This window comes from Mauremys mutica, chromosome 20, assembly GCF_020497125.1.
Source record: "Mauremys mutica isolate MM-2020 ecotype Southern chromosome 20, ASM2049712v1, whole genome shotgun sequence".
NCBI lineage: Eukaryota > Metazoa > Chordata > Testudines > Geoemydidae > Mauremys > Mauremys mutica.
In genome coordinates, this window is record NC_059091.1 from 5,376,079 (window position 1) to 5,438,973 (window position 62,895).

Here is a 62,895-nt window from a genome sequence, read left to right on the forward strand (position 1 = left end):
GTTTGCAGGCAGCTGGGGAATTCATTGTCAGCAGTAGGGTTTCTGCCTGGGTTATGACTGCTAGAAACAGGTGTGCAAGTCACCTGTTTATGTGAATGGGATTTCCCACTCACCCTGTCTATGCTCCTGATTGTTGTCATAAGAACGCAAGAACAGCCAGACTGGGTCAGACCAATGGTCCCGCTAGTCCATTAATCTTTTTTTCGACAGCGGTCAGCAGTACCGTAACGAGGGCAAGGCGAGTGAGGCACTTGCCTCGGGCGAGGAAGGTGAGGGGCGCAGAAAGTCTCTCATTCAGCGGCAATTCAGAGGGACTGAGGGACCTGCCGTCAAATTGCCGCAGGTTGTCGGCAAGGGAGAGGGGCGGCACGTCCGGCTTTTTGGTGGAAATTCGGCGGCGGGTCCCTCGGTCCCTCTCGGAGGGAAGGACCTGCCGCCGAATTGCCGCCGCGCCGCTGAAGAGCCGGATGTGCTGCCCCTCTCCCTTGCCTCGGGCACAAAAATCCCTAGTTACAGTTCTGGTGGTCAGTGCCAGATGCTTCAGTGGGAATGAACATTGGGTGATCCATTCTCTGTCTTCCAGTCCCAGCTTCTGGCAGTTAGACGCTTAGGGACACCCAGAGCATGGGATTTCGTTCCTGACCATTGTGGCTAATAGCTATTGATGGACCTGTCCTCCAGGAACTTATCTAATTCTTTTTTGAACCCATTTATACTTTTGGCCTTCACAACATCCCCGGCAACAAGTTCTGCTTTGAAACATGTACTTTTTTTGACCCGGAGCCAAGCGATGGAAACAAAACCGGCGTGAGCCCTCTGGGTTTTTCTGGATTGTGTTTTCAACACTGGCATCATTGTGGAAGGTTTAAAAATAAAAGCAGAGGGTACGGGTCTCTCCCTAAACTGCTCGTGCGTACTCAATTGTCTGTTGTTAACTCTTCAGACCCAGCGGGGCCTGTCACTGACAGCTGGGAGGCTGTGCCCTGATGTGAGCAGAGAGTTGGATTCACTCCGCACATGGTGAAATCTGTCTTTTGCAGAGCTCCTCACGGGGCCCAAGAAAACACAAACAAAACAACCAGGTGCCCGGGAGAAGTGACCCATAAGCAAAATGAATACGAGCTTTGCAAACACTGAGCAAAATGAATAAGAGCTTTGCAAATATAAGTGGGAAACAGCTCCTCTGAAGTTGCACCGTCTTCTAGATGCCAGGTTATTTCTGGCGCTGACGCCCTGTTCATTATTTGCAATGTTCCTCTCTGAATTTTTCTTCTACGCACTTCAGTCAGCCCTGGAAAGTCAAAAGCTGGTCTCCTAAGCAGGTGTACTCCTGTTCCTTTGGGAGAAATACCTTTCAAGTGGCCTGGTGTGTGCCCTTGGGCAAGGCCCTTTCCTTCACCGTGCCTCAGTTTCCCATCCCACCCTTGGTCTGTTCTTGTCTATTTAGATTACACAGGGACTGTCATGTTAGGTGTGTGCAAACGGTCCCCAAGCAAAACTGGGCCCTGATCTCAGTTGGGGCCGTCCATAAGATGCTTAAAATTGAAATAATTACCCACATTTACACAGCAAAGTTGAGACTAGAACCCAGGTCCCTTGATTCCCACTCCAGTACCGTAACCAATAAGCGGCCTCCCAATCTGAACCACCGTTCGTAGTACAAGAAGGAGCATTTAAAAATTGCTATGCATTTTCTATGAACAGCAGCACCGATTTTTAAAGGCATTTAAACGTTGCAAGGCCTAATTGATAGAGGATAAGGGCTTGTCTACACAGGGACACACAGGAAAATGAATCTGTATGAGCTGAAGGTATGAATTTAAAGTGGTTTAGTTCACCCACGTTAAGCTCCAGTGTAGACACTCCTATTCAGAATTATAGGACAAAAAAGACGCGCCTGGGAGTTTAAATTCCAAACTTTGTTAAAATCACAGTCTGGCGATGTCTACACTGGTGATCGAACAACAAAACGTTTGTTTTTCAGAGGTGTTTTAACCCCCACCTCCCCCCACAAAAGACAAAAGTTTTGCGGAAGACAAGTGCCAGTGTGAACAGCTCTTTGTCGGGAGGAGCGCTCTCCTGGCGACAATGCAAACGCTACTCGTGGGGGGTGGACGTTTTTTGTGGGCAGGAGAGCCAACAAACAGCATCTAAATGGTGCGACTTTTAGCAGCACACTTGTAATGACCCAGCCATGGCGCTAAACGCTGTGTAGTGTAGACATAGCCTCAGTAAAGACACAGGATTTATGCAAAAGCAATGAGGTGTCTTTGTGGCACCTTAGAGGTGATGCAGTGGGTTTAGTCCATGAAAGCTTATGCCAAAATAAATTAGTTAGTCTAGGGCTGGTCTACACTGAGGGGGGCGGGGGGATCGATCTAAGATACGCAACTTCAGCTACGCGACGCGGGCGTCAACTCGGGGATTGATTTATCACGTCTAGACGAGACGCGATAAATCGATCCCCGATAGATCGCGGGTAGTGTAGACGTGGCCTAAGGTGCCACAAAGACTCCCCGTTGTTTTTGCTGATACAGACTAACCGGGCTACCCCTCTGAAATAGGATTTATGGTTTATTTCAACAATCTGTAATTTACAGGGCCGGCTCCAGAGCCCAGCGGGGCAAGCACCTGCCTGGGGCGGCCCTTTCCCGGGGGGGCGGCAGGCTGGGCCGGCAGACCTGCCGCAGTCATGCCTGCGGGAGGTCCACCGGAGTCCCGGGAGCAGCGGACCTGCCGCAGGCATGACTGCGGAGGGGCCGCTCGGCCGGCGGCTCCAGTGGACCTCCCGCAGGCATGACTGCGGACGGTTCGCTGGTCCCGCGGCTCGGCTGGACCTCCCGCAGGCATGCCTGCGGCAGCTCAACCGGAGCCGCCGGACCAGCGAACCGCCCGCAGCTGCGGGAGGTCCAGCCGAGCCGCGCGACCAGCGGACCCTGCGCAGTCATGCCCACGGGAGGTCCGCTGCTCCCGCGGCTCCGGGGCGCCTCCCGCGCATGACTGCTTGGGGCGGCCAAATTTGTAGAGCCGCCCCTGGTAATTTACTACACCCTCCCCCTCCCTCCCCTTTGTTTTTTGTCTTTTGACTGCAGAGGTGTCAATGGGCCACTTTATTTTGAATGGCCTTTAGAATATGCGCTAAACAATCCCACCTTGTATAGCTGTGACACTCTGAATATCTTTCCGGGACCTAAAGAAAAGCTCTGTATAGCATGAAAGCCTGTCTCTTTCACCAACAGAAGTTGGTCCAATAAAAGATAGTCCCTCCCCAACCTTGTCTCTTTAAAAATGAATTCAGATTGACTTTCCTGAGTGCCCCAGTGTGAACAAGCCCTACATTTTATTTTCAAAAGTGAGCTAGGCCTCAGAGGAGCCGAAATCCCCTTGATTGTCAGTTAGGCTCTTAAGGGCCTAATTCTCTTTGGAAAATGAGACGTAGGCTCCTAAATCAATTAGGCATGGTAATGATGAGTGAAGCAATGTTTAACTACCTTGAAAAATCTGAGCCAGTGTCTACTTAAAAGCTGTACGTGTTTTCCTTTCAGAAATTTTCCTGTTATATCAGCTGAGAGTGACTATCTATCTGTCTGTCTGTCTGTCTGCAGCTCGATCCCTTCCATGCAGATGTATGCCACATCACAGCCATCGCTGCCCATGAAATGGGGCCAGGGCGTGAGAAACTGGCAGGGAATGTTTGGAAAGCTGGCTGTATCCTCACCTCTGCTGTGCAAATCTGGGACTGCATAGCCTCAGCGGCATCTGAGAGCCATTGTGGGATCGTTAGTCAGCCCGTACGACCCATGACTATCCTTATTAATAATGGCAACAAAGGTAGAGTCGTCATCGTCATCCTAATTTTGCTGGCGCCCAAAGGCCTTTGAGCCTTTCGCAGAACAAGTCTAACGTAATTACAAAGATAAGGGCTGTGTGCCCGAGTAAATCCCTCGAGAGGAACCGATGCAACAGAACCAAGGCCAGCTGTAAATAAACAAGGTGAGTAACGCATGCCCACAAGCCTACAAGATCCATTGGATGGAACGCTAACTTCCTGCCCTGTTTTAAAGTGGAGCTTGATACATTTATGGATGGGATTATATGGCCGGGGATTGTATGATAGAAGGGAGTTGGACTCGATGAACAAGGAGGTCCTTTCCAGTTCTACCTACCTACATGCCGATGCTGCAGAACAACTCAAATGCAAACCGAACAGGAGAGAATTAGACAATTTGTCTAGGTAGGGTGACCAGACAGCAAGTGTGAAAAATCGGGACAGGGGGTCGGGGGTAATAGGATCCTGTATAAGAAAAAGACCCCAAAATCCCTGTAAAATTGGGACATCTGGTCACCCTATGTCTAGGGGAAGGTTCTATCCCTTTTCCTCTCCAGCTTATCCCTCAGGACCAGCAGGGGCTGCTGTTCCCAGGTGCCAAGATGGGATGTCTGATGGCTCCTCTCTCTGCTCCTGTGGAAACAGGGAGAGATCATGCGGCTCTCTTTAGCCGGTACACTTGAAAAGTCCGGATGAGCCGCAGTGGGTACTCCTCAGGCATAAGGTAGTAAGGATCGGGCTTTTCAAAAGGCGGCCATGGGTTCAGAGAAGAGACCTGAGAACGATCAAAGGATTAGAAAACATGCCGTAAAGAGAGAGACTCAAAGAGCTCAATCCGTTTAGTTTAACAAAGCGAAGGTGAAGGGGTGACTTGATTACAGCCCATAAGTAACGACACAGGGACGCGGCTCTTCAATCTAGTGGAGAAAGGTTGAACGCGATCCCACGGCTGGAAGTTGAGGCTAGACAAGTCTAGACTAGAAATAAGGCGTCAATTTTTAACGGTGGGAGTAATTAACCACTGGAACCATTTACCAAGGCTCCATTTTTAAATCAAGACGGGATGTTTTTCTAAAAGATCTGCTCTAGAAATTATTCTGGGGAACCCCCATGGCCTGTGTTACACAGGAGCACAGAGTAGATGATCACAATGGGTCTTTCTGGCCTTTGAATCTATGACTAGCAGGATCGTGGCTAACTCAGGGGCCCATAATGCATTATCCAGTGCCCAAGGGAGTTGGGAGCCCAACCCACCTGACCTTCAGTGGGAGGGGGCTGTCTCCAAAGTGACCAGAAGAGTAAGATCCTGACTCCCCGTTGGGTTTCAATGGGATGGGGGGTAACATTTTCAGAAGTGCCGAAGTCCCACTGAAAGTCATGCCTTTTGGAGAAATACCTCTCCAGCGTGTGCCCTTGGGCCTGTCCCCTCTCTGTGCCTTGGTTTCCCCTCCCGCCCTTAGCCATGCCTTGTCTATTTCGATTGTGAGCTCTTTGAGGGAGGGGCCTCATCCTGTGTGTGTGTGTACAGCTCCTAGCACAACAGGGCCATGATCTTGGTGGGGGCCTCTGCAAGCTGGTTAAAATGGAAAAGAATTGCCCACGGTCCCCTTCTGATTCCCAGTCCAATACTGTGTCCGTGAGACTGACAGTCTGAACCACAGGGCATTTAAATATAGATTTGAATTTTATATTGATGGTGTCTGTTTAAAACCTGTGAATTTCTTTCTTTCTTTCTTTCTTTCTTTCTTTCTTTCTTTCTTTCTTTCTTTCTTTCTTTCTTTCTTTCCCAACGTCTGTACTTCTACCATGTTCCCTGCAGATTAATCCCTTCCGTGCTGATGTATTCATGGGCCAGTGCAAGTGGCAGGGAATGATGGGAACACGGATGTATCGGCAAATCTGGGCCGTTTCAATGTCAGCAGCGTCTGAGAGCCAACATGTGATCCTTAGTCAGCCTGTCCGTCCCATGACTGTCATTAGTGATAATGGTAGCAACAGCAGAATCCTTATCATCTTTTTAATTTGCAGATACACTCATGTGCCTATAATTCCCTGCCCACCGGTTTCCCACCCACTGGCTCTAATGTGGAATACTTTGAAAGTCAGTGGGACTCAAGCATCTAAGTCATTCGGGGATGTCTACACTGCAGCTGGACATGGGTCTCCCAGCCCGGGTAGGCAGATGCTGCTAACAGGGATCAAGTTAGTATGCTAAAAAACTGCAGTGTGGCTGTTGTGACCCGCTAGGCTTGAGAGGCCGAGATGTAGCATCCACACTGCTATTTTTAGCAGGCTCACTGGATCCCTGTTAGCGCAAGTCTGTCTCCCTGGGCTGGGCGGCTCGCTCTCAGCTGCAGCATAGACCTATGCTGAGGTGCTTTGGGAAATTTTACCCAGTGCCTCTAAATCACTTGGGTGCTTTTGAAAATCCCATCTGGGGCGATTCTCCAGCTTAGAGGCCACCAAGCTGTATTTCGTTGAGTCCAGGTGGAATGGCCCCGGCTTCTGACTATGCCTCCGTTCCAGGAATGAACCAATACAGAGAGGAAAAGAAAACTCCTTCCCATCAGAGCAACCTGCCCCCCATGCCCAACCGGTACAATTCTTGTCAGCTTGCTTGCAGCAAAGATCAATGAACATGGCTACTGCTGAATATGCCAGCGCTGATGATTTTGGAATAAGTCGCATGAGACTCACGATAACGAGTCTCCTTAAAGCCCCAGCTCCTGGAGGCAAGTGGATAGGGAATGATTTCAACCTTCATTCTTCAAGCAAAAGTAAGTTCCTAGCCCTTGTGGCTGCGGAGAAAGCTTCAAAATGTGACCCCAGTGCACCCTAAAGCCTCAAACAAACAAAAAATAAAATATAAAAAAAAAGGCAGAAGGTAAATAAAAAGAGCAGCAAATCTAGGATTTTTACACAATCTCATGATTTTAAAGCCAATCACATGATTTTTAGTGAGCCTGACTCATGATTTTTGAACATTTGGGGGTGGCAATACTGTATATAGGACACCCCCATTCCCCCCCAGCAGGCAATATTGTTTCCATCTTACCCAAGCTGGGTTTTGACCTTAAGACTTGCATGCCTTCTGCTGTCCGGCCAGACAGCATGTCTACCCTGAGATGGAGTGGCCATGATCTGATGAATATAGATCTGGGACATCAACAGCATGCTGGAGGCATCTTAAGCTGTGCTGTGCAATATCAGGTCTCTGGGGGCTTGGATTTGCTGTGGGCACTGAATAACAATGGTGATAACGCTCGTCGCTGCAGGGTTCCATAATGGCAGACCCTAAGGGCCAATGAGAAATTATTTAGCTCCGCCAATTGCAACCTCCCCAGAAGCAATGGAACCGAGCAAGTCCTGCCATCCTAATACACATCTGTCAGCATCACCAGGCGTAGCAAAGGCAGCCAAAATGCAGCCAGCATGGACAGCTTGTCTGGCATCCATCACTCAAGGAAGATCACCTGACATATGAGCTAACATCTTCTCTGCCCATGAGCTGAAACCAGAGAGTATTTCATAGACAATGTCCTGTCCACCCAGAGGCAGCCCGGAGCTAACTAGCCAGCCTCATCACTGTCATCTTTGCACCTCCAGGGAGGTTTGAGACTAGGAGACAATTGCACAAGAGAAGATCTTGATGGCACAGTCCAAAGGTTAGCATAGTTCAGCTGTTGTACCAGCAGTTTCCCTTCCATCATGCGGGGATCTGCAGACGTCCCATTCCTAGTCTGCGTCAGCGGTCGGTACAATATGACGATGTCGGCGTTTTCCAGGAAGAAGCAGCAGAACCTGAAATTGCGTTCGGGGCGCTACATAGGGCAAGTCGATTAAAAAAACCAGCAAAAAATTAGCAAAATGTGCGTTGTTTTTCATTGATTCTTTTAAAGAAGAATTTCTACTTGCTCCAGAGGAAACTCTGTCTCCCCCTACTCACATTGAGTAGATCTATCTATCTATCTATCTATCTATCTATCTATCTATCTATCTATCTATCTAATCTAATCCTAGAGTTTATATTGTTGCCATGCCTACAGTATCTAGACAGCTGCCATTGACGTAAAATCAATAGCAAAGTCTCTCATGGGCTTCATAGAATCTCTGGCCCTGCTCCATTTCTGGGGGATAAAATCTCTGCTTGGGATATATCCGTTTATTTGTATGGTTCTTTTGGTCGATTTTTTTGTTACAGTTTTTTGGAGTGGGTTGGCTGGCTAGATGGGGGTGTCCTTGCTGTTCTTGATAGGGTGGAAAGGCTTTTCGGAGGAAGGTGTCTGCAGTATTTCCTAAAGACAGTCAAGCTCTGCCTCCACCCACTCTCCTCTGGAAGTTCATTCAACGGCTGGATCTTTCTTGCTGCAGAATGGTTTGTCCTCAGCTCGTGCGTGTTTTGTTCTGGGCTTTGGGATCTACATGGTCCCAGATAGGAACGCAACAGTCGCAATGGTTGGTTAGTGCTCGAGTGTTTCCCCTGAAGTATATAGGTCTACAGGGAGGGGAATTAGTTACTCCTCAGCTTGAACGAGGGTAGCTGGCCCCTTATTGCTAGGGGATAGAATGTGTTGTAAAAATCGCCAAATGAGACACTGCAGTATCCGTGTGGTTTACAGAACGTGCTGGCCTCTGATATCATTTGTAAAGTATTGTTTTAAACAAAAAAGAAATTTCAGAATAGATTTTGCAAGGTGGTCGTCGAAAGTCACCCACCTAAATCCGTGTTTAGGGGAGGATGCTTATTTAGGCCAAGTATCTTAGGAGCAAAAGTCTAACTGACTTTCAAAGGGACGTGTGCGCCTATAGCACTGATAACTATACTTAGCTCTTATCCAGCACTTTTCAGCAGCAGCTCTCAACGCGCTGGACAAAGTAGGTCAGGCACATGATCCCCATTTAACAGATGCAGAAACTGAGGCACGGGGCGGTAACATGACTGGCCAGCCATTCTGCAGCGGGCCTGTGGCAGAGCTGGGGATGGAAAGCAGGTTTCTGAGTGGCAGAGCTGTGCTCCATCCACTAGGCAGCACTGCCTATGCGTATGTCTCCATGGCAATGAAAGACCTGTGGCATGGCCAGCTGATGGGCTTCCAACGCTCAGGATATGGGGCTCTAACACTGCAATTTTGGCTTGGGCTGGAACAGGGGCTCTGTGCTCCCAGCCGGGGGAGGATCTCAAAGCTGGAGCCTGAATGTCTATATTGCTCTTTTTAGCTACATAGCCTGACCCCTGTAAACCAGAGTCAGCTGACCCAGGGTCTGAGATTCAGTGTGGAGGGTTTTTTAACCCAGTATAGGCATCCCCTTAGGCACTTTGTAAACAATGGGTACATTTCAGTACATCGAGCCAAATTCTGCTCTCATTTAATCTGCTCTAAATCCAGAGCAGTGCATATGCCCATAGCTTGAATACTGTGTGCAGTTCTGGTAACCCCATCTCAAAAAAGATATATTGGAATTGGAAAAGGCAACAGAGAAAGGTAACAAAAATGATGAGGGGTATGGAACAGCTTCCATATGAGGAGAGATTAAAAAGATTGAGACTTTTCAGCTTAGAAAAGAGATGACTATGGGGGGATATGAAATCATGACTGCTATGGAGAAAGTGAAAAAGGAAGTGTTAGTTACCACTCCTCATAAAACAAGAACCAGGGATCGTCCTATTAAATGAATAGGCAGCAGGTTTAAAACAAACAAAAGGAAGTACTTTTTCACACAGTGCACAGTCAACCTGTGGAACTCATTGCCAGGGGCTTTTGTGAAGGCCAGAGCTAAAATGGGAGTTCAAAAAAGAATGAGAGAAGTTCATGGAGAATAGGTCCATCAATGGCTATAAGCCAAGATTGCTAGGGATGCAACCCCATGCTCTGGGTGTCTCTGGCTTCTGATTCCTGGAAGCTGGGAGTGGACGACACGGTATGGATCACGTGATGATTACGTGTTCTGTTCATTCCCTCTGGGGCACCTGGCATTGGCCACTGTCAGAAGACAGGATGCTGGGCTAGATGGACCATTGGTCTGACCCAGTATAGGTTCTTATTTGTATGTTCTTGTTCTTATTTCAGTGGATTCACTCCAGATTTGCACTGGTGTAACTGAGATTGAGACCTGCCCCACAGATTTCAATGTAATTGCTGCTCTCCCCTGTAAATTGGACAGGAACATTTACTCGTGAGGCTCCCCAGACCTCTCATGTGGATGCACAAGGCGCTAAAAATATCCCAGTCCCTTTGTGTTTTCCATGTCGGGGTGGATTAGTCTCTGGAGCAGGGAACCTGCTTCTTATTAATCCACAGCAGCGCCAGGGAGAAGCAGCTGGTGTATCTGCTACCATGTGAGTCCATTAGACCATAGGTTCTCAAAGTGGGGATCATGAGCAGGTGTCAGGGGGGCAGGACGACCTGGGAGAGGTCCCAGTATGACAATAGATTGCATTGACAAAACCATTACATGGGGAAAAGGATGCAGTCCTGCTATCATGATCTTGAATCAATGCCCAATGCTCCCATGTGAGGACATTCAATGATCCTGAATCAATGCAAGCTCTTTACCGTTGACACAATCTCACATGACATTCTCGTAAGCAAACTAGGGAGGTGTGGTCTAGATGAAATTGCTGTTAAGTGTGTGCAAAACTAGATGGTTCTCTATCAAAGCGGGGATGTATCTAGTGACGTCAAGCAGGGTCCATCCTGGATCACCCACTATTAAATATTTCATTAATGCCTTGGATAATGGAGTGGACAGTAAGCTTATAAAATGTGCAGATGACACCAAGCTGGGAGGGGTTGCAAGCACTTCGGAGGCCAGGATTAGAATTCAAAACAACCGTGGCAACTTGGAAAATTGGTCTGAAATCAACAAGATGAAATTCAATAAAGATAAGTGCAAAGTACTACATGTAAGAAGGAAAAATCAAACAAGCAGCTACAAAATGAGGCATAACCGCTTCAGCTGTAGTATTGCTGAAAGGGACCTGAGGGTTACAGTGGCTCGCAAATTGAATAGGAGTCAACAATGTGATGTTGTTGTGGAAAAGGCTAATATCATTCTGGGTGTATTAACAGGAGTGTTGTCTATAAGATATGGGTGGTAATTGTCCCACTCTATTCGGTCGAGAAAACCTGACTTGTGAATAGGATTGGAAGGATAAGAGTTTTATCAGTAAATATCGATAAACATTGATTTCACTGTACGCACACAAACCCACACACAAAATTTCTGTCGATAATAATCAACATTTACAGATAGGCAAAGTAAGAAAAATTCTTCTTGAGAATGTATTTGTTTGATTTAAGGCTATTTACTTATATATATATTTGACATATGATGTTCACAATGTATGTTTTAACTGTTATAAAATGTTAACTTTTTAAATCTCAATTAAATCTAATTAAATAATTGCCTGACCTTCTCCACTGTATGACCCCCATAATTTCCTGCATCTGTGAACATTTAAATGGATAAACGTAGAAAAAATGCTTAACACCCATGATTTTGTACAAGTGTGAAAATTTAAATTGATAAAAATTGAAAAAAATGCTGAAAAATAAACATTGATCCCATCCATCAAAATCATTTAAAAAAAAAAGTGTTCTGCCAAGCCTATAAGGAAAAGTTTAAAAAAAACTGGGCCTGTTTAATCTTGAGAAAAGAAGGTTGAGTGGAGACCCGATAGCAATCTTCAAATATGTTACTGGCTTTTATAAAGAGGCTAGTGACCAATTGTTCTCCATGTCACCACAGGTAGGATGGGAAGTAATCGACTTCATCTGCAGCAAAGGAGATTTAGGTTAGATAGTAGGAAGAATTTTCTAACTATAAGGCTAATTAAGCACGGGAATAGGTTTCCAAGGGAGATTGTGGAATCCCCATCCTTGGAGGTTTTTAAGGACAAACACCTGTCACGGATGCTCTAGGTCTATTTGGTCCTGCCACAGCACTGGGGGGCTGGACGTGGTGATTTCTTGAGGTCCCTTCCCACCCTACCTTTCTATGATCTCATAAAGCCTTTTTGATACTTATGCTAGGTCCTCTCCAAAACGAACACCTGTCTCAGGGATGTACTTGGTCCCGCCTTAGAGCAGAGGGCCGAACTAGATGACCTTTTGAGGTCACCTCCCAGCCCTACCTTTCTATGATTCCATGATACCCCTTTTCATTTTATTCAGCACAGAGACTCATGTTGCGATCTATCAAGAGACGCAGTTCCACAAAGCAGCAAAACGAACCAAATTTCTCTAAAACTTCCGGGGGCCCGTTACTGATGCTTTCCAAACTAACTCAGACGCAACTCTGGATTTTAACTCTCATGCCACATTGAGGTTTTCACCATGCAGAAACTCAGGAGCGAGTCTAGCACAGCTGGTGTAATTCTTATTTGTTCTCTCCTCCCTACATTCAACACCTAGGCCGACCTGTCAGATCGCTCTGTCACTTTAAGGCACCTGCAGGTCACCTGCTGTTCAACCTGATGAGCATTTCAGAGTTCAGTGGCATGGGTCTCTGGATCATGTTGTTATATAAAGTACTTTCCTAATAGGTTGCTTTAGACAAGGGACCATACACAGGCATGGAAAGCCCATGTTCGTTTCAAATGTCACCTGAACCTGTTTCACTCCCCGAGTCCTGGCAGTACAACCTTGCATACCTGTGCAACCACCTTCACGTAATAGCATTCAATTTACAGGAGAGTGGTAAGAACATGTTCTTCTGGGAAGGGGGTGATGACCCAAATGTTCTCCTAAGTAGCTGAATAATTTAATCTCAGGGAGTGTCTTGTCTTAATATTTATCCGTCCATTCATTGCCACTCTCTGGCATAGTTTGTTCTACTTTCAGGGAGTGTGGAATTTTGTTTGCTTTAGTTTTTAACTTTACCATTGTGGCGGTTTCGTGAAACCAAAACCACTCCCCGGATCTGGAGGCATTTAAAGAAGCGTGGAGAAAGTTTTCCAAAGTGGCTTGGGCCCGGATCCATAAAGGTATTTCAACCCCTCAATACCTTTGAGGATCTGGCAACGTAGTGACGTAGGTGCCTCAGACCCACTGAGAGTCAATGGCACTTAGGTGGCTAAATGACTTAGTTGCTTTGCAAAGTTTTATGTCAAGTCTCCATTGGGGGCTAGACAGTGGTGTAGTGGAGCTGGGATACTATCCAGTGCGCCCTCCACTCCACCAATCACCCCCCCCCCCACAACCCTTCTTAATAGTTACTGGGTTGGGAGCACATCCACCCATGTGGGGGTGGGGAGAGACCAGCATGGGGTCAGGGTGACGGGCATCTCTCCATTCCAAGACGTTGCCATTTAGAACTACACTACTAGAAGGAGCCTTCAGTGCTCTAAGGTGACACTGCTAAGGAGGTTGTTCATGGTGGGGATTGAACCTGTGACCTCTGGATCTAAAACAGCTCTACTGCTTGAGCGACAGCCTGTGTTAGCTCAGCTATTGTGGCAGACTCATAAACCTGTGGGGGGGGGCCATCCGCTGGAGGAAGAAAGAGGCCTATGCTGTGTAAGCATGAGGTACACTAGGAACACAGGAATTGCCAGACTGGATCAGAACCATGGTCCATCTAGTCCAATGTCCTGCCTCCAAGAGTGGTCAGTACCAGACGCATCAGGGAAGGTGCAAGAAACCTTGCAATGGGCAGTATGGGGTAACGTGAGACTAGGACGGGGTCAGCAACCTTTCAGAAGTGCTGTGCCGAGTCTTCATTTATTCACTCTAATTTAAGGTTTCGCGTGCCAGTCATACATTTTAACGTTTTCAGAAGGTCTCTTTCTATAAGTCTATAATATAGAACTAAACTATTGTTGTATGTAAAGTAAATAAGATTTTTAAAATGTTTAAGAAGCTTCATTTAAAATTAAATTAAAATGCAGAGATCCCCGGACCGGTGGCCAGGACCCGGCAGTGAGTGCCACTGAAAATCAGCTCATGTGCCGCCTTCGGCACACCTGCCATAGGTTGCCTACCCCTGGACTAGGACATTTTCTTAACCCCAGCTGTTAGAAGGTAGCTGATGCCCTGATGCATGAGTATCATTATCCATTTCAAAACCCTCTTTGCTGTTTTTATAAGAGGTGGGTGAAAAACAGTTTTTCGGGGGGGGGGGGTGTTGGCAATTTCAAAATTCCAGGGAGAAAACCCCGCTCAGGTTCGGAACAAACATGACCGGTTTTGAAATTTTGGGGAAATTGAAAAGTCGAAGAAAGACGTTCATGTTGAACATTTTGTTTTGATGTTCAACTTTAAAAAAACTTGCATCCGAAGAAGTGGGTATTCACCCACGAAAGCTCATGCTGCAAAACGTCTGTTAGTCTATAAGGTGCCACAGGATTCTTTGCAACTTTAAAAAAAAAAGTTTGTTTTATTGAAAAAAATCAAAGCCAAGGAAATGTTGAAACCAAAAGTCGTTTGAAACGAAACAATCAAAGCGTTTCATTTAGAAAATGAATGCTGCTGTTATTCTGCTCTGCAGAACGAGACCCGGAGCATGGCCCTAGCCTGGATAATCTATTTCTGATTTAGTTGATTAAATACCTGGACTGAATTCCTGACTCATAGACTTTAAGTTTAGAAGGGACCATCTAGTCTGGACCTCCTGCACATTGCAGGTTACAAAACCTCACCCACCCACTCCTGTTACTAGACCCCCTAACCTCTGCCTGGGAGGGAGAGCTCAGTGGTTTGAGCATTGGCTTACTAAACCCAGGGTTGTAAATTCAATCCTTGAGGAGGCCATTTAGGGAACTGGGGTAAAAATCTGTCTGGGGACTGGTCCTGCTTTAAGCAGGGGGTTGGACTAGATGAGGTTCCTTCCAATTCTATGATCTCTAAACTCCATCTTGAAGCCAGTTAGGTTTTTTACCCCCACTGTTCCTCTTGGAAGGTTGTTCCAGAACTTTGCTCCTCTGATGACTAGACACCTTCACCTAATTTCAAGCCTAAACTCATTGATGGCTAGTTTCTATCCATTTGTTCTTGTGTCCACATGGGTGCTTAACTTAAATAACTCCTCTCCCTCCCTGGAATTTATCCCTCTGGTGTATTTATAGAGAGCAATTGCTTTAGGAATCAAGGGCAAAACTCTCTTTGGCTTCACGGGGCCAGGATTTCACCCCTGCCGAGGAGCGGCGTGTTCCCATAGCAATGATGCCCATTGCCATGGGGTGAGGTGTAAGGCTGCTTGTGTTAACATAGCAGTTACTTTAACTCACCCAGCAGGTTTGCTGTTTCTCCGTTTTGACACCCATGGGTATTCAGCACAATTGCATTAATCCCCGTGAAATCGCTAGTGGTTTTGAGCAGGAGTGACGTGTAATCCCCTCCTAAATGACTGTTAATGATTTTTTTACAGCTCCCCGTGCTTAAACATAGCCTAGCTTGTCTTTTCCGAACTGACTCGTGCCAGGACAATGGAACGCGTCCTTCAAACGACAGAGCAACCATGAAGCGGCTCGGCCGGTGATCCTACGTCGCTCGAGTGGAGCTATTCCAGATTGATGCTGGTTTAATTCACACAGCTTCTGTGTGTAGACAAGGCCTAATGCTTTCTGTAATCTGGAGCGGAGTGCGCCAGTGGGTCGTACAGGAGATGAGGGTTCAAACTCTGGGTCGTATAGGCCAGACTTCCAGCCTGCGGCTTAGAATATGTTGCTCGCTGACGGAGGGAGATGGTACAGCATGTAAAGGGATAGGAGGAATTTGTGAATGGCTGGATTTGTGATGGGGCACGGGGAACTCTGGCTTCAATTCCTTGTCTCTGCCACAGACTTCCTGTATGTCCGTGGGCCAGTCATGTCATCTTTCAGCTCCTTCCTGATCAAATGGGTATCATAATGATCCTTCCCGCTCCCTGTCTGGAATGAAAACTCTTTTGTCTTAGGGCAAAGAAAAACCTGTGGCTGGCCCATGCCTGCTGACTCAGGCTTGGGCTGCAGGGCCGTTTCCAGGCTCTGGGACCCTCCCCCTTTGCAGCCTGAGCCCAGATGTCTACACAGGGGTGAAACAGCCCCGCAGCCTGAGTCAGCTGGCACGGGCCAGCCGCGGGTGTCTAACTGCTATGTAGAGCCACCCCTGGGTACTAACGTGGCCCCACAACCACAGAAGCTGAGCACCTCCCACTCTTTAATGTGTTTATTCTCACAACACCCCTTTAAGACAGGGGCAGTGCTTTTTGCGTCATTTTACAGATGGGAAACCGAGGCACGGCGTGACAGGGCAGAGGCCATGCAGGAAATCTGCGCCAGCTCAGGGAATTCCTACATTGCCCAAGTCCCGGGCTAGCACTCTAACTACTGCATGGTCCTTCGTCTTTCTGGGGCGGTGGCTGGCTGCCTCTTGCTGAGCGTTTGTAATGGACCTCAGCAACAGGCAAACCTCTCGCCAACACCTGCCTGTGCCTGAAATGCCTTTTTCTTTTTCAGAGACTTGTCTGGGTGTAGCGACACTTTGTGTTTTGTTTTGCTTCCTAACCTAAGGCTGGCTGTAGTCTGCCACCCTTTGAGCCCTAATCCCTTTAAAATCCCTTGACACGCGGGTGTGGCGCCTTCGGGAAGGACAGGGATTTAAAAAGCCAGTTTGTAAGTGACCAGAGAAGCTAGCGAACAGGGGGAGTTTAGAGAGCCTGCTCTCCGACCCCCCACAAGCCACACACAGGAGCAAGCAAACAAACCCCATCAAGAGTTAAAAATAATACAGGCAGAAGTCCAGCAACAGAGTGGAGGCTGTGCAGTTTATTGCACTGAAAGTAACATATATGATGACCTGCCCTATGGGCAATTGGCGTGTGTATGAATTCGGTGCAAGCAGTTCATGGACCTCAGGGACAGAGTATGGGGTCTTGAGATCAGAGTGGCTGAACTGGAGGGGCTAAGGGGAGTAGAGAGGTACATACAAGACTTTCCTGGACATAGTAGAGTGGTCCCACTCCCAGGGCCGCCCAGAGGATTCAGGGGGCCTGGGGTCTTCGGCGGCGGGGGGCCCCACTTTGGTGGTAATTCGGCGGCAGGGGGTCCTTCCGCTCCAGGACCCACCACCGAAGTGCCCCGAAGACCCGCGGCGGGGCTCCCCCACCGCCAAATTACCGCCAAAGCAGGACCCGTCACTCTGGTGGTGGGTCTCGCTTTGGCGGTAATTCGGCGGCGGGTGGTTCTTCCACCCTGGAGCGGAAGGACCCCCTGCTGCCGAAGACCCAGAGCGTAAGAAGCTCCGGGGGCCTGGGCTTCGCGAGAGTTTTCCGGGGCCCCCGGAGCGAGTGAAGGACCCCACTCCAAGGCCCCCGAAAAACTCTCGTGGGGGCTCCTGTGGGGCCCGGGGCCTGGGGCAAATTGCCCCACTTGCCCCCCCCCGGGCGGTCCTGCCCACTCCCAGCGAGGAGAATGAAAGTGTTGAGGAAGGAGAACATCAAGCAGGAGCAGAGGGAGGGGTATCCACTTGCACTGCCTAATGGAGTAAAATCCCACCCTTAATTTTTCTGGTTACACTTTACATTAAAGTTCCGGTGACAAGGGTAAAAATGCTGCAGAGTGGAAAGGGTTAAACACTGCAATTCTGATTGGGGGCTCCGACCCTGGAGTGTGACGTCCCTGCTGAATCCCTCCTTGCGTTACAGAGGTGGGGTTGAGTCGGGTCTGGGAGTGGGGGCTCCATCCCCTGAGCTGTGAGGTCCGTGACCCCCCCCCGCCCTGCCTGTGTCACAGCGCTGGGTCTGAGCTGGGGGTCTGTGTGGGGGTTGCACCCCGTTGCGGTGAAGTTCTCGATCCCCTCCCTGCGCCATAGACCCGGGTTTGAACTGGGTGCGTGAGTGGGGGCCGTGAGGTTCATGATCCCCTCCCTGCGTTGCAGAGCCAGGGCGCATTTCACTCCTCCGTCTCGCATCGCAGAGCTTGTCACGGGCCTTCCTTTGACCCCGCAGCGGCTCAGGGGCCAGGCAGAGCCTTTCACTCCAAAGCCGTCCTCTCCTCCGTCCCTCTGCCAACAGGGCAGGTGGAGACGGCATGTGCGACTGTCAGGGCCGCCGATTTCGCTTGGACGTATTCCTGGAGGTTTCATCACATGACATAATCCTTCCTTAAAGATTAATCTTTAATTCCTGGAGACGCCAGGACAATCCTGGAGGGCTGGACCCTAGCGACGGTGTTGCGGTGCCATGGGGAAATTACTCACACACACACCCCCCGCACCCCGGGCTGCGATTGGCTCTGATGTGATGTAGCAGAGAGAGAGAGATGCTGCAAGAAGAGCATCATTTCTGCATCCCTCCACTTCCCCACCTCCCTTCAGCTTCATCCTGGCACTTGCTGGGTGGCTTTTGTCCTGGCATGTGATTGCATCCTCCTCCCCCCCTCCCCCCGGTTTTGCCTGGTTTCCTTCCCCCTGCCCTGCGGAGTGGAAATGGTACAGTCCTTTCTCCAGCAGACGGGTAGCTCGTGGATGTTGCTGGAACGGAAGAGCATCAGCACAGGCTGCAGAGGCTGGCTTGACTGCAGCGAGCAAACCTCTCACCAGGCGGGCACAAGAGAGGCAAGAGGCATTCTCTCTGCTGCTGCTGCTGCTGCTGCTGCTCCTAGTGCTCTGCACAAGTGTCGGTGCACAACTGTCGGTGTCCCAAGCAGGAGAGCATCACCCGTGAGGCACGATGACCCAAGGGAAGGTAGGTCGGGACCCAAACACCTGGCTAACCTTTCTGCCCCCCAACTTTGCAAAGGGGGAACGGGACTATTTAGGCCCAGGGATTAAAAATCGGAGTGTGGAGATGGACCCAAGAGCTGGGCATCCTTGCACGGCCCAGCTGCATCGTGCATGAATCGGGGGCCTATAACAGAAGGGATCTGGCAGGGAAGTGGAGTGGAGGGTTATATCACCGGGAGTTTTATCGGAGTGACTGTTCCGATTCAGTCTGTATGTGTGCACAGCCCTACGGTATCCTGCCCATGCCGAGTTCAGCTCCATCCTTGCGCTTGGTGAAGGTGATTTTTTTCTGTACCACCAGCAGGTTGGCTAAAAAGGAGCAGGTTTAACCCCCTCGTCCCGTGACATGTAATGAATTGAATGGGGGTGGGAGAGGGGGTTGTGCTTTCCCACCCACCCGCCCCTACCTCGAGAAGTCAGTTGCCATGGCAACACAGCATCCTCTGGTTCCTCCCCCCGCCCCACATATCTATATATATATCTAATCCTGGATGCTTCTGGGCTGCAGGATTCTCTCTGGCTGCGTTTTACTTTTGAGCCCACACGGACATGATGCGCTGTCCCTGTACACACCAGATCAGTGGCTGTCTAGATGTCGACGGTGTCCAGCTACCCCAGTCTCTGTTATGCAGCCGTGGGCTGGTTACATAACCCCCGGCCGATATGTATCCATAACCATAACCAGCTAGTGGTCTGTCCTGGGACAGCGAGATGTGTTTTCTTTCTGGGTAGCTACGGCAAGGATGCTCCTTGATTGGCAGGGGGAGAGTCAGAGACAATATTCTGCGTGCGGTCGGTACCACATCTCTGATGGGATGCAGTGGGAGTCTGAATACAGGAGGGGGTAGATGCTGGGGCGGGACCAGCTCCTTATGCAAGAAATCATTGCATGAAAAGACCATTTTGCAAGGATTCCGTTCCTCTTCTTCACCTTCCGTGGGGTTTTCCCCCCCATTTGAATGAGGTCGTCTCATCCTGGCTCATGTGGCGTCGATGCAATGTCTGCCCTTGCTTGACGACAGACAGATGTCATCGCTGATCGGCTGATCCTGGTTTTGCCTAGCTGGTGATTGGTTCGTGTCGTGTTGTGATGGATTTAGTGTGGCTTTCTCTAGCCAGTGATTGGCGTTGGTTGAGTTCACCGGGCCCGTCATTGGTGCGATCTGAGTTGAGGTTGCCAGCGACTGGTGCACGTTGAGCTGACACAACCGTGATTGTTTTTATCTAGTTGTTGGCTGGTGCATATGCAGCGAGCTTAGCCTGTGATTGGTGCATAGTGAGCTGGTGTAGTCTTTGAGTGGTGTTTGTGGATACATACAAAACTGTGGGGCTGGCATGTAGTGGGCTGGTACCATGTGTAGCTGCTTTGCCCTGTATCATGCTCATTATCTCTCTCTATACAGGTACATATCCTCTCTACTTAGGTACATCTTTGGCTTTTTTATAATTTTGGGATTGTTTATGGGCCCAAGCCTTCTTCCCTTAAAGTCAATGACAAACTATTGTTGATTTCAATGATACTACTAAGAACATAAGAATGGCCGTACTGGGTCAGACCAAAGGTCCATCCAGCCCCGTATCCTGTCTACCAACAGCGGCCAATGCCAGGTGCCCCAGAGGGAGTGAACCCAACAGGCAATGATCAAGTGATCTCTCTCCTGCCATCCATCTCCACCCTCTGACAAACAGAGGCTAGGGACACCCTTCCTTACCCATCCTGGCTAATAGCCATTAACGGACTTAACCACCATGGATTTATCCAGTTCTCTTTTAAACCCTGTTATAGCCCTAGCCTTCACAACCTCCTCAGGCAAGGAGTTCCACAGGTTGACTGGGCGCTGTGTGAAGAAGAACTTCCTTTTATTTGTTTTAAATCTGCTGCCTATTAATTTCATTTGGTGGCCCCTAGTTCTTGTATTATGGGAATAAGTAAATAACTTTTCCTTATTTACTTTCTCCACATCACTCATGATTTTATATACCTCTAACATATCCCCCCCTTAGTCTCCTCTTTTCCAAGTTGAAAAGTCCCAGCCTCTTTAATCTCTCCTTATATGGGACCTGTTCCAAACTTCTAATCATTTTAGTTGCCCTTCTCTGAACCTTTTCTAATGCCAGTATATCTTTTTTGAGATGAGGAGACCACATCTGTATGCAGTATTCAAGATGTGGGCGTACCATGGATTTATACAAGGGCAATAAGATACCCTCTGTCTTATTTTCTATCTCCTTTTTAATGATTCCTAACATCCTGCTTGGTTTTTTGACTGCCACTGCACACTGCATGGATGTCTTCAGAGAACTATCCACGATGACTCCAAGATCTTTTTCCTGATTCGTTGTAGCTAAACTAGCCCCCATCATATTGTATGTATAGTTGGGGTTATTTTTTCCAATGTGCATTACTTTACATTTATCCACATTAAATTTCATTTGCCATTGTGTTGCCCAATCACTTCGTTTTGTGAGATCTTTTTGAAGTTCTTCACAGTCAGCTTTGGCCTTAACTATCTTGAGCAGTTTAGTATCATCTGCAAACTTTGCCACCTCACTTTTTACCCCTTTCTCCGGATCATTTATGAATAAGTTGAAGAGGATATTATTTCAGCGACTAGGATGGCATTAGACTTCTTTTAATAATAATAGTAATAATTAATAACTACTTATATAGCACTTTTCATTCACAGATTTCAGAGTGCTTTGTAAAGTAGATGAGTAGCATTATCCCTGTTTACAGATGGGGAAATTGAAGCACAGAGAGGGGAAGTGAATTGCCCAGGGTCACCCAGCAGGTCAGAGCTAAAAACAGATCCGCAGTCTCCTGGGTTCCAGTCCAGTGCTCTATCTGCTAGGCTAGAATGCTTCCTATGTTGGGCTACATCTGTCAGGGGTGGTGTAGGAATATTTAATCCTGACCCAGCCCAGCGGGGCTGGATTGGAGGACCTCTTGAAATCCCTTCCAGCCTGAATTTCTATGATTTCTAAGACCTTGGCTTTGACCATACAGGTATGATGCAAAGATGCCTGGAATACGCAAGACTTTCTTTAGCAAAATGATGATACTTGTGTATTTCCTTGCACAAAAGCCTGGATAATTGGTCCCTGCATCACCTGTGAATGAGTTTTACTGGTCTGAGTGGCCTAACTGGGGAAAGGCTTTGGCTCAGGGCTTTTCCATTAGTCATAGACACAGGTATAAAAGAAATATTACTGAAACTTCCAGCTCTATTTTCACTCTGATTTATGCTCTAGCTCGGCCAGAAGTTATGGGCTTGATGCAGGAATGACTAGGTGCAATTCTCTGGCCTATGCAATGCAGGAGGCAGAACAGATGAACAATGGTTCTTTCTGGCTTAAAAACTATTATTTAAATGGTAGTTTCAAAGAAACTTGCTGATGAAAGTGGATTTGCTTCATGTCCAGCTGCCTGGGCCCCCATTTGGGAACAGAAACACGTTCTGCCGATAGTAAAACAGTCCCATGGACATAGAGATTCTTTGATGTGTTGCCGATGGGTCTTTGCTGGATGTTTCATGTAAGGAAGTTTCTCGAGAAAGTTCCTGGAGTGCTGGCTTAGAAACCGATGACAGTGAATAAAAAGCACCTAAGGGCTGATCTACAAATATATTTAGGTGCCTAACTCCCATTGAAAGTCAGTGGGAGTTAGGCACTTTTGAAAATCCCACAAGGCCTCTATCTGCATCTTTAGGTGTCTAAATGCCTTCGCCATTCTGGCCCTAGGTGACTTTCAATGGGATTTAGGTTCCTAAAGTACTGAGATGTTTCTGAAAATTGTACTTAGTGTAAAGGATGGAGGCCACAATTTTCAAAACTGACAAGTAGAGCTGGTTGGTTTTTTGTCGTCTAAACCTTTTCCTTGGGGGTGGGGGAGGAGGGAGGAGAATTTTTTTTTGACGAAATGAAATTGTTCATGGGTAAAATGTTTGGTTTTTAGTACAAAAAAATAAAAATGGGATGGTGAGAATGGTGGTTTCTTTTTTCTTTGTTGAAGAACTGAACATTTTTTGTAGGAAATGTCGAAAAAAAAATCAATTAAAAAAAAATGTCCCATGGACATTAATTCACATTTGTCATCCAGCGCTAGTGCCTAGTGATTTTGGGTGCCCACCATGAGACGCCCCAAGGCAGCGAGACTCCGACTGAGGCTCGCGAGCGGCAAGTGGCTCTTTGCAGCGCATGATATTAAAACACGTATGATTTAATTATGAACCCATCGAAGTTATTAACCAATCAGAATGCTTTTACTATGTTATTAACCAATTGTAGTTGATAAAATAATAACACATGGTCAGTCATTTAGCTGTGAGAAATATATATATACATAGTAAATGAAACAATGAATTCACATGACTGTGGCTCTTTGGGGTAATGTTGATTGCTAATTTGGCTCCTGAGGTCAGAGTATCACTGCTCTAAGGGTTCTAATGGACAGAGGACTCTCCCTCAGCCATTTCCACCGGCTGTGCCTCCTCTCACACTCAGTTGCCTATAATTTATTATCCTCTGTGTCCTCCCCAACTGATTTTCATCATCTGTGTTTTTTTCCTCTCCTCCTTTCCGCTCTTTCCGTTTATATCCCTAGTTTGCCTTTTCTTCCTTCCATTTGTCCTCTCCCACTCCCCTCTTCTCTCCATATCTGTCCCTAGCTGGACCTCTCTCTCCTCCATTTTGTTCTCTCCCTGGTTGCCCCTGCACTCATATCTGTCCCTCGTTGGCCCTCTCTTCTCCTCCATTTTGTCCTCTCCCTGGTTGCTCCTCCACTCAGATCTGTCCCTCATTGGCTCTTTCTCCTCCTCCATTGTGTCCTCTCCCACTCCATATCTGTCCCTTGTTGGCCCTCTCTTCTCCTCCATTGTGTCCTCTCCCAGTCCATATCTGTCCCTCGTTGGCTCTCTCTCCTCCTCCATTTTGACTTCCTTCCACCTTCTCTTGGGATGGGGCCTGGCATGAGGTTCTGTTCACCCTCCACTTTCCAACCCTGAATATCTCCGATTGTACTGGACTGAATTCACGCAAAGGCGAGACCCAAAGCCCATTGAAGTAGATGGGTGTATTTCCAATGATGTTGATGAGTTTAGGATGAGGTCCAAACCACAGATGAGTTGCCATCTGTGATGTGTCAGCTGATGGTTCCAGCTGTGAGGTTGTTCTTATTCCTCTTCGTTCTATTTTGGCTATTTTAATCCTGATTTCTCTTTGCCACACAGCTCTCTGTGAATAACAAGCCTCCTAACTCCGAGGGACAGGGAGAGAAAAAGGATCATGCGACCGCCCCATCGGCACCCCCGACGTATGAGGAAGCAACTTCAGGGGAAGGGATGAAAACGGAGGCGTTCTCCCCTCCACCGTCTGTGCCCCTCCACCCCAGCTGGGCTTACGTGGACCCCAGTGAGTACTCGCTTGCCCTGCATTGCTATGAAATTCCCTCGGCCCGTTTATTGTCCCCGTTTTACTGATGAAGGAAGCTGAGGTATAGAGACTTGGCCAAGATCACAGAGCAAGTCAGTGGCAGAGCCAGAAATAGACTCCGGGAGTACTGACTCCCCTCCTTCTCAGAGCAGGAGGTCGAATCTAAGAGTCCTCACTGCCAATCCTCTGCTCTAACCGCTAGGCCCTACTCCAGCGGCGGCCAACCTATTGGCTCTGGAGCCACGTGCGGCTCTTCAGAAGTTAATATGCGGCTCCTTGTATAGGCACCGACTCCGGGGCTGGAGCTACGGGCGCCAACTTTCCAATGTGCCGGGGGGTGCTCACTGCTCAACCCGTGGCTCTGCCCCCACTCCACCGCTTCCCGCCCCCTCCCCTGAGCCTGCCGTGCCCTTGTGACTCCCCCCACCCCTCCCAGAGCCTCCTGCACACCACAAAACAGCTGATCGGGAGGTGCGGGGAGGGAGGGGCAGGCGCTGATCGATGGGGCTGCCGGTGGGTGGGAGGCACTGGGAGCGGGGTGGGGGGAGCTGATGGGAGGCTGTGGCTCTTTGGCAATGTACATTGGTAAATTCTGGCTCCTTCTCAGGCTCAGGTTGGCCACTCCTGCCCTACTCCCTCTCAGAGAGGGGGATAAACTCAGGAGTCCTGGTACATTTCTTAGTAAGCAAATAGCTGGTCGTGTTATAGTGAATCTCAGGTCGTGTTTTTGGTGGATGCATCTGACTCCTGGCTTGGCTGGATTGAATTTCCAGAGGGGTGTGTGTGTGTCTGGGGATTATTTCTGTTACATCCTGTAACTGCATCCTTAGGGCTCCGGTGACGCTAAAGATGCCTCCATGGAGACCTCCCGCTGCAGGGAAGCACGGGGCTAGTAAGTCGCTGAGCTGTTTATCTGGAGCTCCCTGAAGACACTTGCACCTTGACTGCCTCTGAATCTTTCTCCCGCGTCCCCTTCGGCCTCGGTGTACCCGCCCGTAACAGAGAGGCGATAAATAACACGTAATTGCAAGTTACAAGGTTATATAGACACTGGGGATTGCTCTGACCTATCGACTCCAGACCCCATGCAGTTTATGAGCCTGGCAGAATTCCCACGCTGCAGCTGTGTGCCCAGTTGTATGTGCCATCATATGGATTCCCCCCACCCCCCTAGCATCTCCCTGGCAGCTCCCTTGATGGCCACCACGTTCCTCTTCCTCTGATCTCTTTGACCCCTGCCTGGCTGCAAGCTGGGGGATCCTATATCCGGGCTGTGTGTGTGTGACATTGCATTGTGTTGCATTGACAGGCACTGTGTAATGTACGAAGTACCCAGAGGCAAACATAAATGCATTGAGTGAGGCAAAAAGATGCGGCTTGGTTTATTTTAGCGTGGGAGGCCAAACAGTACCTGCCCTGCTCTTGAATAGGCAAGAGCACTGGGTTTCCCCTGATTAGCAGAGTGGCCAGATCCCGAGGCTCGCACGCAGGTTAAACTCTCATTGACTTTGAGTGTTTGCCTCGGCAAGCAGTGAGTTCATGGGCAAAGCAGGGGAAGAAGTGGCAGCATCTTGGAAGTAAGGAGTGAACAGCGCAGGCTCCAGCTTGTAATTTTCCCTGGGGATGCTCAACACCCCCTCAGCCCCAGGCCCCGTCCCCACTCCACCCCTTCCCCGAAGCCCCCACCCCCGCCCTGCCTCTTGCCACCCCTGCTCCATCTTGGCCCCACCCCCACTCCACCCCTTCCCCCAAAACTCCACCCTGCCTTTTCCCCACCTCTTCCTGCCCCCTTCCCTGAGCGCGCCCCATCCCTGCTCCTCCCCTTCCCTCCCAGCACCTCCTGCACATGGCGAAACAGCTGATCGCGGTGGGTGGGAGGCGCTCGGAGGGAGCGGGAGGAGTTGATCGGCAGGGCCGCTGGTGGATGGTAGGCGCTGGGGGGTGGGGTGGGGTGGGGGGAGCTGGTTGCCAGTGGGTGCTGGAGCACCCACGGGGTCGGCGCCTATGGTGAGCTGGCTTAAAGGGAAAGACGACCTAGTGCAGGGGTAGTCAATTATTTTTTGTCAAGGTCCAAATTTCTTGGTCTGGGTATAGTCAAGGTCCAGGCTCCAGAGAAAATAATAATAATAAAATAACAATATTGATAACAAGTAAATAAAAATATTCCCGGGTCTGTTCAAAAGCGTCTGGTGGTCCAGATTTGGCCCACAGTCCGCCTACCCCTAGCCTAGCGTTTAGGGTGTTAGCCAAGGATTTGGGTCAAGTCCCTGCTCTGCAACAGCCTTCCTGGGTGACCCCGAGCAAGTCACTGAGCCTGTCTGTGCCTCAGTTTCCCATCTGTAAATTGGAGGTAATAGATCACCCTCTGGAGCGGTGCTGGGAAGATAAATGCAGTATAGATGGCAAGGGGGGATTTGATAGCAGCCTTCAACTACCTGAAGGAGGGTTCTGAAGAGGATGGAGCTCGGCTGTTCTCAGTGGTGGCAGATGACAGAACAAGGAGTAATGGTCTCAGGTTGCAGTAGGGGCGATCTAGATTGGATATTAGGAAACACTATTTCACTAGGAGGGTGGTGAAGCACTGGAATGGGTTCCCTAGGGAGGTGGTTGAGCAGGGGGTTGGACTAGATGACCTCCTGAGGTCCCTTCCAACCCTGAGATTCTATGATTCTATGTGGTGGAATCTCCATCCTTAGAGGTTTTTAAGGCCCAGCTTGACAAAGCCCTGGCTGGGATGATTTAGTTGGGGATTGGTCCTGCTTTGAGCAGGGGGTTGGACTAGATGGCTTCCTGAGGTCCCTTCCAACCCTGAGATTCTATGATTCCATGAGGCGTTCAGCTCGTAGGGTAAGAGGAGCTGTATGAGAACCACTGGGAGGTGAGCTTGCATGGCTGGATGATAGGGCAGGTGACAGTGATGCAAAGAAGGAGGAGAGGAGACGGTCTTTGGGGAGATATGGAGCTGCAGTGCTTGGCACTCTCGTGTGATGGTTGTGGCCAACCCAGCAGAGACAGAACAGGGCTAACCAGGTGAGTCTATATAGCTTGAGCTGGCAGCTGTAACAGACTCATGTCCTCTCTGGCATGGAGGGGCGGGGGGCGCTAGGCATAAGCAGACTAAGCAATTGCTTAGGGCCCTGAGCAGCTCAAGGGGGACACCCCATCTGCTTTTTTCTGTCTTGTGTGTGGGGCCTCCCCCCTGAGAATATTCCTGCTTAGGGCCCCCAGTGGGCTAGCACTGCCTCTGGAAGGGGGCGGGGGGGCACACATTGACAAGGGCTTTAAACCTTTGGAACTCGAAAATAATAGCCCATTTGTAACGTGCCCAAAACAGGATAATTACAAGGATAACCGCACTTCAGGCTGCAGAGCGTACGACAACGGCTGTTCTGCAGGGCTGTCAGTGAACCGTATGGTATTGCACGAGAGGCTCCGTTCAAGGTGGTGTTTTTCACCTTCCCACGATGCTGTGGGCATTAAGCCCCTCGGTGAGAGCTGGGATGCAGGACTAGATGGGCCAGTGGTTAACTGGGTTTGGTGAATCCAATCCCTGACCTTGCCATGAGTGACACTGAAGGTACATTGCTTAGCATAGACTGGTGCTGGATTATGGAGGGCTGTGTTGAATTTCACTGCACCCTGGATCTGAGGCTGAGAACAGACACGTTACTGGACGTCCCACAGCGAGGACTGCAGGCTGAGGCACTTGGGACACAGGGACTCAGGATCCTGGGTTCTGTTTCTGGCTATGCCAAATGTTCCCCATGTGACCTTGAGCAAGATATTTAGGCACCTACATCCCTCTCTGTGCTTCAGAGTCCTCATTTGTAACCTCCAGCTGTTGACACCTGCCTGCATCACAAGGGGACCGTGGAGCTAAATTCAGAATTGCTTGTAAAGATCATGGAGAGCCTTGGGTGGGACTTGGTAATCTCTTGGTAAACACTTCCTTCTCAATGCCAGCCTTCCCTGGGAGGAGCTAGAGAGGAGCAGCATGGTCTTAAATCTCTTGGTAAACACTTCCTTCTCAGCACCAGCCTCTCTCTGTGTCACGAGCGACAATATTATTGTCATCTGTCCACACCCTGGTTATTATCAGCAGTGCCATCGGCTTCCAGTCGACTCACTTATTGTATTTACATCTCAATGGATTATGTGAGATCTATCAACCTCTGGCATTCATGGTAGCCCTCTATCATCATTGTCACTGTACATGCCTGCCTGCCTATGTATCTATCTAATTATGGTATTTCGCACTCTGTCTACCTGATCTGATGTACAGTATAGGATGGACGAATGGTTTGAGCACAGAGCTGGGAGCCAGAGACTACTGAAGTCTAAACTTGACTCGTATGCCTGTTCTGTGCCTCAGTTTCCCCATTTCAGTTATCCCGGATCCCCCTCACTAGATGGTATTGCCTAGTGGCTAGAACACTGGACTGAGACTCAGGATGCCTAGGGTCTATTCCTGGCTCTGCCATTGGCCGTCTGGGTGACCTCAGACAAGTCACTTTCCCTCCCTCAGTTTCCTCATCTGTAAAATGGGGATAATGATACCGACCTCCTTTGCAAAGTGCTTTGAGATCTAGTGATGATAAGGGCTAAGGATTATTATTCTGCAGCAGCATCACTGGTTGCCACGGCTACGGTTACATCACCTCCTGCCCCCTACTGTCAACTCAGTCATCCAGATACTCCTGTGTACCTGACGTTTGCTGCAGGGCTGGCTTACGTGTGCTAAACCTCAGCGATGATCCACGGGGCAGGTTTGGGCTTCCCTGTTTGTGGTTCATTATAGGCAAAGAAGACCTCTTAATGACAAACTCAGCGCAGGTGGTTTGGGAACAGATCTAGAAGGCAGTAAGGGACCTCGGTTCTCTCTGATCTAGGATCAGTGCTGAGACACTCCGTGTCTGTGGGCAAGTCAGTCAGCAGCCCTGTGTGTAACTCACATCAGGGGCAGGGCAGAGGACCTCCTTGAAAAAGCAGCCTGTGCACCTGGGATGAAGTTATCTCAGGGGAAATGTCGCAAGAAACGAGGCAGGCACCTGTTAATCTCAGCGCCAGGGGATTGCAGAGCTAGTTTAGCAGAGGGCTGTGGGTGACGGGATTGATGCATCCACGTGGGGATATTTAATATTCAGTGAAAGGTGATGCCTCTGGCCATGGCTGGAATGTAAGCGTGTAATCTGAGCCCTCCTGCTGGCTATTAAAGATCCCATGACACAGTTAGCAAGAATACAGGTTTTCACCCCGTGTCTAGGCCACACTTTTAGTTTGGATAATTGGATCCCACTTCTGTAAATTCTCCCCAGAAACAGGATCCTGCTCTGTCTCTTGTTTGCTGTTCAACAGCTGCTGTGCCCCGCCCCCTGAAACTTTTGAAAACTTTCTTTTGATTTCATTTTGATTTTCGATTATTGTTGATTTTCATGTTGATCGTTTCTTTTGATTTCATTAAGAAAACCACAGTTCAAAAGCATGAAGAATGTTTTGATTGGGTCGATACAAACCAGTTTGTTTGACCCTCCCCTCGCGTTTTTTCTTTTTACTTTTCGACTTGCTGAACATTTTCGCAAAAGGTTCGTTTTTCTATCTGACCTGACACAATTCCCTGCCCCCGCCCCGACTTTTCAAAAGTGCCGGTGAACCAAAAAATTCATTCTTTGCCCCGCTCTGCAGCCTACTCCCCAGACACGGGAACCAGCCTGACGGTCAGGTTATGGAGCAATCTTCAAGTGAGCCATTGATCTCCTCCTGGTACGGCAGAACTCGTCTGGGCTCAGCGGCCATTGTAGCCGGTGTTCCGAGGTTAACAGCTCTTCAGTTGAGTTTGTTTAACCAGAACTGGGACATACTTTTTCTTTTCTTTTTTTGAGTTATGGCTGCGTTAATCAACTGCCTTCTTTTTTTTTTTAACAGTAGGTTGTGACCTTCTATGTTGTCACATACGGCAGCTCCCAAACCGCTCGCTTAACAGACTTAAAACTTTCCATGCTCTCGGTGTTCAAAGGGGAAGAAGGGAAAGGTTTCCTTAAAGGTGCTCCCTTTATAACAGTTACAAACTGCTGAGAACACAGGGCTCAGTTCTCAGCTGATCAAAGGTCATTTTTTGCCTCTCTGGCAATGTAAATGAGACTCACAGTGGGTTTAAATCACCCCCTGAGAATTCGCTTTTGTGGAGGGCTTTGCCAACTTAGGGGGTGGGTTGGGAGCCTGGCCAGAGGACACTCTGCTGTGACGGTTATCTCTTTTTCAGAGCCCATAGGGAGCCACCATGAGAAGTTAGGGTAGCCCAAAGGCTGCTCTAATATATACTGAGACTGGGCCCTGCACAGTTCCAGAATACAGAGTGCCTGACGCCCTCTCGCCATGCCCAAGTTCAAGTAAAGATAATTGGGTGGGTAATGTTCGCCAAGGCCCCCATCCTCAGAGTCCCAGTGAACTGTCTCCCAGCAGCCAGTTTGTCCCACGTCCTGTTGAAACGACTCTCTCCTTCTGCTGAACGACAGACGCCAGGCAGGCCTGTCATGTCCCGCAGCTCCTGGTGCCAGCACGTTGGCACCTGATTTCTCTGCCTCGGGGGGCGTTACAATGGAGAGGGAAGTCAAGCTCCGGAAGGCGACCGGTGGCTTTGCATTAAGTCCTGCCCGCCCACACCCTAGCATCTGCAGTTGTTGCAGGGGGCATGCGATTGTTCCGATCCTGTCATGCCAGGGCAGGGCTTGTGGTTGCAGCTCCCAGGAGATCTGTGCCTTGAGTTCTCCTCGGCAGAGCGGCACTTATCACTGTTGGAGTGTGGACAGCAAAACGCTTGTGCCTCCCAGCTAGGAGCTCCTGGTGAAGGGCCTTTTCTTCTCTTTCCCTTTGGTCTTGAATTGTGTCTCAGGCCGGGCATGGCACTGAGGCAGGATCTGAGCTCAGGGCGGATCAGGATGCAGCGGATAATTCAGAGTCAAAGCCACAGGCAGACGTCCCTGATGTGGTTGGCTGGGTAGGAAGATCAGAGGCTGAGGAAGACAGGGTCTAAGCTGGGATGCCTAGTGGAAGTATCTCCCTGGGCTGGTGGTGCAGCGTGTGTGGCAAACCTTGAGGTGTCGGGGGTCATCCAGGCCTGCTATAAACTTGAATCCACCCCTGGTTTCAGACAATGCCCGTGGCCCCTGGGGAAGCGGCAGGCCAGCTGGGGTGACGGGCAAAGCTGGGGGGTGGCATCTGATGTGCCTTTCTCTTTCCAGGTGCCAGCCCAAACTACGGCAGTGGAGGGTACCCCGGGGACACGGAGCTACTCACGACCTTCAACTGGGATGACAAAAACGTGCGCAGAGTGTTCGTCAGAAAGGTACCACCTGGGACAGCCTCCCAAGCTTACATAGGGATCCTGGCTGAAGCTAATGGGCCCCAGGAGGCGTGTGTGTGTGTGTGTGGGGGAGAATGAAGTAAGACGCAGCTCCACGATCCCTGCTAGCGCAATGATGCACTAGCCCGGGGCAGGGCTTCGATGGCTCGGGCTGGTGAGACCCAGCGAGCGCCGCGCTGCAGGGCCCACGTCAATCGGGGCACGTTCAGACCTGCGTCTGAGCTGCCTGGCTCAGGCCCACTGTGGAGGATGAGCCCAAAATGGCGCAGAAAGAGTTAATTAACGGCGTCGTATCGGATTCTGGTGATACCGCAGGGCCGTCTCCATCACGCGTTTGGAACACACGTTCTTAAGGAGGATTAGGGCAGCAAAATGGTTCCTGGGCCAGATCCCCAGGTGGGGTAAATCAGCATAGCTCCGTTGACGTCAGTGGACCTGACCCCCGCGCTGGCTCTAGTGAAGTCAACAGGGCCAGATTCCCAGCTGGTGTAAATTGGTGTCGCTCCACTGAAAGCAATGGGCCAGATTGCCAGTCGGTGTAAATAACACAGCTTGATTGACGTCAGTGGAGCCACTTACATCACTGAGGATCTGACCGAGGGTTTCCATCACTGAGGATCTGACTGAGGGTTTCCATCAGTGGAGGATCTGACTGAGGGTTTCCATCAGTGGAGGATCTGACCGAGGGTTTCCATCAGTGGAGGATCTGACAGAGGGTTTCCATCAGTGGAGGATCCAGCCTCCTTCCATAGGGGAGCATGGGGGCGGAGTTTGCCTCAGCCAGGCATGAGTGTGATCCGCACTGACAACATGCTGTGGTTTCTCGTTCCAGGTCTATGCCATTCTTATGCTCCAGCTGTCTGTCACAGTCAGCATTGTGGCTCTCTTCACCTTCTGGTACGTGTCTGAGTTAGCAACAACGCTCAGCTCTGATGTCTGTCTTGTGCACACGGGTATCTTTTCCTCGGATATCAGTCACTCAGGTCCTTGAGTATCTTTCACTTGGTCATTATCAGTTACTCGGGTACCTGGATAACTTTCCCTTCAGTGCTGTCTGTCACTCAGGTACCTGGGTAGCTTTTCCTCGGATGTTATCCGTCACTCAGGTACCTGGAAATTTTTTCCGTGGGTATTAACTGGCATTGATACCTGTGTATCATTCCATTGAGCGTTATCTGTCACTCTGATACCTGGATATCTTTCCCATGGGCATTATCAAGTCAGTCCCAGATATGTGGGTATCTTTCCCTTGAGGAGTAGCTTATCTATACTCAAGTAAGCAGGTATCAGACTCCCTGTAGCTCCGATAACTTAGTGTTTTGGGTGCACATGGATCAAATTACATTTAGGATTAATAATAGATCACCATCACTTGAAGAAGTTCAGCGACTTGTCTAAGAAACTGGCAACCTTTTCCCTCCAGCAGGCTTGGCTGCATAATTGATAACAGTGGGGTGTCTATTGCTGGCTCCTTTCGAAAAAAATAGTTCATAGTTAATATGCATATTTGGGGAGAGCCCTGGATTCTGAGTCAGGTCTCCTGAGTTCTAATATTGACTTCAGAAAAGAGCGTGAAGCCGCCTAGGAATCAGTCTCCCTGGCTTCTAGTTCTAGCTTTGCCACTGACTGTGGGATCTTGGGTAAATCTCCTCCCCTCTTTATGCCTCAGTTTCCTCATCAATAAAATGGGGATCATGACACCAGCCTGTTTGTGATGCTTCTGTAACTAATTTGTATAGGAAAGTGCTTTGATGAAAGGTTATTATCATGAATATCACTGCAGATATCATAGAATCATAGAATATTAGGGTTGGAAGAGACCTCAGGAGGTCATCTACTCCAACCCCCTGCTCAAAGCAGGCCCATTGAGTGAGGCAGCGTACACACACATAGTAAAAGAAAAGTCCTTGCTCCAAATAGCTGACAATCTAAATGGAGAATGCACAAAGAAAGGATTATTAGACCCTGTGTATAGATTAAGTGACTCACACATGGGAAAGTGATGAGGGAGGTGGGAACTGAACCTGTTCTTTATGCAGCTTAAGCTAGTGCCTCCTCCACAAGACTAGCCTTCCTATTGAACAATTTTGTTTATTTCCAATCAGTTAAACCTCAGCAGGGAGGAAGAATGGCCCAGTGGTTGGGGCGCTGATGTGGGAGACCCAGGTTCAGCTCCTGCCTCTGCTATGAACTTCCTGTGGAACCTTGGGCAAATCACTTAGCCTTTTAAATGCCTCCATTTCCCACCTGCAAACTGGGGGTCCCAGAGAAGACATGGGCATTGCTAGGATACCATCGTCCATTGAAACATAGAAATGATACCCCTACAGCTACATCCGTCATAGATTCCAAGGCCAGAAGTGATCACTTAGTCTGGTTTCCTGTATAACACCGGCCATAGATATTCCCCAGAACAATTCTGAGAGCCTGTCCTGGGATATAGACATACACAATCGGCAGCATAGATGCTTCTAAACTAGTCATGTTGCTAGTGCTTATGCTCACACATGCATGGTACAGGTCCCGGTCTGCACTGAACCGCAGAGGGTAGGAGCTATGGAAGCTTGGTGCTATAGCAGCTCCTGCTTTTAGCTCTGGAGTTCCGGATTGAGTCTCTGGTGTGTCTGCCAAGATGGTGGCCACCACCCACCCGCCACTCTATACCCACTACGCACTTCCTTGGGATACGTTTAGACAACAGTCTGTGAAGTGATTGCTGTTCCGTGTCCTGTGAATGACCCTCCCTCTCCCTTTTCTTTCTCTCTCTCCTGCAGTGAGCCAGTCAAAGGTTACGTCCAGTCAAACCCAGCCTGGTACTGGGCTTCCTAGTAAGTATCTAATGCCTTTCCCCATTCTTAAATGGTGGAGCAGATTGTGTATAGCTGAATTTATTTGGAAGCACTTTTAGAGCACGCTGCCGCATCGGAACACCTGCCCCACGTGCAGGAGAGGAAATTCACCTTTGAGACGAGAAACAAACATGAGCCTGTGGAAAACAAGAAGTGCACAACGGAAACCTCAATGTAACCTTAGCTTGAGTGTTTGCTACTGTGCTGAGATGAATGCAAACAAAACACTTAACGCTATCAAATGTACTGCAGGGCACTTTAAACAAAATATTGTTAAGGTCCCACCAGGCAGCCAGTTTCGAAATATCACCTTGTGTTGTTGAATTCAGCAGAAGTCAGAGTTGAGAGGATTTTCCAAGCTGCAGGGTGAAATGTTCAAAAGCACCCAAGTGTCTTAGAAGCCTGCCTCCCATTGACTAGAGGTCCTAAGTCACTTAGGCACTATAGAAAAGTTTACTCATAATCTATCACTTTTTACATCGATGAGAAAGATCAGGTGGCAAAATTCCACTGTGCCTGCACAAACAGGAGGTCGGACAGATGATCACAATGGTTCCCTCTGGCCTTTGAATCTATGTAACCCCTCCAACTTAAATGCTCATAGCTTAAAAATTACTGTACCAATTTTCTTTATTATTATCAATAATAATAACATAACAATAACAACAATAATATTTTTATTGTGGTAGCCCCTAAGAGCCCACTCATTGTGCTAGGCTCTGTAAAAATGCAGAACAAAACAATGGACCCTGCCCCCAAAGAATTTACAATCAAATTATAAGGCAAGACACAACAGCTGATTACAGACAGACAAGGGAGCACAAGAAAACAATGAAACAATATTGGTCAGCATGCTGAGTAGAGGCCTCAGCAATCCAGCTGCTTAACTGTTGTCATATTTTCTTCAAACTTGGCCAGCTTGCTTAGATCTCAGTGAGATCTACAAAACCAGCCAAGTTTGATTTATCTGCTTTTATCCAGTATCGTGTTATCTCTGTGAAAAATTGGTACTTTGAATGGATGCATTATGTTCATGCACTCAAAAGCAGCTGCACTGATGTGATTCAGACTATATAAAAGAAAATTCACCTCTGAGCTGAGACCAAGCATGGAAAAAATCCAAGGGGAATTAGCTTGACAAAGTTATGAGCAATTGTAAAAGAGGGTTAGAATGGAAGCTGAACTCAACCTTGACCACTAAGGATATACCTACACTGCAGCCGGTGTGTGTGACTTGCAGCTTGTGCAGACATACCCACAACTAGCTTTAATCTAGCTAGTTTAGGTACCAATAATGTTATGTTCACATCATACACACAAAGAAATTAGATCAAAACATAAATACTCTTGTTGGAAGGTTGCAACATAACATTGCTTTATTTGTTAGAATTCAGAACGATAACACACAAGAACTCAAAACAGAGAGGGAGAAAACAGGCTGCTCCCTGAAGCAGAGAGGCACAACTCACCCCATCTTACTATAATCTGTCTGCAAACTGACTGCTGGTGCTTCCAGATGCTTCACTACAAAGCCTCCTAGCCTGCATGCAAGTCCAAGAGAAGTCCCATCCCCCCACTCTTAAATTTATAGCTTGTGATTCCAACCACAAGTAGCAGCAAGGGCGCGGTGATGTGGGCTTCAGTTTGGGCAGCACAAGGCCCCCCTGGGTACAGGGCCAGTGCAACCCATTAGGCGACCTAGGCAGTCGCCTAGGGCACTAGCATTTGGGGGGCGGCATTTTGGGTCCTTTGGCGGCAACCGCGGTGGCCGGATCTTTGGCCGCCCCGGTTGTTGTCGGCATTTAGGCGGAGGGAGCTGGGGAAGGGGGGCGCGGGGAGGGCCGCCTGCAGCAAGTAAGGGGGAGGGGACGGTACGCAGGGGAACTCCCTGCCCCAGCTCACCTCTGCTCCGCCTCCTCCCCTGAGCACGCCGCACTGCTCTGCTTCCAGGGCCGCCAAGAGGATTCCAGGGGCCCGGAGTCTTCAGCGGCGGGGGGCCCTTCCGTTCCGGGACCCGCCGCCGAAGTGCCCCAAAGACCCGCGGCGGGGCCCCCCCCGCCGCCGAATTACCGCCGAAGCGGGACCGCCGCCGAAGCGCAGCCCGGTCTTCGGCGGTAATTCGGCAGAGGGGGGCCCCCGCCGCGGGTCTTCGGGGCACTTCGGCGGCGGGTCCCGGAAGGGCCCCCCGCCGGCGAATTACCGCCGAAGACCAGGCTGCAGTTCGGCGGCGGGTCCTGCTCTGTCTTCGGTGGTAATTCGCCGGCGGTGGGTCCTTCCGCCCCGGAGCGGAAGGACCCCCTGCCGGCGAAGACCGGCAGCAGAAGAAGCTCCTGCGCCCGGCCCCACAAGAGTTTTCCGGGCCCCCCACAGCGCGTGAAGGACCCCGCTCCAGGGGCCCCAAAAACTCTGGTGGGGGCCCCTGTGGGGCTCGGGGCCTGGGGCAAATTGCCCCTCTTGCCCCCCCCCCCTCTGGGCGGCCCTGTCTGCTTCTCTCCCTCCCAGGCTTGCGGCGCCAAACAGCTGATCCCCCAGATATCTCTCCAGCTGCCTCTCCATCTCCTGGCCTCCTCGTTGGTCCATATTCTTCCCTCGCAGTGCAAGGAACGTGTCTGATGCCAGTCAGTGTTCTTTTGCAGCCCCTACTTTGGGGAAGGGATCCTGGATCATGGGATTTCTCTCTTTCCTTCCCATCTACCCACTCTATTTAGCTATTCTTTCTTTTCTTCCTTCCTTCCGTCCACCCACACATCATGTCTCTCTGCTATCCATTCTATTTATCCTGTTGCTTTATTTATTCCCTCTGGGCCTGATTCCCATGTACACTAAGACCCCGTTACACCACTCTGGCGGTGGAAAGGGACCTTACAGTGGCCTGACTGTAATGTCCACGCACTTAAAGGTCCCTTTATACTGCCAGAGAGGCAGAATGAGGCCTTAGGGTAATGAGAATCAGGCCCTCTCTCTCTTTCTCCCCGTCTGTGGGAAGCCTCCTTCCACTCTTCCATGATTATTCCAGTTCCCAGCACTTTCTGTGGCTTCTTCCTGCAGGAGCAGAGCACAGATCTATCAACAGCACGTTTACCAGGGACTGTGAGGTTTGCCTCCCTTTATTCATTAGACACATGAGCAGCCAGTTCTCTGATTACCATCAGTGCCTTTGGAACCAGCCTTCTCACCTACCGCCGGGCTGCCTCAGGCACTAGGGGGTTATCGGTTTATCGTTACAGGATAACTGTCGACCCTGTGGAAAAACACAGGGCCGTGTGATGCTCTGGGGAGGGATCGAGGATCCCTTCATTGCCGGGAGCGGGTCAACTCTCTGGAGCTGCTTATGTGTGGAGATGGTCACCTCTCTGGAGATGGTCACCTCTCAGGGGATGGTCAGTTCTGGACATGGTCAACTCTCTGGAGATGGTCGACTCTCTGGAGATGGTCGACTCTCTGGCAATTTGGCTGCTTGGTTTGTGGACCCGTTTAATAGGTTTTGGGCTGTGTGGGGGTATTCTCCCCTCGGATTCCTTTTCCTGTTGAGTTTATTATTATTACTTATTTATGTATGATTGTAAAGGAAGGATCATCTGGTGGTTGGAGCACTAACCTGGGTTCAAGAGACCTGGCGCTGAGTTCTCGCCCTGCTACAGACTTCCCGTGTGACCTTGAGTACGTCACACAAGCCTAGATCCTCAAAGGTATTTAAGTGCCTAACTCTAGGTGCCCAAATATACCTTTGAGGATCTGGGCCTTTCTCCCTCTGAGTCCCAGTTCCCCTTGTGTAAAATGGGGGTTTCTACCACTGTCCCGCCTCACAGGAGTGTTGCACTTGGACACTAGGACAATAGGTGCCATACAAACACCGGAGGGAACAGCTACACTGCAAAAAAACCCAAACCCCTCCAGTGCTGAGTCTCGGAGCCCGAGGCCACTGACTAAGGCTCGCTCTCTGGGATGAAAATAGCAATATAGACATTCGGGCTCAGGCTGGAGCCTGGCCTCTGAGACCCGCCCCCCCTCTTGCCGGGTTTCAGAGCCCAGGCTCCATCCCAAGCAGGAATGGTCACCCTGCTATTTTTAGCCCCGTCGCATGGGTCGAGTCGGCTGACCTGGGCTCTGAGACGTGCTGCCGTGGCGCTCTTTCTGCAGTGTAGACGCACCCTAAGAATTTGTCTTAAACCTCCTCCTGTCTCCAATCTGGATCTGGATGGTAAAGCCATCTCCCAGGGTGTTCAAAGGGAGTTCGGCCGTGTAGCACCCTGGTGCGTCAGCAGCGAAACGCAGCAGAAACAATCAAGCCCGAGAGTTCTCCCTCTCCCACATCAACTGCATTCAGCGCCAGGTTCTTCCTCCGTCACCCATCCTTTGTCTCGTTCTTCTTTCTCACAGTGCTGTGTTCTTTGTGACATACTTGATCCTGGCTTGCTGCTCCGGACCCAGGTACGATACTTCCTTCTGCTTTAAGCAACCCACTGAACTGATGTACTAGTGCTTTCCTAGCACCGCGCAAATCCCGTATGTTCTTGACTCGTGGCCTGCAGCACACGGTATCCATACCGAAGTTGGATCTCCGAGCAGACGCAGCCCAGATGCTGCATTGTCTGTAGCAAAGGGGTTGCAGTCATGTCTCGGTGCTGTGCTATAGCAGAGGTAATGCAGTTACGTCTCCTTGCCCGAGATTCATGAGGCCACGTGCTCCTAGGCAGCAGACATGATGCAGTTGTGTGTTGGTGCACGGGGCAGTTGCGTGTTGGTGCACGGAGCGGTTGTGTGCTGACGCACGGAGCAGTTGCAAGTTGCTGCATCAGAGTTGCAACTTGGTAGGAAAAGTCTAAGTTGTATTGTAACTGTAATAGCAGAGGTGCTGCTGTTGTATCTCGGTGATGCCCAGCCGTAGATGCTGTTTATTATTATACGGTGAAAATGCTGCCATCTTGTCCCAGAGCTGGAGATTCCTGGTTGCTTCACTGTAATATAGCAGATCCATTTGTGTCGCAACCTAGAAGTCCCCTGGGCACAGCGCTATAGTTACCCGGCAGAATTAACGTTGCATTGCCTCACCGGCATGCGGTGCACAGATAATTAATTATGTAATTCACATTTTGCAACACATTATGCAATGACTTTAAACCACTCTGCTCTTTGGATAGTGTTGCTGACTGACTCTTTTCACGTCACTTGCAGGAGGTATTTTCCATGGAACCTGATCCTCTTGAGTATCTTTGTAAGTAACATACCTGCACGGTGACCGATCTGCCCTTTGGAGTGTCATCAATTTCATAGGGATTAAGGAGTCCAGAAGGGACCATTATGATCATCTCGTTAACACAGGCCGTACAGATTGGTCCAGTAATTGCTACCTTAAACCCAGGCCGTACCGATTGGTCCAGTAATTGCTACCATAAACCCAATCCCTGCTGGTGGAACTAGAGCTAGATAAATTGAGATGAAGTGGGACTCTGTAAACAAAAAGAAATTTAGGAGGAGGCAGGGGCAGAGAGGTATCCGGGTCCCTTGCAGCAATGTGGAACTAGGGAAGCATCATTCTTAGCCCTACCCTATTAAACCCCTCTTGTGGGCTTTACCCTTTGAAGGTTAGCATCCATCATCCAGAAACAGTCTCCATTGGGGCACCTGTTAAAGGGTTTCACTGCCCTGTCGATTACGCTGGGTGCCACAACTGGAGGAACTGAAAGTCGTCTACAGTAAATGGGTGCCTGTCTCTGGACGGAGCCAAGCATCTGTCCGTAGTAAGCGAACGCAGCTCGCAGCGCTGCAGTAACTGAGGGGCGGATGCGGAGCAAAAATTGGGCCGGATTCAGGAACGCCAGTTTCATCTTGGTTCCCAGCCTGTGAGCAGACTGCAGGATTGCAGCACTGCCCCATCGCAGCCGCCAACTCCTGTCTATGGGTCGGAATAGCTTCTGCTGCCCCTCTGTGACTCCTAAGTGGTCCACGTAGTTAGGGTTGCCAGCATGGTAATATTTAAAAACTGGACACTCCAGCAGGAGTGCCAGAACCTCCCTTTCCCCACCTCTTCCATTGAGACCCCGTCCCTGCCCACCCCCGTCCACTCCTCTTCCCCTCTCCCCCAGTCACTCGCTGCTTTTCCCTTCCCACCCACCCCTTCCTGGGTCAGGAGGGTAGCCTACAGAGTCGGGGTTGGGAGCTGCAGCCACCCAACGAAGGCAGGAGGCGACCCTGGCTGAATAGGGGCTGGAGCCGGTGATGACCGGCGCCTCTCCATCTCTCCCGCTCGCAGTAACTGGACTTTGGGTGTCCGGTCAATAGATCTGACCGGACAGTGTCAGGTCCCCTTTTCAACCTGACTTTCCAGTTGAAAACCAGGCACCCGGCCACCAGACATGTAGCCTCACCACTGGGATAGACCTGGAGGAAGCCTACACTCTTAGTGGCCAAGGGAATTGGAAAGCCGTCTGCCTTCACCCCCCTGCCTCCATGAAGGACAGTTATGGGACAGCTCTGAGTAATTATTCGTGGAGTAACTCAAGCGCATACCCCAGTACTAATGCTTTCTCTCCCCTACCCCTAGACTCTCTCCATGTCCTATCTCACTGGAATGCTCTCCAGGTAGGTCAATCAGTTGGACATCAGATTTTTTTTCCTTAGTCCGGCTCCACGTCCCAGCTCTTCCCTGCAGCTCCCTTCCTTGGCTTCCCACGTTAGAATGATCTGAGCGACGCCGGCCCTTTGCTCCTTTCTGAGCTGCTAAAATAGCCAAGCAAAACCTGACCCTTCCTTTGACACCAGCTGCGACCTCCGGTGGAGGCCGGTGTTGTTATATCCTTGGGGCAGCCGGTGTAGGAAGCAATCACTTGAGGCCAGAGAGCAGGCAGCTAACCAAAACCTCCATTTTATTTACAGATATACAGAGAGCTCATTCAGCTGGTTGAAACCGGCTGAGCTAACCCATAATAATCTAACTCAGTTGCCATAGCAACAAAAACCATGACAACCAAATACACAACAGGTGTGAACTCCGGGTGTTTTGCCAACAGCTGGCTGTGGGAAAGCTCAGATCAATTCCAGCCCCAGAGAGAGCCCGCCCGCCACCACGCGTCGTTGCAGGGGAATGGGCTTTTGGGGAGTCCACTGCCACTCCTGTCGCGGCATCTCTGAGCTGGAGGTGCTGTAGGGAGCAGGGCAGGAAAGCTGCCTGTGGGGTGGCTCCAGGCTCTGCCATTCCCATCCTCTCCCAGCCACTGTGTAGGGAGCAGAAGCAGTGTCTAGGGGGCAGTCCCACCTCTCTTAGTGCAAAGCACTGGAGGAATATTAACAGATCCAGGCTCCTGCTGGCCAAAGACAGGAGGGAAGCAAATTGCAGGCTTAAACCTGGCCTTGCCAGCAGTTTTCTTCCATCTATAGCAGAAGGAGAATCCACACATCAGTCATTTCTTAGGCTTTTCCATACCTATCTAGCCAGGAACCCCCACTGTCTAGCCATATGTTAAGTGAAGGGTAATCTCAACCCCTGATGCTTGTTCGCCTGACCCTAGCATCCGTGCTTTATCTGCCTACCTCTGCTAAGCCCCTGGAGCTCCTAATTGTCTCTCTCCTTCCATCCATTTGTGGGATCTAATTAGAAATGTCCTTTTGCAGCTATTACAACACCACATCGGTTCTCTTGTGCCTGGGGATCACAGCCTTGGTGTGTCTTTCCGTCACCATCTTCAGCTTCCAGACCAAGGTTGGTGTTGATTTAGTTGGTGTTGGTAGATTTAGTTGGGGATTGGTCCTGCTTTGAGCAGGCGGTTGGACTAGATACCTCCCGAGGTCTCTTCCAACCCTGATCTTCTATGATTCTATGATTCTAAGGTGAGACTATCCCAGCATGTTGGGCAGGGGGACAGGGGATGCATCTCAGGACGGGGAGGGAGATCTCGATAGGAAAAAAGGAGCTGACACTCATGCAGAAAATGGTTTGGCCAGGAAGTATGGATCTGGGAGTGCAGCTAAAGGATGGGGGAAGGGGGGGCGGGTGGTGTACAGGAGGGAATGTCTGACAGGGATGGGGGTTGCAGTATGAGTGCGATATGGGTCCTGGCGAGTCTTGGATTTTGGGTGCAGAGGGATGACAATGCTGAGGTGGAGAAGGATTGGATATAGGTGGTGAATAAGCTATATAATAATGATAGGATTTGGAGTTATAAGGTCCAGAGTGTGATGGGTGCTAGGCTACAGGACTTGGGGTGTAGGTGGGGTATGTTGAGTCCTGGGCAATAAGGTTAAGGGTACAGGATTTGGGGTAGGATGAGTGCTGGGGTAGAGGGTTTGGGGTATAGGTGTGGTATGAAGGGTGCTGGGTATAGGTGGGGTCTGATGGGTGCTGGGTATGGGATTTGGGATATAGGTGGGCTTGTGACTGAGTCCCGTGTGGCTTGCCCACCGCCAGCCGGTCAAACCAATAAAGCCAACGGCCCCTTTTTGCCTCCACAGTTTGACTTCACCTCCTGCCAGGGCGTCCTCTTCGTCATGCTCATGGTGCTGCTCTTCAGCGGGATCATCCTGGCCATTCTCCTCCCCTTCCAATACGTAAGTGACCTCTTCTCTCTGCGGATCCCAATTCGCTCCCATGGCGCCTCCTCTGCAGGGAGGATGTTCTTGCTGCACAGGGTCAGATGGGGATGGCCTGTGGTGCAAACCACGATGCAGCCTGATTCCTAGTTGGCAGGGGCAACCCCTCTTATTTGGGCACGGGGGTTAAAGGTGGGTAAGGGCCTCCCTCCCCACTTTGGCTGCTTCCTTGTCCTTCCAAACACTGGGCTAAGATCCTCCCTTGGAATAATCTGGGTGCATCTCCCGCTGGAATCAACAGGTTCTGATCTCAGTTAGGGCTGTGTCAGCCCAATGGTGTCACACTGGATTGACACCAACGTAACCCAGATCAGAGTGACTCCGGGGGTACGTATGTGAACTGATCAGCGTTCCCTCTGGATGGAGCGAATAGTTCCCTCTAGCTGCCCGTAAGTGGGTGTGTCTCTCTAGCTGCCCATCAGTGTGTACCTAGGTGCCAACTCCGTGTGCGCTCCGGGGCTGGAGCACCCACAGAAAAAAACAGTGGGTGGTCAGCACCCACTGGCAGCCCCATGGGTCAGCGCCTCCCCTTCCTGCCCTGTTCCTCCTGCCCACCGGTGCCCCCGCTGAACGGCTCCTCCCCCTCCCTTCCAGCGCCTTCCGCCCGCCATGATCAGCTGTTCCGTGGCATGCAGGAGGCTTTGGGGGGTGGGGGAGGAGCGCAGGCCGGAAGAGGTGGGGAGAGGCGGGGGCTTGGAGGAAGGGGTGGAGTGGGAGCGGGGTCTGGGGCAGAACACCCCCAGGATCTTAATAAGTCGGCACCTATGAGTGTGGAGGTCACCGATGAGAAATGTGAGGCATCTGGGCACAGCGAGGCTAGGCAAACAAAGTGACGGCTCAGGGTGATAAATGGAGACTCTCGGTGAGCCGGAACTCACCGTAATTTGCCCCTTTATCAGCATTTTCCAGCCGCTGTAGAGTTGCCACTGAGGATAAATTACTGAACGAGAGCTCCCGCGGGGAGGGGGTGGGCGGAAGCGGACGCAAAGGCTTGGAGATGGGGGGAGCCGTCACAATCAGTCGTGTTAACAATCGTGCAGCCAGGAAGTGCAACCCGCGGAGCCGCCAAACCTCCCATGGGTCAGGAGCAGCAGAGGCAAGGAAGACTGGGGAGTCGCCCGGGGTGTCCTATCAGGGAGCAGCCGAGAGTGAAACAGTTCAGCTTCCCACTCCGAAAAGGCCTGGGGGAAGAATTGCTCAGAGCCACTGTCCATTGGCGTGGCCGATTGGTTCAAACCGACTGGGTGTAAGATTGGAAGCTCTGTGGGGCAGGGCCTATTTTATTGTTCTGCGGTTGTCCAGCGCCTGTGGGGTTCTGGTCTGTGACTTCAATGCATATAACAACAATGAAAATAATGAATAACTTCCTGATGGCCAGTCCTGCAGCACCCATTTCTCCTCCCCGCAGGATCTGAGTAAACGCCTCCTGAACTTCATGGAGTGACTCTGGATTTACACCAGTGTCGCTGAGTAGCAGCGACTTGAACTGCTTTGGGGGAAAAAACCCCCACCCCCGCCTTGCTACTGCAGAGTTGAATAAACAGCCAAACCTTTTAAATCCAGGAGCGGAATATCAGCGTAGTGATTGTATTCGGAAAAAGTTAAAGTGCTGGCAGAGATAAGCTCAGGAAATTGCTCGTAGCTTGTTGACTACAAGCCGGGAATTGAAGGAGGTGATAGACAAGCCAGGTGCTCTGGGCAAATGTGGTTAATTGTATCTACCCCCATCCAGGGGGCAGCAGCGTGCCCGAGTGGTGTGCATACTAGGCTGAGCCTCAAGAGATCTGGGTTCTATTCCTGCTACTGGCCTGCTGGGTGATCTTGGGCAAGTCACTTCACCGCTTTGTGCCTCAGTTTCCCCATCTGTAAAATAGGACTTTGAGATCTACGGTTGAGAAGAGCTAGATTATTATTACACGTCTAGTTTTCTAATCTAGTCCCATACACATCTATTTAGTTAATTTTCCTTCCTTTGCACTGAACCAGATTATGTCCTAGGGATTTTGGGGAGTGGCTGCCTGGAATATCTGGAGCTTCAGGTCTCCCCCCACACCCCTAAAATCCTCTGAGCTGAATAAAGTTCCGTTCCCTTATGTGTGGCTGTCAGACGTCAAAGATGGACATGGGGGACTAACTAGAAATGGCCCCTATGCAGCATTTCAGACTGTCCAATGTTGAGAGGTGGCGAGGTCCACAGCGAAAACTAACCCCGTTGAAGGGCATCAAGGCAGGGATTTTCAAAGTAGCCTAAAAGAGTTAGGTGCCCAATGGGATTGAGGTGCCTAACTCCCTTAGGGTGTGCCTACACTGCCGTGGGAGGTGTGATTGCAGCATCTATAGACATACCTGAGCTAGCTTTAATCTAGCTAGTGCACGAACCAATTGCAGTGAAACTGTGATAGCACAGACTGCAGGGTGGGTGAGCTGAGTACAGACACACGGTCCCAGACTGCCCAGAACCCCATGCAGCCGTGGCTGCACTGGTCCCCGAGCTAGCTGGATTCAAGTTAGTTTGGGTCCATCTGCATATGTTGCCATCACTCTTGCGACTGTGGTACGGACATTTTTGTAAATCCCAGCTCATGTGTTTAGTGTCCCTTTTGGATTAATGCCAGACAACCCTCCTCATTCGGCCCAAACCTCTGCCCTTTGTGCCTTGCCCGGGAGTGGCACTGATCCTAGATTGACACTGGAGTAACGGATAATGAGATCTGGTCCAACTGAATTAAAAGGTTTGTTCCTTCCTGGGAGATTGCGTTGGCTGAAGCTGATGACCTTTGCCCTGGTGGCACCGAAGGGAAAGGTACCAGGGGGTCCTGCCTCCCATTCTCCTGCTCTAATGACTGCACCACATTCCCCTCCCCGCACTGGGAAGTGAAACCAGGAGCCCTGGCTCAAAAATCAACGGCTCTAACCAGTCCAGCACGCCCTGCCCTTAAAGCTTGGACTAGAACCCAGGATCCCATTCCCCGTTAGCTGCTTTAACCACTGCACCATGCTGCCCTCTCAAAACTGGGTGTAGAACCCACCTTTCCTGGCTCCCACTTACATGCTTTCACCGCCTTCCCTTCTCAAAGCCGGGAATGAAAGCCAGGAGGCCTGATGGCCAGTAAGCTGGTCGAACCACTGCCCCAGGAGTCCAGAGGCCCAATCAGTGGCTCTGATCCTTGCCCTGTATTCCCCTCCCAAAGCAGGGAATAGAACTCAGGAATCCTGATGTTTAGGCCCCTGTTCTAGCCACTAACATGCTGGCTACTGATCACCGTGTTTGAATAAAACCAGCAATATCCGAGGGGCCACGTGTGTGTGGCCAGCTCTTGGGGGATTATTGTCACGCTCACCTACCTCGCCACCCTCCTGCCATCACCCCTTTGCCACATTTTCTGTCTCTTTCTGCTCTGGCGGACGCGTCTGGCGCCTGACGCTGTTCAGATCCAACAAAGGTGTTTGTTGTTCCCGACCGACATCCTGCTACGGGTGGCTAATGACGGTGATTGATTGCAAAGGGGAGGGGGGGTGCTGTTATCCCAGCCTTTGGCGTCTTGTTCTCCACTCAGGAGCTTTTATTTTTCAATTCTTCATCCCTGAGCGCTCAACGGACACTGGGAAATGTTGACAAAGGAGGACATTGCCCGGCGTCTGGCAGCCTCCATTAATCGCTTTGGGGCTGCAGTTGTTTACCTGTATCCGACTGGGCCCCATTGGCTGTTCCAGGGCTCCCCAGGCAGTTGGGCACGTTCCTCTAGGCTGGAGACGGCTGCATTCGTAGAATCAAAGAATTCAAGGAAACAGAGAATCTCAGGGTTGGAAGGGACCTCAGGAGGTCACCTAGTCCAACCCCCTGCTCAAAGCAGGACCAATCCCCAACTAAATCATCCCAGCCAGGGCTTTGTCAAGCCGGACCTTAAAAACCTCTAAGGAAGGAGATTCCACCACCTCCCTAGGTAACCCATTCCAGTGCTTCACCACCCTCCTAGTGAAAAAGTTTTTCCTAATATCCAACCTAAACCTCCCCCACTGCAACTTGAGATCATTACTCCTTGTTCTGTCATCTGGTACCACTGAGAACAGTCTAGATCCATCCTCTTTGGAACCCCCTTTCAGGTAGCCCCCATCCCGATTTTTCACATTTGCTGTCTGGTCACCCAAACCCTGGGTGACTCACATTGGGCACCCAAAATCCTGATCCACCCGGTCCCTTTTCTAACTGTAAGGCCTAGGTGGGTGTGAGATCATGCCACTTCTAAAGGGTCATTGTGATCCTTATGTGGCTGGCTCCCATGCTCAGTGTGGTCTGGTGGATCATGTGCTGGCTTAGGCGACAGGAGACCTCGCTTCTACTCCCATCTCTGCTACTGCCTTACTGGAATACTGTGGGCCAGTCTCTGTGCCTATGCTGCTTTCCCTAGACTGTGTCCTCCATGGTGTGAGTCAAGCCCTCCCTTCTGGCTGGTTGGGTTTCTCCCTAAAGCTGAGTGGTGTATCTGTCTATTTCCTGTAGGTGCCGTGGCTCCATGCCATATATGCCGTGCTGGGTGCGATTGTCTTTACTATGGTAAGTGGCGCCGAATCCCAAGGAACGGGAGTTTGATTTATTTATTTGGCCGAGTTCAATCAGGTAGCAAATCGCCTGTTCTTTGCAAGGCAAGACGAGCATGGGGAAGGAGAGGGAGGGGAGTTGTACTGCAGGAGACCTTTCCCTTCAGGAGACCTTCATGTCCAAAGGTGGATGACAAATAGCAATCCATGGGATCATCTGGGCCTAGTCCCTAGTGTGCCTGTGTCTTTATCACAACATCAGGGCCGTGTCTGGCACAGCTGATGGCCCTGGTTTAAGGCCAGCCACGGTATGGAGTAGCGGAGGGAGTGAGGTTCATCAGCAGAGCTGGGAGAGCAGGTCCGGACGGAGGTGCTTTGGCAGAGCGGTGTGTGTCTCTGGGCGCGAGCCGGTCAGGACCGGGGTGGGGAGGCAGCAATGGGGAATCCTGCTGGTGACCGAGCAGCCTGGGAGGAACTCTGCAGCGCTCCAGGGAGCAGAGACCTTCAGTGTGGAGAAAGCTTCGTCTGGATATTGATTGGGAGTGGGAGGTACAGCGGGGCCTTCGTTACCTAGAAAGGGGATCGAACTTCTAAATGTCCTGGCTGGGGGGCCAGGCCGTGGGAGACCCAGACAGAGCCAGGCCACTGTGGGGCTAAGAAAGCAGCCACAAGGGGGCGCTGGAAGGAAGGGCCCCCTGCAATCCCGCATCCTGCCCCAAGGTGAGGCCCAGGACGAGGGGCACTGGCAGAGCTGTGGGTGCGGGCAGCCTGAGACTAGAGCAGCAGAGAGTGACGTGGGGGCAGGATTTAGGATTGATGTGCAGAATTTAGGATGGAGATACCAGGCGGAGGGGGGTGCTCCATTGCAGCCCGGGGGGTTGGTGCCGGAGCTGTGGGTCCCATGCAGAATTCCCTGCCCCCACTCCCGAGGCCCCTACACTTTTGGGTCAAAAATACTTGCTGTATTACACCAAAAACAAACGCTGGGCCTGTACGTGACGGGGCTTCCAGGCAGCTTATGCAGCAAGTGTTTCTCCAGAGCGTATTTTAGCGGAGTCACGTTTGCCGTTCGGAAAGCAGGAAGCACCCGCCGAAGGAGCGTGTGGGGCCACCCCAAATGGGGGGTCAGGAGGACAGCCGCTTTGGGGCGAGGCGGAGCCATCTGGGCCCGCTGGGAATAACAACAGCCGTTGAGCAATTTGTTTAATAGCTAATAAAGTCAGTTATGAAGAACTCGGATGTTTTACGATCGCCCTGTAAAATGTGCCCAGGGTTAAATGGAATATAACTGGCTCGTAAACGGAGACAGTCAGATCCTCAGCTGCTGAAGCCAATGGACCGGGCCGCTATGGCCAATTATTATTTTCTGTCCCAGAAGTCCTTAGGAGAGCCAGACCCCATTGTGCTGGGCATTGCATCTTCACACACGCTGCCCAAAGAGCACAGTGCAACCAGGGATGGCGCAGGGACGCGGTGGAGGTTAATAGACAAGACAGACTCAAGGTGGTAGCGGGAATTGGAGGCTCAGAGACCAGCCCACGGTCACACAGGTTAGCAGCAGAGCCAGCAGTACCGTTCAGGTCCCCTGATTCCCCATCTCCTAGACCGGTCCCCCTCTCTGTGCAGTTTGGCAAAGTCACCCAGTCACCGCGCCGGGAGGGGACGGGTATAATTCTTTATAGCTGTAGCGTGACCGCACCAGGAATGTTGCACTGGGTTCGGGACAGCACGTTACCAGACAGGTATTTGCTCAAGTGGGAGGAAATGCAGAGAAGAACAACAGAAACAATCCCGGGGCTGGGGGAAGGGACTCGCGAGGAAGAATCAGGAGCATTCCTTGGCCAAGCAGCGGCCAAGATGGGGGTGAGACGACGCAGGTCCCTGAAGGGAGTTATCGCCAAGGAATCGCTGGGGGTGGGGTATAACCGGGAGGAATGGGGTGAAATTAAGAAAGGAGGTAACTTCAGCATAAGTTGCTTGACCACGAGACCAGTCTGGGTGTGGAGTTATCTCAGTCAACCTGGGGAACTCCTTGCCTGAGGAGATTGTGAAGGCCAGGACTATAACAGGGTTTAAAAGAGAACTGGATAAATTCATGGAGGTTAAGTCCATTAATGGCTATTAGCCAGGATGGGTAAGGAAGGGTGTCCCTAGCCTCTGTTCGTCAGAGAGCAGTGATGGATGGCAGGAGAGAGATCACGTGATCACTACCTGTTAGGTTCACTCCCTCTGGGACACCTGGCATTGGCCACTGTCGGTAGACAGGATACTGGGCTGGACGGACCTTTGGTCTGACCCAGTACGGCCGTTCTTATGATGTTCAAGCATGCGATGCATTGCCTGATCCTCTTTGCGGGTCCGTTTTCCCTCTCTCTCCCCCCAGTTCCTGGCATTCGACACGCAGCTGCTGATGGGGAACCGCCGGTACTCACTGAGCCCGGAGGAATACATCTTCGGCGCCCTCAATATCTACCTGGACGTCGTCTACATCTTCTCCTTCTTCCTCCAGCTCTTCGGCTCCAGCCGGGAGTAAGCGCAGTGAGAAAGCGTCTGTCCTCGCCCGGCGAAACAGAAAAATGTTAAACAAAAAACAAAACAAAACAAAAAAAAAAGAGGGGGAAAATATAGCCAACCTTTCTGGTCCCTTTGCCAGCTCCATTCCATCTACTGAGCAACCCCCCTGGTTCCTTCTGCAGCTTGTACATATGCTGTTAACCCTTTGTGACCCAGAAAGCAAACTGGGGTGGAAATGCTAGGCGCCCTCCCACCCCCCTGAAATCAAACCAGAGCTGGGTCGGTAGTGCCGGCGGGGCAGCAGGCTGGGCTCTCCCATTTGCAAAGGTCACTAGGGTTCCCCATCTGGCTTCGGCACATTATTGCATGTAGGTACGTTACCGTGTGTACCTAGGGGTTTGGAGAGGGTCCCATATGAGGAAAGATTAAAGAGGCTAGGACTCTTCAGCTTGGAAAAGAGGAGACTAAGGGAGGATATGATAGCGGTCTATAAAATCATGAGTGATGTGGAGAAAGTGGATAAGGAAGCGAATGGCGCCTCTTTGCAATCTCGCTAGCAGACCTGGTGCGAGAAGAGCGGCTCTCCATCAGGGGCAGCCCCCTAACAGACATCCCCAGCACCCTCCGGGCCTTCCTGTGTCCCCTTTCTACCAGACCACAAAACTGAGAGCACCCTTTCCTCCCATAATGCCTCCCAGGCCAGGCTGATCACTGATGTGGGACTCACCTACCCAGCCAGCTGCCTCAGGAGATGAGTAGACTGGAGCTGTCTAAGGTCTGGGCCCCAGGCAGGATTGCAAACAGGTGTCAAGGGGTCATGATACCAGCCTGCCCTTTCCATATCACTAAATGTGGAGGGAGGTTAGGTCCCAGCTAGATGGGTCCCAGGATGGAGAAGATTGAGAAGCACCAGCCTATGCAAAGCCAGGATCCCTGTGTCCAGGGGGAAGATGGTGAGATTGGACAAAGACCCTAGGGGCTCATATGGACTCATTAGTGTCCTACAGTAATGGCTTCGAACTCTAGATGCTCCATCGTGCAGTGCGTCCGGGGTCACCACCATCACGAATGCAGTTGTATTGCTTGGTGAGCATGCCCAGCTTGGAAGGGCAGAGAGGTGTCTGCACCACACCCCGGTGGTACTGCCCGGATGTCCCCTATGCGTGCTCCCCAGCTGCAGATTGGACAGCGGGCGCTGGAGAGGGCTTTCTAACCACTGGAGAGCGTCACATCCACCAGCAGGGTTGGGTGGCATTAATGCTGTTGAACAAGCTTCCCTGACCCCGCCCTCCTCCATCGTAGCAATGCAGCAGAAGGTTTCTCCTCTTGAGGCGACTTCTGAGATGCTGAAACTACGGAACTTGTAAACACTGACATCACGTGAGTCACCCAAGAACAGGGTGCCAGCTGCAGGCACCCTAAAGGTGGATCTCCATGCAATTGCCAGGCCTGCTACCTGTCAGCTGGCACGAAGAACCAGGTGTTTCTCGCACTACTCTTTGCTGGTGAGCAGATGTTTCATCACCTCTCCACGGAAGGCACTTAGTACTCAAGAAAAAATAGCTGACCTGCGGCCTGCCGCCAAGGAGGGAGAGTCTGATCAGATTAGCAGGGACAGAACCAAACGAAGGAGGAGCTGTGTTGCAGTTGGACAAAATACCGACATCCCCATTTTTAAAAGTCCATTCTACCAACATGAATAACGTGGCAGAGGAGCTGATCTAGGGTTATCCTGCCCCATTGTTGCACCTTCAGGGGAACCCAATGCAGTTTTGAAGAAGGAAACTGGGGACTCCACCCAGGAGTACCCAAGAAATACCCACGTCATTTAGTGAGGGCTACCCAGGTGGCATTCCGAGAAACCCCTTGGAATAGAGTGCCAGGTCTTAGCGCCCTGTGCCAGGTTGTAGGACCCTGAGGACAAAAAAGAGCTGTCCTGCTGACTCATCCTGGCAGCCAGATCAGGTGGATCCTATGAGCACCAACCCAGGATATAAAAGGGATTTTCAAGTGTCTCCCTGAGACAGAGAAAGCACTAGGGTCAGGGACAGAGGCGGTCCTTCAGGGAGCAGTCGCCGAAACAGCAAAATTCAGGCGCAAGCTCCGGTGACAAGTTTCTATTTATTGTTATTGAACTTAACAATAGAGGGGGCCCTAGGAAAAAGGGTACGTTTGGACTCAAGCCTGGGTGTGTGAGGAGAAAAGGGGGAATGCCCCTGCCGCTGACACAGAGTGGCAGCCCGAGAAATGCCCACTAGCCGGATGGATTGCTGAGGAGCACCCAAGAACCGCCCAGGCGGGGCTCTCTCCCGCAGAACTACCCTGAGCTCAGGCTATGAAAGGCCAGGTAGTGAAAGCAGCCCCTTTGCTATTCAACTATTGAAGCCCTCATTTTCAGCTCCCCAGCCCTCCAAGCGGGGCCACCTTTGGATGCCTCGGAGTGCACCAGTATCTTTCCATCTTCGCCCTGTTAATATCCCCCATTTGGAAATCAACCGGCTAATTAACTGCAGGGCCCTAGGCTAAGATAAGATAAGAGGCATTTAACTCTTATTTAAAAGGCGATCCTTCCCCCTGATAAGGCCCTTTATCTGAAATCTCCCTGGGAAGACCAGGGCATGTGCGTCAGCGGGTTGCTTCTAGCCATTCCAACCCGCTGGAGGGGGAACCCGTGCCAAGCTCTCCATACTGTACATTCCTTCTCCGCCGCTCTCCGGCTTCCCAGGCGCGCACACGCCTTCCACACGTGCCTCGGCCCCACGCTGAGCGAAGCAGAGGAAAGTTACTGTGCCCAGGGTTGTAGGAAGTAAATCTCGGGCTCCTTTCCTGCGCCGCTGCTGATCCCCCGTGTTCAGAGATAATCCTGCTCTTCCCACACCCCTTTCCCTTCCTGATCCAACTGCATCACTTTTGTACGCATTTGGGACACGGCACGGGCACTCAGAGACCAGGGGGATGGGCGTCTGTGGAAGGCCCCATCGAGAGGGACTTGGCGATGCTGCAAAGGGCAGCCCCTCTGAACTTCGCAGCGGGAATGGGGGAGAGTTGATGATGTCGTTCTGGATTTACACCAGTGGTGGCAGAAAACAGGCTTTGGCCCTGCTGGGTTTTATGGCGACATGTCTAGTGTGCTCTGCATCTGCAAGTGTAGCCATGCCTTGAGTGCAGGGGGCTGGACCAGATGATCTCTCGAGGTCCTTTCCAGTTCTATGATTCTATGTCAGTTGGAGGTGTGGTTGCAGCTCGGGTAGGCATACCTCTGCTGGCTTGATTCCCTTGGTTCCCTGGGGAGATCAAAACAGCAGAAGAGATCAAGTGCTGGCTGCAGAAGCTTTCCAAGCGGGGACCCAGTTCACCGTGGCCCTGCATCATGAGTCTTCATTTACATCAGTGCAAAGTGGGCACGAAACACAGGTGTAAATGGTGACACGTGGTGCTGGTTTAGCAGAGAAGCAGGCCTGAATGCTACGAGGTGAAAGGAGACAGTTGAGTACATACCTGTCCTGGCACAATTTGCTTCTCAACATATTTGCCCTGCCTGTCTCCTCAAGAATGAGTTCTTACAAAACCGCTAATCCACAGATTCATTTATTTATGAAATTCCTATGGCTTGCAAACAAAGCAAATAGGCTGTTATATATTGTTGCAAATCACATTGGCTCTTCCTAGATGTTGCTGCACTGCGCACAGTGGCCATTTAGAACTTCACGGCGACAGTAGGGATAGAACATGGATCTTTCTAGTCCAAAGCCCAACCTCCTGGGCTAAAGGAGAATCTCCATTAGCTGCTGGCAGTATAGGACCTATGATACACAGTTGAATTCTGTTTCTATCTTGTAGAGTGCGGTGGTGCACATATATATTAGCTGGGTCAGTGCAATATCTTGCACAGGATACTGCAACCCTTAAAACAATACAGAGAGGAGGGTGGAGGAAGGGAAATAAGTGCCCTGACCAAGAAAATTATTGAGCACTTGGAAACAGGGGACAGATGCAATTGCAGGGGAGAAATTGTCTGGATACCCTCCTCACCCATTCCCTAGTCAAACCCTCACTGCAAGGATCTTAGCATAAACTGAAATCACAGTTTCCCTCGTTATCTACCCCCAGAGAGCTACTGCAGAGCAGGGCAAATGCTTCCCTCTGCACCTACGCCAGGGCTGATTTTTAAGGCTTTAGCAGCCTCCTGAGTTGCAGTCTTCCAGCCCGAGAAGGACCCGGATCTGGATAATCATATACTTCAGGGAAAAGTCCAGCTCCAGGTCCAAACTTTTGCAGCTGCCTCTTGCCTCTACAATGGGTAGAATCAGAATCCAAATGCCTCCTGGATTTTGGGAGAAATTTGGATCTGGCTCCAGGTCCAAACTCCCTACAAGCGGCTTGATCCGAATGCCAGGTATACTTTGGGAGAAGTCCAGATCCGGATCCCCACTTGGCCGTATCTCTTCTGCAGCGTGGAGTGATTCGCCTTTCACTACCGAGGCCTGAGCTGCAGCTTCTGCTCCGGGTCCCCCTGTTTTCCAGTGGAAAACACCTGCATGGCACCTGCTAGTCTCTCTCCAGGGGAAAACAATGAAACCAAACTAGCTTGCTGCCCCTGTGTGTTCCTTGCTGGAATTGCAGGGGCTCCCATCATTGCATGTCCTGTCTGTTCGGTCGCTGCTGCTGCTGCTTCTTAGCCTCCTTTGTGGGTTGCAGCCGATCCAGTTCTCCAAGCAAGGGCCTGATCCTGTTCCCCGTTGAAGCCAGCAGCAAAAGTTCCCAGTGCTCGGATACAATAGGGATGAGGAAGGCATTAGCACTGAGCGAGACAAAGCCTCCGTTGGTTTCAGTGATGCAGGAGAGGGGCCCTCAGGGGAACCCCTCAGAGGGCGAGGGCTGGGTTTTCCCTAGGTGGGCTCGGGTGAGGCGGGATTGTTTGTCTCCATCCGCACAGCTCCCCTTGCTATGTCCTTGTGCTCTGTCCTCGGAATCCCAGCTCCACCTGTGACCAGCGCACTCCTCCCTCCTTCCATTCCTTTGATTTCCTTGTAAATAAAATTTTGTATTTTCTCTGGACATTGCTAATAAATTGTTGCAAAACTTTGAGGATCCTTGTTTTTCTTTTTGACGGAGCCTAGGGTGGAGGCAGAATAACATACAGCAGGCTTTGTAGATTAGATTTTTTTTTTAAAAGGCCAGAAAGAACCTTTAGATCATAGATTCTAAGGCCATAAGGGATCCTCTAGTCTGACCTCCTGTATAAAACAGGCCAGATGATTTCATCTACTTATTGCGGGATTGAGCTGAGTAATTTGTGTTGGACTAAAGCATCTCTTCCCGGAAAGGCATCCAGGCTTGATTCGAAAACTTCAAGAGCTGGAGAATCCACCATGATGGTTAGTGGCTTTTGCCCAATAATCACCCTCAGAGTTAAAACGAAGCGCGCCTTCTTTCTCATTTGAATGTCTTTTTCCGAGGAAGCCATTGGTTCCTGTCCTGCCTTTCTCTGCTAGACTAAAGAGCTCTTTAGCAGCTGATATTTTCTCCCCCTGAAGCATAGGCACCGGTTTCCTCCGGCCCCGGGGGGGCGGGGGGGTATTCAACCCCCCACTCAACCCCAGGCCCCGCCCCTTTCCCCAAGCCCCCACCCTCCCCGCCTCTTCCTGCCCTGCCCTGTCCCACCTCTTCTAGCCCAGTTCTGCCTGGAATATAAATATTGGACTATTTTCTAATTATGTGGTAAAAATGAGAAAGTCAGCAATTGTTCAGTACTAGTGCGATGTGACACGTTTGTATTTTGTTGTCTGATTTTGTAGGCAAGTCGTTTTTCAGTGAGGTGAAACTTGGGGGCATGCAAGACAAATCAGGGGTACGGGAGTCTGGAAAGGTTGAGAGCCACTGGCTTAGGCCGATGAGTTCCACCGGTGAATGGAAAAGAATTCCTTAAATGCACATAGCACTTTTCATCTCAGAGGATCCAACCCCCCAAATCACTTTTCCCAGCCTCTGAAATGCAGCTGCCTGGGGGTGGTGAAAGGTCGCAGCCGCCTAAATAGCACAGCAAGGAGAGATAGAAACTGAGAACAATATGGAATCCAGTTGAAACTAAAGGAGAAAAGGCACAGAAGTGTAACATCAACAGCCCCCCCGGTTGTCGTCGGGGAGGATTGAATCTGGGACCGCTGGAGCTTAGTGCGTGAGCCTCTACCACATGAGCTAAAAGCCAGACTTGTTAGCTAAGGCTGTAGAGCACGCTCATTAATTGCTCTCTTTAAGTGGTCTCAATGCCACTAGATGGGACACAACACTACACCCAGGAGGTGCGAGGGTTACATATGCAGGATGGAATTACCAGCATTGCCATTTGGCTAAGGTGAAATAATACCAACATGCAAACAGCCATAATTCACTGATTAACTGAACCAGTCCTGGGGAGTTAGCCCTGAATAGAAAGGCAGATCCTGGGAGATTTGAGAGAAGCTGACTGAGCTGAGTAGGAGAATATTCTGTTCAAATAACTTGATGCCACCTGTTAATTCTGGATTTATTGTGGTTAATACAATAGGACCATCTACACGCCCTAACCAAGTTTGATTCCTCCCTGTTTGTCACTTGCCTCACCCCCACGTTGAGACTGCATGGGCTATATAATTTAATAGGGCTTTACCACTCCAATCGGTGATGCTAGTGTGCTTAACATTCCCGTAACAGGTGGATTTCAGCATGCCTCATACTCTGGTTAGTTCTGGTGTGGGAAATTAGAGATTCTCTACTCAAGCTCCGAGAAGGTTTTCTTTGCTGCCACATGGCCTGTTCCAGTGCCCCCCTGTAGCCACTGGGGCCCAGATCCTCAAGGCAGGTATTTAGATTCCTAACTGTGGTTGCATTCAGTGAGAATTAGGCACCTAAATGGTCATTGGATCAGGTTTATAGGGGCCTGAAACCCTTGTATGGTGTGGCAACACGTTGTGGTTTCCCCTAATTCTCTTCCCCAATGTGATGGGGCATCTGCCTCACACTGGCCCATAAGGGGTTAATAGAGCCCTAGGGAGGCTGCGCAGGAGGCAGCCAATTAGAGACGGGCTGCGAGGAGCAACCAATCAGGGGCAGGCAGGCCCGTATAAGAAGGACTGCAGGCTAGAGCAGCTTCAGTTGCTCCCTGGTGCTTGAGAAGGGAGGACTGGTGACCTTGCAGGAGGAAGAAGGAGGCCAGCACCTTGGCCAGAGCAGTGCTGGGCAGGATCAGGGGAGTGAGAGCCATCTCCTGGCTGGCTGCTAAGACTGGCATAGAGAGACCCGGAGATAAGAGCAGAGAAGGTGCTAGGGCTGTGGGGAAGTGGCCCCAGGAGGTAGACTGAAAGGTTGGAGGGGACACAGAGCATGGCTGCCATCCACAGGGTCCCTGGGCTGGGATCTGGAGTAGTGTGTGGGCCTGGGTCCCCTTCTCTCACCACAGAGGAAGTGGCTGGCCCGTCAGACTGTGGTACTGTCCCCTGGAAGAGAATGCCAAGGTCCTTGGAGCGACACAGGTCCAGAAGCAGACGTGATGGCAGGTGAGACACCACTGAGAGCTGGCGTATTTACCTGTGGAGCTGACCCATAAGATGATCAGCAGGAGGCGCTAACATGGTGAATCCCACCCGCTCAGACCCAACACACACTTCCATTGGAAGCGGGATATGGAAAAATGAGCTACAGTTTGCAGGAGGCTGCATCGGCTTTCCCCGCTGTTGACCCACAAATGTCAGCTCTAGCTACGTGGTATATAACTTAGCACTGCATGGTATCTGGTTATTACAATGCTCTAAATGGCTGTGGCCAGGGAAATATTATGTTATAATATAAGAACGGCCGTACTGTGTCAGACCAAAGGTCCATCCAGCCCAGTATCCTGTCTACTGACAGTGGCCAATGCCAGGTGCCCCAAAGGGAGTGAACCTCACAGGTAATGATCAAGTGATCTCTCTCCTGATGTCCATCACCACCCTCTGACAAACAGAGGCTAGGGACACCCTTCCTTACCCATCCTGGCTAATAGCCATTAACGGACTTAACCACCATGGATTTATCCAGTTCTCTTTTAAACCCTGTTATAGTCCTAGCCTTCACAACCTCCTCAGGCAAGGATGTCCACAAGTTAAATATATAAAGCTAATATATCATTATACGTTTGTAGAAATTCCTAGAAAAGCAACTGACCTGCGTCATTGCCATATAAACATCATTCTAGCCATTAACATTTATCTAGGAGGGAAAGTTAGGAACTCTCTGTGCTGAATCATGTAACAATCCTCAACAGAATAAATTGCTGATGACTCAGGCCGCTTTCGACACTTGGCCTTTTGAGTGGCAGTGTTTAATTAGCTCAGTTTCACTCTTGTTGTGCAACCATTAGGTATAACAGCAGGTAATTCTCAGGGAGGGAGGGTGAGTGGGTGACCTGGCTCATGGGAACTGCCGTCTGGGATCAAAGCAGTGGTAGGCTCCTATGGCTGACAGTAGCCAGTAGCAGCTGCTTCAGAGGAAGTTGCAAGAAACCCTAACATGGGAGTTAGGGTGTCTACAGGGGTGGATTCTTCCTAACCCCTTCAGTTAGAGGTTGATTTATGCCCTGAAGCATGAGGGCTTATCATCATGCGATGGGGGTGTACTATCCCTAAAAGATACAGTCTGGAGCTGATCGCCCAGACAGCTGGACTGCAATCAAGGAGCCCCTCGCTCTGCCCTGGGGGCTGGGCTGTATAAACAGGAAAAAGGAAGTTGAGCAAGGGAGGAAGGACTAGGACAACAAAGACACTAGGGCCGAGGTCAGGCTAGTGATCTGGGGGGTTGCACCCTATAGCGATCACTAGCCTGACCTCGGCCCTAGTGCCTTTGTTGTTCAGAGTAGAAGTTTGGTTGCTCTGACTCAAGGCTCTGCGGTAAGAGCTGTATGATCTGGGTTCAGTGGCACCTCCCCTGACCTGATGCCAAAGGGAAAAGGAGAGAGCCTGTCTGTGCACTTCGTTTAATAATAAGGGCTGAACGTACACTGAAAACGTACAGTGACATCAGTAATGCAAAATAGCCACGGCCCTTTAGAGACGTAGGTATGCCGGGGTAGACAGCGCTTGGTCAAGGGAAAGAATTCTAACTACCATCTCTTGGGGGGGGTGGATTAATTACAGCGACAGGAGAACCCCTCCCGTAGCTGTAGTGAACGTCTACACTCAAGCACTACGGTGGCACAGCTTTAGTTTTAAGAGAACTAGGCATTGCTCTGGCTGGGGTTGGTTAGGAGGCCTTCTTAAAGGGGATATATTGGTTTCTTTTGCTAATTTCATTTCGGCCTCACCTCTCTCGGATCCTCTACACACGTCCACGTTTTTATTTCCTCCTGCGTATTACAACTGTGGATGTTCTCATTTTTCCATAGAGTTTTCCAAACCTTTTCAAATCCTGCTCTTATTCTCAGTCACGGATGGGCCATAAGCCATTGTAGGCAATCACATTATTGCACTGGCTCCATAAACTGATCAAGTTCAGTCTTAAAACAAGTTAGGGTTTTGCCCCTGCTACTCCTCTTGGAAGGCTGTTCCAGAACTTCACTCCTGCTTTGTTGTTGAAGTGAGGCCCAGTTAGCAGAGGAAGACCTAGTTGCGTAGTGAACTCAAATTGTCAAAGTGAGATTTAGACCCAGATTTTAATTTCAGAAGTATTTAGGCGCCTAACTCTCACGGAAATTGATGGGAGTTATGTACCTTTGAGGATCTGGGTCCACACATCTGGCGTGAGGCCTAGACACCAGAGCAAGGCCCAGTTGCCATATTGCCAACCCCAAATGCTCAACATTAATGAGCCAGACCCCCCAAACATCACGAGATTGGCTTAAAACTAATGAGACTTTTCAAGAATAAGAAGTTTGGGGTTCTGCCTCTTTGACTCCTGGTTTCTGAGCCTTTAGGCTGCACTCTGTTTCCAAGCTTTTCTCTACAACCAGGAGGACTAGAAAATTAAATTTTGTTTGAAATGAAAGCTGAGATTCTATGCAGTCTCTTGAGGTTGGGAGCTGGGGCTTTAAGAAATTCACTAGAAATCACAAGACCCATGATAAAATTGCAAGAGTTGGCAACAGTGCCGTTGCCATAATAAGACCAAAGTAAGACTTTATGGTCACCTCAGTGATCCCTAGCTATCAGATTGAGACCTAGTCGCTAGAGTAAAGCCTGACAGAGGAGTACACATGACTCAGGGCTTGTCTACACTACCGCACGGGGTCGAGCTAAGACATGCAACTTCAGCTACCTGAACAGCATAGCTGAAGTCGACGTACTTAGATCTACTTACCATGGTCTTTTCACTGCGGTAAGTCCACAGCTGATGCTCTCCTGTCGACTCCAATTGCGCTTCTCGTTCTGGTGGAGTACTGGAGTCAATGGAAGAGCGCTCAGTGGTCGATTTATCGTGTCTATACTAGATGCGATAAATTGACCCCCGATGGATCTTGGCTGCCTGCCAATCGGGCGGGTAGTGTAGACAAGCCCTTAGGTAGATCTTCTGGTTGCTCAGCTTTTCTGAAATTTAGGGGCTATATTAATATAAAATAATAATAATTAATAGCAATTGTCATTTGCTGTCTCCCCAAGCACCTGAATCCCTTCTTAAAGTGCCTCTTTCCCTCAGGAAGCTTCCAACCCTGTTCTGATGGACCAGAAATTCGACTCCCTGGCCCTGCAAGATATCTCACCACCATGGTTAAAAACCCTGGATGTGTGCCACAGAGATGAGAGGCTCTATTTCTAGATATAAAAAAATCTGCTACTTCTCTCCCACAGCAGAACAATTATTTAGCTTCACTTTGTGTTTGTACAACCTCACTCTCACCCTTGGTGCCAGAAAAGTATTTGTCATAAGAAAAATAACCAATAATAAAATGATTTTAATAATTTGTGTCTTGGCCTCCTGGTGAGGAATGCAATAATCCCAAAGTGGGGATCAATAAAATCACTGCACGGCACTGTCATTTTACTGCATCTCTGACCTATAGCAGTCAGGCATAAATCTCCAGAACTGGAGCTGCGGAACCTATGTTGGCAAAGCCGCTGGTTATTTTACAGGAATGCTTCCACCGGCTGGCAAGAGCTGACACTCCTTCCAGTTCCAGTTGTGGTGCAAAGATGATCATCTCATCTAATGGCCTGCATAGTTCTCTATCCATCATAACAACACCTAGCTCTTACGTAGCACGGTCCATCCATAGAGCTCAAAGCTAACGGTTGTCCAGCTGTATGGCTGAGGTCATTCTTGATCAAATCCATTGCTAGCCATCCTGGTGAATGTAAGGTGTGATTAACTTCCACATCAGTTACTTCCCATTAGGGTGACCAGACAGCAAGTGTGAAAAATCAGGACGGAGGTGGGGACCCAAAAATCGGGACTGTCCCTATAAAATCAGGACATCTGGTCACCCTACTTCCCATAAAGGTGTAGATGTATTTTTAGGGATGGCTTGTCTATATGAGCCATTCGGCTGCATTGCCAAAGGATTTTTTTTTTTTGTAGGCACAACATTAATGGGCACAACCTTCAGGGCTGTTTCGACTCGAGCAGGTATCCACGCTATTTATCATATTTCGATAGCACCGTTCACCCTAGTAGCTGTTCAAGGCCATTTAGGCCTGCAAAGCTCTGTCCGCAGTGGATCCAGCAATTCTCCTCTCCCTGGTACCGCCTTATCCCTCTAAAACGTGGAGCATAAACACAATAGCTGGTGATGTGGCATGCCATGAAGCTTCAACTGGCACTAGGTTGAAGCCGGTTGACCTGCCTGACACACTTACATTTTCTCCACTCATGCCTATTGCAATCATCCCACGCTCACAGCAATGGAAAAATGCTCTCTCCCGCACAGCATCGTGTACACAGTGCGTGACTTGAAGATGCTTCCTGTTTAGGAGGCGGTAACCATCCCTAAAATGAAGTGGGAGGCAATAGGCCCCAGTGTTTAAAGGAAATAAGATCCACTCTGGTCTCTGATGCAATCTTGCTAATTAATAATTAATTATTAATTAGCAAGAGTTACCCAGCCTTCTCCTTGCTCCGGAGCAAGATTTAACTCCACCCCAGTGTGTACATTCTCTTTTCTCGTCTATTTGAAAAAGAATCATAACCATAGAGTTTAGAGAAGGAAAACTCCTAGCAGGCAGCTTCCTTCTGCCACTGCACTGGGTTCTGCACATGTGGGCCCAGTCACAGGATCGGGGCCTAATTGCTTCCTTCCTTTTGATTCCCTAGTGCACTCTGTCTGTCCTTTTTAGGCCTTGCAGGCAGCTGCCCACTGGCAGACTGCAGCAGCTGCGTGGACGGACCCCTACTGAAATCACTGAAGCTCTGCATGGATGCAGTGATTCAGCTGCACAGAGCAGGTTGCAAGATCGGGGCTTTAGCTTTTAAACTCTTCAAGGCAGGGACCGTTTTTTATCTTTGGGTTTGCATAGCAGTGAGCACACTGTCAGTGCCAAACAAACTGTAGCTAAATAGAAATCAATGAAGGGAGCGATACAGCACCTCACGGGAAAGGCAAAATCCTCTAGCATGCAATAGGGCTAGGTGAAAATGTTCAGACTTGAGTGACCAAAGATGGGCATTTAAAATCTATAGGTAGGCAATTAATTCAGTGTGCTGATTTATTTTTTTTACGGTGTTGAGCACTCCCGTCCACTTATTTAGGTGCCTAACTATGGATGTATGTGCTTCGTTTTGGACCCCAGCTTTGCAAAGCACTGGGTTTAAAGCTTTTCCTGACAACCACTGTATATGATACTTTGCTGACGGACAGGCAACTCTATTAGCACCTTTATTTTTGGCTTTCAGCGCCACCAAGCGGGCATGTTTATACACTCTCATTTGTGGGTCATAACCCTGAATGCCAAAGCGCAATGATTCATTTAAGGATCATTTCAAACACCATGTACATTAGTAGCTGCTTCACTTTTTTTTCTCATCTGAACCTGTACAGCTTTGGGGTGAAAATAGTACTGGGACTGGGAGAGAGGAAGTGGGCTGGGGTGACGTGAGGGGTTTTAAGCCACAGTGTTCTCTACCACTGTAAAATGCACAGGGTGT

General features: G+C 50.1%; 1 protein-coding gene across 4 annotated transcripts; it reads left to right on the forward strand.

Annotated features, from left to right (window-relative positions):
• The first annotated feature begins 18,288 nt into the window (after nt 1-18,288).
• On the forward strand, nt 18,289-60,517 carry FAIM2 (Fas apoptotic inhibitory molecule 2). Of its 4 annotated transcripts, XM_044994340.1 has the most exons (13): nt 18,289-18,493; nt 23,760-23,940; nt 31,200-31,303; nt 32,154-32,218; nt 34,096-34,149; nt 38,551-38,601; nt 39,346-39,385; nt 40,715-40,752; nt 41,782-41,869; nt 42,619-42,714; nt 47,258-47,311; nt 49,679-49,824; nt 60,454-60,517. In XM_044994340.1, the coding sequence occupies exons 1-13, from the start codon at nt 18,479-18,481 to the stop codon at nt 60,473-60,475; spliced, it is 954 nt and encodes a 317-aa protein (XP_044850275.1). In that variant the 5' UTR covers nt 18,289-18,478; the 3' UTR covers nt 60,476-60,517. The 4 variants fall into 4 exon arrangements, with proteins under 4 accessions (XP_044850275.1, XP_044850276.1, XP_044850279.1 ...); XM_044994341.1 differs by lacking the exon at nt 60,454-60,517 and having other exon boundaries at nt 18,290-18,493; nt 49,679-54,862; XM_044994342.1 differs by lacking the exons at nt 18,289-18,493; nt 23,760-23,940 and adding an exon at nt 28,600-28,727.
• Nucleotides 60,518-62,895: the final 2,378 nt, after the last annotated feature.

Coding starts and splice junctions, on each gene's coding strand:
- FAIM2 (XM_044994340.1), top strand. Junction 23,941..31,199: donor CTGGGCTTACGTGGACCCCA/GTGAGTACTCGC, acceptor TTCTCTTTCCAG/GTGCCAGCCCAAACTACGGC. Junction 34,150..38,550: donor GCCTGGTACTGGGCTTCCTA/GTAAGTATCTAA, acceptor TCTTTCTCACAG/TGCTGTGTTCTTTGTGACAT.